The sequence below is a fragment of the Cajanus cajan genome, chromosome 2, assembly GCF_000230855.2.
Source record: "Cajanus cajan strain Asha chromosome 2, NIPB_CcT2T_4, whole genome shotgun sequence".
NCBI lineage: Eukaryota > Viridiplantae > Streptophyta > Magnoliopsida > Fabales > Fabaceae > Cajanus > Cajanus cajan.
The window spans coordinates 30478248-30550336 of NC_138518.1; the positions used below are offsets into that span (position 1 = coordinate 30478248).

A 72089-nucleotide genomic window follows, 5' to 3' on the forward strand; every position below is an offset into this window, starting at 1 on the left:
AACTGAGCCTGGAGAGGCTTGCCGAAATAATACTCTCTCAGAATAATTGAGCCTGGAGAGGCTTGCCGAAATAATACTCTCACAGAATAATTGAGCCTGGAGAGGCTCGCCGAAATAATACTCCCCAATCATACAGAATAACTGAGCCTGAAGAGGCTTGCCAAAATAATACTCCTCAGAGACATTTCTGTACAGAAAAAGACAAAACCAACAAAAAAGGCAAAAATACAGAAAAAGCCAAAATCAACAAAAAATACAGAAAAAGCCAAAATCAACAAAAAAGGCAAAAACACAGAAAAAGCCAAAATCGACAAAAAAGGCAAAATACAGAAAATCCAACAAATTATACAGAATAACTGAGCCTGGAGAGGCTTGCCGAAATAATACTCTCCAAAAGACATCTCAGCTTGCATTCTTGGGCTGAACAAGAAAAGCAACTCATCATACAGAATAATTGAGCCTGGAGAGGCTCGCCGAAATAATACTCCCTCAGAATAACTGAGCCTGGAGAGGCTTGCCGAAATAATACTCCCACAGAATAATTGAGCCTGGAGAGGCTTGCCGAAATAATACTCTCACAGAATAACTGAGCCTGGAGAGGCTCACCGAAATAATACTCGACAAATTGTACAGAATAACTGAGCCTGGAGAGGCTCGCAGAAATAATACTCCCCAGAGAAACCTCAGCTTAAGCTCATGGAACAAATCCCCAGCGAGAGCTATCAAAGCAAGATCGTCAAAATCCCCAATGGAAGCGCGATCATCCAAACAAAATATTCAGTCAAAGGACTTGAAACTTCCTCAGTGGAAGATAGCTCTCTGACTCAAGCGCTGAGTGAGGCTAAGCCTGCAGAGGCTTCCTAAATAATACTCTGGGATACATAAGATCCCCAAAACCCCAGTCGCCTACTCAAGAGGCACCCCTACAAAAGGAGAAAAATAAAAAATATCAATAAATATTCCCCAAGCGGAATTCGGCATCCAGCCAAACACCGAACATCAAGATGATTTGCCTAACAGAAGAGGCCAGTCAAGAATTGAATGACAGAATCCCCCAGCGGATAACAGCCTACACAGAGGCTACAAAAATCAAAAAAATCAAAAGAGACACCCGAATAAGGACAACCGGGATACTCCACCAACGTCAAAGGACGTCAGCCAAACATAAGGCATCGCTCAATTCAAGAAGAGCATCTGTGTCTACACCCCAAGGAGTCAGAAATTCCCCATGGGTACCAATTATGCAAATGCAAGTTGGGGCACAAGAACCTATGAATGACTGCACATCCCCTAGACGGATCCCTGCGTTATCCAGCTCTCAGTGGCACAAAATCAGAAAAACCATCGAAGCAGCATAGTGGACTGTGGAGACAAAAAAATCATCTCAGATCCCTGGAGAGGGTAAACTCGCATTGCCGAAGTGATCAGAAGACACGGACGCAGACCCTGGAGAGGGCAAACTCACCCTGGAGAGGGCAAACTCAGCCACCCTGGAGAGGGCAAACTCAACACCCTGGAGAGGGCAAACTCAGCCACCCTGGAGAGGGCAAACTCAACACCCTGGAGAGGGCAAACTCAGCCACCCTGGAGAGGGCAAACTCACCCTGGAGAGGGCAAACTCACCCTGGAGAGGGCAAACTCAGCCACCCTGGAGAGGGCAAACTCACCCTGGAGAGGGCAAACTCAGCCACCCTGGAGAGGGCAAACTCACCCTGGAGAGGGCAAACTCAGTCACCCTGGAGAGGGCAAACTCACCCTGGAGAGGGCAAACTCAGCCACTCTGGAGAGACGGTACTCAAAGTCTGGAGAGACGGTACTCAAAGTCTGGAGAGACGGTACTCAAAGTCTGGAGAGACGGTACTCAAAGTCTGGAGAGACGGTACTCAAAGTCTGGAGAGACGGTACTCAAAGTCTGGAGAGACGGTACTCAAAGTCTGGAGAGACGGTACTCAAAGTCTGGAGAGACAGTACTCAAAGTCTGGAGAGACGGTACTCAGAGTCTGGAGAGACGGTACTCAAGGTCTGGAGAGACGGTACTCAAAGTCTGGAGAGACGGTACTCAAGGTCTGGAGAGACAGTACTCAACAATCAGCGTCGTCAGAGGCACGTTGGTGTTCAACTTCCGGCTCGGGCGTCGAGTGAAGTTGACCCTAGAGAGGGTAAACTTAGCTACCGAGGTTGTCAGAAGCGCCGAGGTATGCAACAACCTGGAGAGGCTACTCAACAATTTTCCACCGGAAGACGCTACAAGTCAGAAGGTTGGCACATCACCCGGACAATTGGGTCAACTCCTTTACTTGTCAGCCGGTACACCAAAAGGCCGTCCGACTAAGTAAAGGGGGGGCAGCTGTAGACCCCTAAAATTGTCCGGGTCGGAAATAAAGCTTGAAGACTCTTGAGGACTGAAGGAAAGTCAGCCAGAAGGACTCATGGAAGGCCCTAGGAGGATTCTCTGTAGGTCTAGAGGTCTTGTAATAGCTCAAAATAAGGAAGTGGAGGGAATGAAGCCCAATACGGCCTCCCAAAAGTTCAGTACGGCCGTATTGAACATTTTGAACTACAATACGGCCGCACTGAACTCAATACGGCCGTATTGAGGTTTCTTGAACTTCAATACGGCCGCACTGAACTCAATACGGCTGTATTGAGGTTTCTTGAACTTCAATACGGCCGTACTGAATTCAATACGGCCGTATTGTAGTTCAAAACTTCAATACGGGCCGTATTGACTCCAGGGCCCGTATTGCGCCTGTTCCCTATAAATAAGACGTCAATTGGACGTCATTCCACACTTTGACACTGAGTTTTAACCCTCTTCTTGAGTATTCTGGGTTTTTTTGAGCAGTGCTCTGCCTAGAAATCACTCGGAGAGTTGATCCGACAAAGTTCTCGAGTTCTGAGCTTTTTGCTTGAGTCTCGAACTGAGTCGAAGGGAAATCCTCCGGATTTCCATAGTTAAAATTTTCTAGGAGGGAGCGAGCGGGCTTGTAGAACGAGGGAACGCCAAAAAGCTTCCCAGTTTTACTTGAATATAAAAGCACGCTTCAAAGGTTTCTTCTTAAGTCCTTCCTTTTACTGCTTTCTGTGTGTATATTTAACTGTCATCATGTAGATAGTTAAGTTATAATTGTTTAGAATAAATAGGGGTAATTTAGTAATTTTGCACTATTATTTTTAGTAATAATCTGTCATAGGGAACCCGAAAGGGGCGCTGTGGGGTGCTAACACCTTCCCCACGCGTAACCCACTCCCTTACCCGACTCTGGTTGTCATGGCCGAAGTCGATTTTTGAATCGATTGCCTTAAACTTCTTTTTCCAATGTTTTGAGTAAAACATTGGTGGCGACTCCATGAACCCTTCCTTTTTATGAAAACCGCTAATCCATGGAGGGTCCCGCTTGGGATTAACATGGATTGGTGAGCCTTTTAATAAAATTGCTCGTTTGACAAGGTCTCAGTTTGAGAATAAGTCATTCTAGCAATCCATATTTTTAAACAAATAAAAGAGTCCAACCATCCTTCGCGAATGCCGAAAGCCCGTTTCGGGCCGGTGGCGTCAGTCATAATATCAGAGCATACCCCTAATTTAACCGTTGGCATTCTAGATGCCACTCGCAGCCAAATCTTCCACACCTAAAACATCCACAAAATTGTACGGTGAGAAAAGAAAACATCTATATGTAAAGTACATACAAACACACAACATATCATTTCATTATAACTCGATACTCAACGAAATATTCATAAACATTTCAATGTATCATAACTTTATCAATCGTGCATCATCATCATGTCACAATTCGCAATCACCACAATCATCACAAATCTTGCAATCAACCTTATGCCAAGGTCACGCCTATAACATCTCTTGCCCAAGGTCGTGCCACCCCCGACATAAGTATTAATTACCTCACACATCCCACACCATGCTAGGGGTACGCTCGTCCTTGTAGCATCACTTAACCAAGGTTCGTATCATCCCTGGTTATTAGTGCGAGGAACCACAATCACATCACAATCACATCACAATCAATTCATCACAATCCTCATAAATCTTACAATTAACACTATGCCAAGGCCACGCCACAACTGACATAAGTGATACGGGTTAATTGCCTCACTCATCCCACACCATGCTAGAGTCACGCCCTCCCTATAGCATCACTTACCTAGGGGCCGTGCCATCCCTAGTCATTGATGTGAGGAACCACAATCACATCACAATCCACAAAATCTCTTGCAATTAACCCTATGCCAGGGCTGCCATATTTGACATAAGTGATACGTGTTAATCGTCTTACTCATCCCACACCATGCCAGGGTCACACCCTCCCTGTAGCATCACTTATCCAGGGGCCGTGCCATCCCTGGTCATTGATGTGAGGCACCACAATCACAATCATGATCACATCCATACAACATCTCATTTCATAGCTCAATTTCATATCACATACACAATTCCATATACACAACAGATAAGTCTAACAAAATAAGGGTTTACACACCCCTCAAGCAATTCACATCTAGATTATCAATTTTTAACAAGTAATATAACAATAACATTCATAAATTAATATAATAATCAACGGAATTACTAATTTAATATAATTTCAACATAACGGTAAAACCCCCAATTATTCCAAAACCTAGCTCACAGACACTTTTCTACAGTTTCGTTCTCCCTCTCAAATCATCATTCTTACAAGTTAAATATATATTCATAGTCCTAAATACATACAGAATCACATAAGACCAATAATTCTCCAAACAGAAATAATTATAAAATTATTCATAATCCTCTTCTACCCAATTCCCTCATGTAACTTTGCATACAAATAATCCCTTTTCCCCCATACCTGGATAAACAACAGTTGAACTAAAACAGGGATCTCTTTGTCTCCTCCTCTAAGTGCCCCTTGGTCTTCAGAGAGAAGAAGAGAGAACAGAAGATAATAGGAAGAGAGAATCACTACAAAAAAATTGCATTTAGCGACCACCAAAATTGGTCGCTAAATTGCTAAAATCGGTCGCTATTTGCCTTAGCGACCAAATTAGCGACCGAATTTAAGTAGTCGCAAAAACCCTAGTCGCAAAGCTATATAGCGACCAAAAAAATTTCGGTCGCTATTTAGCGACCGAAAATGTTGGTCGCAAAATGGTTGCAATGATTTTGGTTGCTGATGTGTATGGGGACCAAATTAGTGACCGAATAAATCGGTCGCTAAAGATTTATTTTTTATTTTATTAAATTTTATAGACGTTGCAAATTCGGTCGCTACGAAATACTCATATTTGGCCTTTCAAGGATTCTATTTCACAATACTTCACTTTTCAACATGTTTTGTCCTTCATTACACAATTTTTGGGAAACTTCCCAGAAAGTCATCCATCCCTATATTACTCCAAGTCAAGCACGCTTAACTGTGGAGTTCTTATGAGATAAGCTACAGAAAGGCATATGCATATTGTCAGTATAGGTAGTGCAAATTAATTCATTTAAGCCATCCTTAAATATACAATCTCATACTTATACTATCTTTGGATTCCTCTCATTTCTGTGTATCCGAACCGTTATAAAAATATAATAATATATTTAATAATTATATTACCAATAATAATAATTAAATTATATTTAATTAATCTTTATTTATATATACTTACTTTTATGATTAACAATCTACTTATTTCTATTTAAAATTAATATTATGATACAATTTAAATTATCTATTATAAATTTAAAAATTTAAATAATAATTTTTATATTTTAAAATGAGAAGGGTTATGATAACACTGGTATAACTTTTACTAAATATTATATTGTTCAACAACTTTATATTAAATGTGAATTTTGTAAATCTAACCGTTAAATTGAAAGTTCATATCACTTTATATGTTTATATCAAGTTTTGTTAAAATTGAACAACAACTTGACAGTAATCAAAGTGCTCATATTTTAATATATTTCGAAATGTATATGTTACGTCAATTTTATTTTACAAGAATGAAGATCTTTAATTAATCTTTATTTATATATACTTACTTTTATGATTAACAATCTACTTATTTCTATTTAAAATTAATATTATGATACAATTTAAATTATCTATTATAAATTTAAAAATTTAAATAATAATTTTTATATTTTAAAATGAGAAGGGTTATGATAACACTGGTATAACTTTTACTAAATATTATATTGTTCAACAACTTTATATTAAATGTGAATTTTGTAAATCTAACCGTTAAATTGAAAGTTCATATCACTTTATATGTTTATATCAAGTTTTGTTAAAATTGAACAACAACTTGACAGTAATCTAAGTGCTCATATTTTAATATATTTCGAAATGTATATGTTACGTCAATTTTATTTTACAAGAATGAAGTATCAAATCATCTTGAATTCATATAAAATTTTGTATATATGATCTAATAGTAAAAAAATTTCAATCTAACGGTTGAAGTTATAAAATTCACATTTAATATAAAGTTATTGAGCGATGTAATACTTAGTAAAAGTTACACCTGTGTTATTATAACACTTCTCTTTTAAAATATTATTTTTATAAATTAAATTTAAACATTTTAAATAAATTATTAATTAACTTAATATATTTATTCATCTTAAATCTAAGATATAAAATTCAAAAAATGTATTTATCCTTGTTTTATTTTTTAATTATCAACCATTAATAAAATACTATATTAAAATCTTATCAAGTTATATCATAATATTTTCATATCAATTTTAAAACCAAATATTAGTTATAAAATATGTTAATTTGTGTTGTAATTTTATTTCAACATGAAACTTTAAAATAAATGTGCGAATAAAAAAACTCCGTTAAAACAGTCACATATTCTATTTGATAGTGAAAAAAGCAAGGAAACACATTGTGATGTATTAAAAACTGATCAAAAAGAACCAGCGGGTGGTTTGCCCAATTAGTTAAGGGAGAAGACTTAAGATTTTCTCCACGTAAGTATGTGTGTGGATTCAAGCTCTACTGTCAGCAATTTTAGCCTTTTTAAACAAAGCAAGTGTAATTGTAATAAAAAGGAGGTGTATATATCATAAGTTAAATACTATGAACATCTATGAGTAAATTAAAATCAAAGGATAATAATTTTTTTAAATTACTAAAAAATATTTCATTTTAAAATTGTTTCACAAAGTCTTACTAATTTTTGTATAAGTCAATTGCTTTTAAACAATGAAACTAGCACGATTATATCAATTGAATTGAATGATTAAGCCTAAATTTTAAAATAACAATTGAAATAAAATAAGATTCATGAAAATAATTTCAAAATATATTAGGTAAATAATTTTTATATATAATAAAATTAAAGACAAGGATTAAAATAATCAATGGAGTTAATGTAATATTCATTTATAAATATTTAAATAAATTATAAGTAGCAAGGTATTATTTAATTGATGTTTAAAATAAAGTACTTTATAATATCTAAATGAATTGAGTTTTAAGATAAACTATTATATACATATTTAATTAATATAATTTTAAAATATATATGTATAATTAGATATATTTTAAATAAATATTTTTATATTAAAAATTAATTTATCATTAAACAAAATAAAAATATTTCAAAATATGGTTGTTGTTGAATCAGTTTCCCATGGTGGGATCATATTCATATATAATAATAGAATCATGTCTCCTTAAAGAAGCGATATCTACCCCAAAGTAGTACGAATATAATCGAAGATAAATGGTATAACGTATTTTAACTAATTGATCTCATATGTTATTGGTGTATATATTTATATATATAATTTATTTTATAATTTTTATTTATTAAACTAATGGAACATTAATTATATTTTATCAATTTTAGATTTGTTTGATAATTTTTTATTAATCCTTATATAAGTCAATTATTCTTAATTTAATGGAACTAACGTGTTAATATCAATTGAACTAGATGTTTAAGTCAATTTTGAAAATAATAATGAAAATAAAATAAGATTTATGAAAAGAAGTTTATTTATCTTAACAAAATTAGAAAGCACAATAAATTATGTATTTTCATATTATCTAATAATGTAATAAAATATTAAGCATGGTAAAAGAGAAATAAATTTCTCAAGAGAAAAATAAATAAATTTTCTAGATAAATTATTATTTAAATTAGTCTAATTTTTTTAAAAAAGATTCAATTAAAATATTATTATTTAATTTTTTTTATAGCATTATGTTTCTCATTTTTTAATGCATCATGATATATTAATTATCTATCTTAAATTATATAATTTGTATTATTTAAAAAAAATTAATTTTATTAGGAGGGTACTGATTTTTATTTCTTATCATTAATATTTTTATCATTATAAAAATAATATTATATATTTTTATATTTTCTTTCATTTAAAAGAAATATATTTCTAAATTTTTTAAAAAATTTACATTTAGCGACCGATTTTAATTTGGTCGCTAAAATTATTATAAATAATATTTTTTTTATTTAGCGACTGATTTTAATTTGGTTGCTAAAATTATTATAAATAATATTTTATTTTTTATTTTTTTAGCAACCGATTTTAATTTGGTCGCTAAAATTATTATAAATAATATTTTTTAGCGACCAATTTTAATTTGGTCGCTAAAATTATTATAAATAATATTTTTTTTTATTTTTTTAGCGACCGATTTTAATTTGGTCGCTAAAATTATTATAAATAATAATTTTTTTTAGCGACCGATTTTAAATTGGTCGCTAAATTTATGATAAATAATAATATTTTATTTTTTTAGCGACCGATTTTAATTTGGTCGCTAAAATTATTATAAAGTATAATATATTTTTTTTAATTTTTTTAGCGACCGATTTTAATTTGGTCGCTAAATTTTATTATAAATAATAATATTTTATTTTTTTAGCGACCAATTTTAATTTAGTCGCTAAATTTATTATAAATAATAATATTTTTTTTATTTTTTTAGCGACCGATACCGTTCCGTCGCTATTTTAATCAACAATTATTATTTTAGCGACCGATTTAGCGACTGATTATTTGGTACTAAAAAATTCGGTCGCTAAATTGGTCGCTAAATAAAATTTGCAACTAAATCAAATTCGGTCGTTAATTATGTCGCTATTAGCGACGGAAAAAAATCGGTCGCTAATTTCGGTGGCTAAATTGATTTTTTTTTTGTAGTGGAATGAGAGATGTGTGAAAATGACAGGTGAGGGGCGCTATTTATAGGATTTCAGGCTCACCTACCGGAACGGCCCGTTCCAAAAGTGGAATGGCCGTTCTGGACCCTTCGAAACTACACAAAATTCTCAACTGGAACAGCCCGTTCCAAAACCAGAACGGCCCGTTCTCAATCCCAGCAGAACAACCCGTTCTCCCACCAGGGCCCGTTCTCCAAACCAGAATGACCCGTTCTGCTTCTCCAATTTTGGGCATTTTTCTTATTCCAGAACGGCCCGTTTCACTTTTGAAACGGCCCGTTCCGGGCAATCAATTGGGCCTCTAGCCCAGCGATTTTGGGCTGTTACAGGAGGAGACCAACCAGATTCTACTTTAGTTTCAGCTACTACTTATCGAGGTATGAGAGAAAAGGGGATTATTTGTATGAAAAGTTATAATGAGGGAATTGGATAGAGGGGGAATTTCATAGGATTATGGGTAATTTTATAATTATTTCTGTTTGAGGAATTGATGATCCCATTAGATTTTGCATGTATTGAGGATTAAGAGTATGCAATTAATTTGTACAAATGATGATCTAGGAGAGAGAATAAAATTGTAGAAAAGTTCTTGTGAGTTAAGTTTTAGAAAAATTGGGGGTTTCACTATTTGAGTTAAGATTCTATTAAATTGGTGATTCAATCAGGTTTTATATTAATTTATAAATATTATTATTATATTATTTAGTAAAATTGATGATCTAGATGTGGATTCATGGTGAATTTCTTTAGGGGTATGTGAACCACTATTTTGTGTGGACTTATCTATTTTGTGTATGTGATGTAGAATTGAGTTATGGAATGTGGTGTAATGTCTTGGCACAAATATATACATTATATCTACTGTTTTAGTATTGAATTGATAACATGATGTGGCGCATGGTATATTATGACTTAATTGTTCAATTAATTATGATGTGAGTATGTTGACATGAAATGAGATGTTGTGTTGAATGTGAATGTGATGTGATTGTAGTTCCTCACACTTATGTTAGGGATGGCACGACCTTGGATAGGTTATGCTACATGGATGGTGTGACCTTGGCATAGTGTGGGATGTGTGAGGCAATTAACACGTATCACTTATGTCAGGAGTGACACGATCTTGGGCAAGAAATGCTACAAAGGTGGCGTGACCTTGACATAGTGTTAATTGTAAGATTTGTGATGATTATGAATAAAATGTAATTGTGGTTCCTCACACTTATGTAAGGGATGGCACGACCTTGGGTAAGTGATGCTACAGGGATGGCGTGACCTTGGCATAGTGTAGGATGTGTGAGGCAATTAACACGTATCACTTATGTCAGGAGCGGCACGACCTTGGGCAAGAGATGCTACAGGGGTGGCGTGACCTTGACATAGTGTTAATTACAAGATTTATGATGGATTGGTGTGATTGTGAATTGTGATGTGAAGATGATGCATGATTGATAGAATTAAGATATATATAAATGCTTATAAATATTTCATTAAGTAATGAGTTATAATGAGATTATGTGGTGACTTTTCTTGTGTGCTTTACATATAAATGTTTTCTTTTCTCACCGTACAATTTGTGGATGTTTTAGGTGAGGAAGACCTGGCTATGAGTGACATCTATAATGCCAACAGTTGAATTGTGAGTATGCTATGATATTATGACATTGGGGCAGAGGATTTCGAGGACATGAATTTTTATATGGATTTGGAGTTGTACTTATTATTTTGAAAACAATTTGTAAACTCTTAGGTTTTATTTTCCAAGTTTTATTTTCCATTATTTTGGATATTGAGGAACATTTATGAAGATTTTCATGTGAACCCTTTTACCAATATTGAAAAATTAATTTCCTTAGTTTAATTACATTATTACAATATATGTATTTGGGGTAGTAAGGATGTCACAACATGCATGAGTACGGACACATCCAAGACAATAATCAAAGCGAGGGCCAGAATTATTTTTTTCTTTCTTTATAATTATTTAAATATATATTTAACTTCAAATTATATAACATTAGTTAAAGTTTATAAATAATAAAAGATTAAATATATTTTTAGTCTCTCAAATTTAAGGTAAATTTCTTTTTAGTCCTTCAAATTTAAAATTGATCTTTTAGTCCCTATAATTTTAAACAAATATTATTTTAGTCTTTATACTCAAATTTTGTTAAAAATATATTAAATATTGTCGCATAAAATCTACCTATTGATATTACTAGTACTTCTATATGTGAAAATATCACATTAAATCTAACTTATGATACATAACTATATCGATCTATCACTTTTAGATGTTATTGGTGACCCGATGACTAAAACAAAATTTTTTAAAATTATTAAAATAAAAAATATAATTTGAAATTTGAGAGACAAAAACTAAATTTATCTTAAATTTAAGAAATTAAAAATACATTTAAAACATAATAAAATTTTATAAATAAGAAAAATCAAGCAAAACTTCACAATATTGTGCATTATGTGTTTATTGAAACCTTTTCATAATTTTTTATTTAAATATATTTTTCAAATAATTTTACACTAAATACATAACAAATCGATGTAACATTAATTACGTAATGTGATATTAATATATCAAATTGTAATGACATCATAAAATATTAGATACATTAATTATTCAAGCCTTAAAATAATGTAAATGAAAAATTATATAAAATATTAATTATTATATTAAATATTTAAAAAAATATTTATATTAATTATTAATATTTCACAGAAAAATAAGAAATTATTAATTATTATATTAATAATTAATTTATAAATGATAAATTATCTTAAACAATGTTTATATTATAATCAACACTCGTATATATTAAATACAATTATCTTATGAATATTTTTAAGAACTTTTTTTTTTATGATAATAATAATTCAATTTTTATTTATTATAATTATTTATAAATTAACTTTTAATATTTTAAAATAAATTATTAATAATTAAAAAATAATTTTAAATTATTTATTATAAATTTAAAATATAATTTATATATTTAAAATATCTCTTTATATAAATTTTAAATATAATTTAATATTTAAATATATTTATTTATATATAATTTATTATAAAATTTAATTATACATAATAAATATTAAGTACCAACAACGTACAAGCTAAAATATTAATAATATTATAAATTTTTTATCCAATCTCCGATTTTTATACAACGTCTGTAAGAATCACGTTAGAGTATATTTTAATTATTTGAAAATTATTTAAATTCTTATTTATTTAGCCCGCAATGTAATAATTATTTTATTAGTATATATATATATATATATCATTTAATTCTACTTTAATCTATTAGATTGAGTTTATCAAAATTTCAATTAATTTAGTATGTAAAATGAAATTATTATTTAATTATAATTATTATATGTTATGTTCGTTTTATTTTTTAAATTAATTTTTGGTATAATCAAAAGACAACGATAAACCAAAAGAAAAATAACAGTTTTTAGTGGAACAATTATACTTATAATTCACATGAATCACATCCGAGAAACAAAGGTTCCACCTCTCCTTTTATTTTAATTTTTTTTTATTTTTTTATTTTTATATTTTTTTTATTTTTAAGTTATAACGTACTTTAGTTTCCATTTTTTTTATCTTTGGAATTCCTAGTGTTACTTAAAGTGTCTTTGTACATCGGTACTTTAGACTAATTTGATTCTTAAGTTGATCAAACAAAATAAATATAATAGAAGAAAATGAAACTTTTTAAAATTTGTAATATCAAAGTTATACCTTTTAAATTTAGAAAATAAAAAATCAAAAATTGAAATAGGAGATTCAAATTCTAATTTAGTTATTACAAAAGAAATTAATACTATAATTTAATAACATGAGCATCATAAAAATATCTCATTTTTATTTATTTTAGTTAACATTTATTAATTTATAAAAAAAATTAGTAACACTTATAATTAAAAGAAAACTTCACAAATAGATAAATAAAATAAAAAGTTAAATATTATATCATAGGTCACTAAAATAATCTATGCATTGGATGGGTAATGAATATAGTTAGATGTGGATATAGTTAAGTGACTATTACAATGTCAAGTGATTGAACCCTGCAAAAAATATTTGTAGGGTGGGGCAACCTCAGTCCTCAAGCGCGAATCAATCTCACATTGGAAGAGTGTGGGAAGTATCATAAGAGGTGAACCAAAAATTTAGAAAATAGAAAAAGACAACACAATTGAGACAAGAGGGTAGTAAATTATCAAGGGGCCCAAACTTGGATATATAAGAGACACTGTGGAGAAAAGGAAAAGCAAAAAGAGATGCATACTCCATTACTCCTACAAAAATTCACCAGACTTATCATTTCTGATTCGAGTACTCTCTGACTCAGTGTAACTATAAACATTTGAGCCAAATAATAGAGGAGAACCACACTATTTAACCCTTTTGGTTGAAAACCTCAAGCCTCCAATTGTACAGCAGATTCAACTTTTATACGGTTTAATCGGACAGTTCCAAGTAGGTACTCTGGTAGCTCTGCTTCTTCTTTTGCCTGCAAATACAATATCAGTAAACGTTTTGATTATTTGAGAATGAGATGGTTGATGAATCCAAGCGGTGTTAATTCATTCATTATTACTCACATTTTAAATGTTAGAATACAATCAAAGTTTTACATCATTAAAACTAAAAGATGAACATATATTTATATATGTACAATCAAGGTTGTCAATTTCGAGAATTTATGTAATCTCATTTAGATCCTATAAACTCGAATCGTAAATTTGTAATAATTTACTTAATATAAAAAATATGTTATAATACTTATAAACAACATAATAATTTAACATTTTAACTCCTTATTAAAGTAAAATAATAAATTATAATATTAAAGTAACAATGTTTAGTAATAAATCATGTAAAATTTTACACATGACACAAGTTCTTAAAATAACAAATAAAAAACTAAATAAAAAACTAATTTTTTTACTTTTAGCAACAAAGGAGGTGAGATTGCACAAGAATAGATAAGATTGCTCGAGATTGGATAAGATTTCTTGAAATTGTTCAAAAATGAGTTGTTACTCGATATTGGCAACTATGAATACAATGTTTCAATTGATAAAAGACTTTTTGAAAGATGATTAAAACAAAATTATGGAAATTTAGACTCAAAATGAATAATATATTATCAATATAAAGATATGTGTATGTGATAATCTCTCGGTATACACAATAGTAAAAATGTCAGCATGCTTTCTGCATGGAATCAAATACACCTAACTAGGTGGCTATTCTCATGCATTTGACATTTACTTAATGATTCTCAGCTGTAATATAGTTGCTTGTGTTAGCATGTTTAGCACATGTTAAATATGTAAAATAGCTGTTACCAGAAATTAGGGATATAATTAATACAATTTAGGGATTTGATTTTTTCTTATGTATTAATGGCTGATTTGGTTGTACCCTAACACGTGATTATAAATAAGACTTGTGTGAACATACAACTGTTAGTGGGGGAACAAAGTTGTATAATCTCTGCATATATCCGTAATTCATATTCCCTTTGAAAGACCATTAGTGGGGGAACAAAGAGAAGCCACACTGAACAGAATCCTATCCCGTTACAAATGTATGAATAAACACACTTGACCCAAGAACATATGAGCACCTCTCACCAAGAAAATAGACCAAAGAAATCACACAATTGCACATTTTCCATAATATTATGACCATAAGGAACAAACCTCTATCAAAATTGCAAGGTCAACGACTAGGCTTGTGACATATCCCATAACAAGGCCAATGACACTCCTAGCTACAGAAGATGATCCAATATCTACATCTATCTGCATAATACAGAAAATGCTATCAAAGTGGAATCCACCAGACAAATTATGACAAATGGAAGAAAAGTTACGGTTATACTGAAACAAACTAGCATATTATTGCACACAATTTCAACAATGCTGAATTGGAATCTTCAACGATTGGCAAGCTACAAATTCAATCAAACTTATGTCAAAATAAATGTTAAGGCAAGAGCCTGTAGTTGATGCGAAGTGGGGCTTGAAATTACAAAGACAAACCTGTAAAGTTTGTTACACTGACCCACCATTAGAACTAAGTAGGGATTATAGTGTAGCTTAACACCACTATTTTCAGGTTTAGTTGCTTAAAGAGGGTTGATCGGCTTCAACACTCTCATATTTATAATTATTCCCAAAAGGTAAACTTTGTTTTTTTTTTTATTACAAAATTTTTTAAATTAGAATAGGACACAACTCCATGCAAGGTTAGAACTAATCACCAATTTATTTTGAGGATTTTCAGTAGAATTATGGATCGCTTATCACAACTTCGATGAAAGTTCGCATGGAAGGAATCCAAATGGTAAACTAACATGAGAGTTGAAATGCAGTGTTACTAAAGCAGTATAATTTAGTCATCTACAAATAAATGGGAATGGAGGAGTGGATATTGTGAAGTGGGTAGCTTAATGGTTATAAAGATTATTCATGTTCACCGATGTGTCTTATCAATACAATAAATAAGGACCATGTTGACAACACAATTCTCAAATGAAATGCAAAAAATTATTTAAATATGGAGAGATGTGCAGTATAAGTTCTAAGCATAAAACTGCACAAGAAATTGATGGGAAAATATGAACTAAAGAATATCATTGAAATATACAATGCTCTGAAACTCTAGCTAATGCCGCCGAACAAGCACTACTACACATAAAGGCAGAAACTTCAAAATATGCTACATAATATTTGAGAGCCAACATATACTAGGTTTACTTCTTAACTTGGTACTTGCACTTTACCTCAAAAAAATTATCTTGTTTAAAGTATTTACAAGCTACAGCTTTCCCAAGTAGGCAAGCTTTTGTTCCAACAGCTCGCTTGACCATCCAATATCCCTATATCCATTTGAAACTATTAGTTTCTCAATGGTATCAGGCATAAAAAATGGCATATCAATCTTCATTGAGAATCACATACCTCAACTATGCTTGGAATTAATTTGAACCTTGAGTCCCGAAATGCGTCATCTCCATCCAAAAACTTAGCCAATAGAGAATCTTTATTTATAGGTCTGTCAGATGCATAATATAGAACCAAGCTGTAGTTTGGTTTAGCTGGAACCTGATGTTGTCACCAAAATAAAAATCTGCCTTGATAATCGGATCCATCACCATAAGCATATAACAATTTTCCCATTGCATTAATCTTTATGTACATAGTTACATATAATTACATACATTCATGTACACAGAACTCTCTTCAGTCATTCAATCTGACAAACTTGATGATGTCTTAAAAATAATCAGAACTTAAGGATGACCATTGCTTATTGCTTCATGCTTGCTTTAGAAGTGTTTCTTATATTTTTTCTTGTACTATTTTAACTTATTTTTATGAATTATTCTTTTATTAATTACAAAAGAGAGCAGAATGAGCAAGATACAGAGTGATTTTTCTTTTAGAGGAATATTTTTCCAAAGGAGCTTGACATAATTTTATTCATTAACTATATATATAGAACAATAGAATAATACAAAATTCAAATACTAACGTGATAATATCCTCAATTTAAATGATAAGAATAACATCATTATCTTTATCTAAATAATATCTTAAAAATTTTAAACATAACAAAATTCCTAAAAACTGAATAATACACTTGCAGTACAGAGGATGATAAACCAATTGGGTTTGCTTACATTCTCTCACTCTATTTGTATCCTATCTCTGCTATTTCAGTTAGAAGGCCAATTTACTAACTCTTAAGAAACTTAATTAACAAGATATAACTAAAAAAGGAACAGGATGGTCCTTGACTCTTTGGGATTGGGACTTATCTTTATTTGTTTTGAAAAATATACTTCATAGTTGGTTCCTAATTGGGCTGTTGCTAATAGAGGCTAACTGGCTCACCACTTGAATAAAATTGTTGCTTAAATGAGAGAACTATATATACCAATTGGTCAACTATGCTTTGATTCCATCTTAAAGAGCAAGCATATAATCAAAGACCTAAGGATGAATTTGTAATACTAACATGTTTATTAAACTTCACTCTACATTAAAATAACATGTGTGTACAATATAAATAATATCCTTACCTGTAGATTAAATACAAGGACAAATGGAAGATTTTTTCCAGCTTCAGTCTGCAATTCAGACAAGAAGGATTATGTTTATATAAAACAATTAAGAATATCAAAATCTCAAGTTTAAAATTTCCAAAATATTAAGGTAACATGCATGCATAATTTTGATTTTTGACCACAAGCTTTAACCCTACAGCATTAACAGGATAAGAAGATAACAAGCAAGATCATTTTTTATTATTTTTTTCAAACTAGTAGAAAAGGTATGACTGAACAAAAGACAATCAATCTGGAAGATGCATATGACAACCCACATTGGGATAAAATGTAGCACATAATATGAAAGGGCACAACCATACATATGTCCTTATACATAATTGGAAAAAGCAAGAAACTATGCCAAAATTAAGCTCAGAGAACCTATTGAGAACAAATATATGAGAATGACAAGCTGAACAGTCATCTATAAAAGCACCTATTCAATAGGGATTGGATGAGGGTCTATTATATCAGAGAGACGGGGAAATTAATTTCCATAAAGTCTAATGAGAAATTTTGAAGCTTGAGTAGATTAATGGTTTAGAGAAAATCATTTCTTAAATCAACATATCTAAACCGAATAGAGCATATTTTTTTTCCAACTTTAATTCATAACAATCTACACGAATATTAAAAATATAAAATCTTATAATACCAATTTTACCTGAACCAGATTTCTAGGGTGCAGTGCAATTCTGTCCACAGCTTTGTCAACTTTTAACCAATCAACTGCTATGAGCTTGAGAAGAGGTTCTCCTCCAACCACCTGAATGAGAAATGTCATATCCATGACAATCAGCCAGAACACAAGAATAAAGTATATGAAGCTCTTTTTCAACATGATTTAAAGCTTGAAAGCTAAAGACTTAGTTGTTGAAAAATTGGAGTTTGAATTACCAATATGCCCGAAATCCCCTGATGTTTATTCATCTGGAAAAAAATTAAGGGGCAAACTTGAAGCCCACATATTACTAAAGCTATTCTTAAATTTGACAAAAAAAAATGATCAAAAGTTTACCACCTTTATCTTTTATGCCTAATTAGTTTGGTCACAAATTTCACTGCAAACAAATAAAAACACTCATTGATCTGAATATGGGATAAGTCTTCAAATCTGTTGGTTTCATTATGATTATCATTTGTCCAGAAAGGCTAACCCCACCCTAAACATGTTCTGTGATGCCAACATATACTTAATGAACTTGCATGTTTAACTCACCTTAGAACTATCTTTCAGATAGTTCTTTCCTCTAATCATAAATCCGTCACCACCAGGAGAAATCCAACAGTTTGTGTCCTTCTCATTCTCACCTTTGCGCAAAGAGCCATCCGTGTCGCTGACCTCAAATGTGACAGGACTTGCATCAGGATCTAATTCTTTGCTTAGATTTGGAGCTGCAAGCAGAATCACAAAGTATTTTAGACTAAAAGTTTGAATGGTAAAAACAACAAAAAGAGAATTGAGAAATTAAGAAGCTGCAGTGACATTAATCATTTTGGTCTTTTATTAATCTAGCATTTTTTGTTTTTCTCAAGGGAAAATGAAAGGCCACTATGCATGTAATTATATGATGATTAAGGTTTACATAAATAAAAGAGCTAAAAAAATTGCAATAAGATCCCTTTTTCAAGCAGTTATAGCTGAAAATGACGTGAAGAAGATAACAAGACATCTGATTCTGGTTAAAGAACTCAATGAGAAATAAATAAAAAGATAAAATGAAGGTGATTCCATCACGTATATGAACTCAATAGCATGTAATAGCAGGTATTATTGTATGTTTCACCACCTATTTAGGATAACTTTTTGGATAAGCTTCTCCAAAAGCATTTCCAAGAGAAAAATATAAGAAAAATCAAAATAAGCTTTTCTTTAAGTTAAAACTTCCTTATACACGAGTTAAAAATAAAAGTTTGTAGGAGTTAATAGGAGAGAACTCCTACAAAATAGCTTATATACATGCTAATTTTAGCTTATAGAGAAATTTATATTATTTATCCTTCTTATTTTGTTCTTCTAGAAAAATTTAGTCAAAGAGACCCTTAGTTTGTTTCTATTCTCTGAAGTTTATTGTCTCATACTGTCAATTTTGCAGGAATTAGATATAGAAATCAACTGTAATTTTGAAATTAGAATAAAGCAGTTGATGTATTTGAGAATTGGATAGTGTAAATAAATTGAACTAGACAAAATGATATAAAGTTATAATTCCTTTTAGCCTTTTATCCCAATAAAAAGAAACAAAGGCTGACCTGCAGTTTTCTTCAAAGCTGAGCTTGTGATGGTCCATGAAACATTATTTTGTTTGTCTCCTTGCTCCTGACAAATTGGACAAGGTATAAAATTGTATAACTTAACAGAAAAAAGTGCCTCTTCTTTGTTTCAAACCTGTAACACAAAAACAACATCCAAATCTATTAAAAACTCTCTTGCAGTAGATAAGAAGATTGCAGGTAACCTGATCTAGTTCCTTATCATCCTCATCCTCATCATCACTTTCTTCATCTGACGTCAAAGACTCAGCGGCAATTGCATCATAAAACTCTTCTTGCACTTCTGCATCTGCAAATTCAGAACCGGACATTGAAGCATTGGCGATTTGAGAATGAACACTAGTGCCATTTTGTTGGAGGAGTGATGGATTGGCTCCGAGATATTCCTTTAGACCTACCATTATATAACAACCGGTATTAAATGTCACAGTTCAATATGGGCATATAGGTGATACATCACACCTATAGTTCATGCATGCAAATGACTTTCTTAATTTCTTTCCATTTTTTGTTATGGAAAAAAACAACTTAAAGATGCTCAGATTTGTTCTTTCCTTAAGCCCCTACTTCCTTATTTATCTGTACATATTTCGAATAGTATCCTGATTTGGAAAGTTTCTGATTATTTGATTATCCCAATATCATTAGAATTTATGTGATCCAGACCAACTAGTGTGTGTCCAAGTTGAGGAGCAAGAATCATGAGTGCTAGAAATTACCAGAGAAGATGAATGTCTTGAAATCAAGAATCAGGCAAGGGGAGAAACAACCTATGCTAAGGAAGCAACCAACCAACCTTACACATTGGCACATTGCATCTAACATGGTTTTCTTATAAATATGTAAAAATTTGTTTTTATTCTCCTATTTCTAAAATGGAGACTTTTGGTCCTCCTTTCTTTAAAATATGCCCGATTTTATTTCTATCACTAACTTGGTTAATCAAATTTAATAATGATGTTTAATCAAAATTACTATTTTTGAATCTTTAAATTAATATATGTGTATAATGTATTTAGTGTTTGGACATTAAATTGAATTAATAAAGTTTGCAACAAAGATAAAATTTGACATATTTTAAAAAGAAAAAGTCCAAAATTGACGTTTTAAAAATGAAAACTAAAAATTGAAGTTTCACATAAATAGAATGGAAAAGATGTTTATTATTTTTTTTTTTTTTTTAAATTATGCAAGAGTTTCTACTCTATTTCTGAATACTTTATATCTCATACTTTTCAAAGTTTGAATTGTCAACGATTCTAGGGTCAGATAGATGCAAGATGAAAATAAAAGTTCAATTATGAACCTGCCACTTGGCACAACAATGCATAAGGGATGCTCTTCTCAAATTTTGTGCACTGCTGAGTGTTCTTCCATCGATACCAGGATGCAGAGTGTATCTCTAAAGTGTGATTCACTAAACATCTTGGTCTATCTGATCCCATAGGTGTGTTCAAATTTCTGATCTCCCATGTAGATGCTGCAACCACAACAAAATACATACAAGGTTAAAATTCTTCAACAGTCATAAATTAAGATGTCAATAGTAATATTTTCTGATTCTTTCCGACTTTTTTATATTATAATATTACAAAATATATTTTTTTTTTATCAAGATATCATACCTTAAAAATATATTTATTCAAGTATTAGATTTACTATTTATTCTGAGAAATTCGTTGCCAACTAATTAATTTCTCATCTAAATTATATATATATATATATATATATATATATATATATATTAATTTTTCTACTGAAAAACTGGTTAACCAGTAACTCATTTCTCAATTGTAGTTTCTTTTTATAATTTTATTGTTTTGTAATATTATTATTTGTATATAATATATTTTATATTTAATTCATCAGCTTAAAAAATAGTTAATGTATAAATAAATTTTTTATTTTAATAGTATATATATTTTTTCTATTATAATGTAGTATTTTTTTTAATGATAATTAATAAAATTTGTAATCTGTGTTTTTGATAATTTATTAGAAGAAAATAAAAAAAAAAATTATAAATATTTTTAATAGATTGTAGTAAATAAAATTAAGATTTCAAACAACATATTAAATTGTTAAAATTGACTTTAAATAAAAATAACATGAAGAACAAAATGGTAGGCACAATAATGAAATATTTTATAAAAATTATTGTTGTTGGCTAAAAATTCCTATGCAATAAAGACATTTTTTCTTGGTAAGACTTGAATTCTTACACATGAAACTTTTCGGTTGACCAAGTTCTCTCATATATATTTTTGTGCATATATGCAAAGATTTTGGATGACCCTTTTTATTTTATTTTTTTTTATGTTCGGATTGGGATATATTTGTTATTCATTATATTGTGACTAATATTGATTATTCTGAAACTATCCAAGCAATCTTTTGTACATGTTGGAGATATATTTCAATGTGTAAACATAATGTATGTATATATATAAGATGTGTAGTGATTGTGAACACATTTATAAACAACAATGACATGTGAGTAAGACATGTCTAATTTTTGGAATTTGGCACAATCACTTTACATTTCATCAAGTCTGACCATAAATTGTCCAATTGATCATCCCCCTCTTAGGTTATGTATTTCTTGCACCAGGAAATGCATGTTATATCTGTCATACTCAAACACATGGTACTGGTAGACACAAACACTATTAGTTGTTGTCTATGAATTTGATTTCGAAGTATGTGTGAAAGTTATTTATATATGTTCTTTTTTGTATTTTGACTTATATGTGGTGTGTGCTATAAATTTGATTTTGAAGTTTGTATGGAAGTTATACCTTTTTTGTTTTATTTTTATTTTGGTTATGTAATAGATCTTTTAAAATCCTTCTTTTGATAATGTATGTGTACACTCTTTAATTTGTATTGTGTAATGAAATTATTCATCTTTAAATTATTTATAATATTTTACACAACTATTAATTTATAAAATAAAAAATTATGAAGTTATTTATTTAATTTTAACTAATTTTTAAGATAATAAATTAAATAGAAATATATATTATTTTAAAATAATAATATTAAGATTGTAAAAAAACTATAATTGAAAAATTGGTTAACCAATTTCTCAATCCAAAAGTATTAAAAAATATATACAAAATTTAGGTGAGAAATTATTTGGTGGGAAACCAATTTCTCAATATGAATAGTAATTGTAACACTTTGATAAATATATTTCAAAGTATGATATTTTAGTCAATTTATTTTTTTAATATTATAAGGAAAAAGTCATTCTTGCCTTCAAATGAGTTTACATAAAGTTATCAATTTGAAGGAGGATTTATATTTTGGGAACTTTGTTAGTTTTTACCATATGCATAAGCAAACTACTTATTGAAGTACCCGATTCAAGCAAACAATCACGCTACAAATTTATGAAGGTAATAAGAATGATAATATCAATAAGCAAGGAAAAGTTTGACAAGAACAAGGAGTTGAAAAAGAAAATATTTGTATATTGATTATGTGTATAATGCATTCTCTAATTTCCTTTTTAACTCTGAAAAGGAAAATAAGGAAATAAATATAAAGATACAATGATATGTTTTTGAACTCCCAAAAATATTTATTATATTTACAATACTCTCCCTTGTAAAATAAATATTAATCATTTCTAACTTGCCAATAAATTCTTAAAATCTAATAATAGGAAGCCTTTTTATAAAGGCAAGTGCCAATTGAAGCACCATAAGAACATGCATCATAACTATAAGTTTGTTCATTAGAATGAATACTTTGTAACAAATTAAACAATTTGACAAGTCAAGTACAATCGACATTTTCCAAACTCCTTCAAAAGAGTTGGTATGCCAAGGGTTCCACTTTTTTCTTAAAAATTATAAAATAAACTTGAAGGAACCTTTGAAAAGTGTGAAACAAGTAAGAGAGAAAGATTCTTGCTTGATAACCTCTATTAAGGAAACACACTATACTTTACCCCTCTTTGTAAAAAAGAGACTCACTTCTCCATTTTGTATACCTAAACTTATTTGTATAATCATATCGAAAAGTGAGATTATTTTTCCTTAGTGGAAACCCTTGTTAGAGAGAGAAATTATAATTTAAGCAAACCCTCAAATATAACCTGAGAGATCTAGTGATATAACTCTTAACCAAGACACTTGATAGTTGTTGTGGTGTAAGATTTACTTTGAGTGCATTGTGAGTGCACTTTTTAGTAACATTGTAAGAGTTGAGAACTCAATGTTGTAATCAACCAGGGAAGGTTGTTGTTATCCAACTATGATTGTTAGGATATATTTATATTGGAAAATCTCATTAGTGTAGTGAGGATTGAATGTAGGCATGAGGTTAAGGTGAACCTCAATAAAAATTTGTGGTATTTTTTTATTCCTTTTTTGCCCCTCTTTATTGCTTTTAAGCTAACAAGTGTTATAACTTATTAAGTTGATGAACAATATTTTGAACATAAAGAAAGGTTTTCAGTAAACCTTTTTACTTACTCAAAGGATTTGAAAATATGTTCCAAGTAAAAATTATTTAAAAGAAACTATTAATATTTGTTTTAAGTTTAGAACAAATATTTATTACAAAAAAATATTGTTTGAAATAATATGTGTATATATTTATATCTTTATGAATAAAAGCATAATTTTTTGAAAGCACAATTCAACCTCCTTCTTGTTATTTTATTTACTTCAACATGCACCCTATAACCTTCTTGTCCTTGGATTTGTCAATGATTTCATAGGTTGATTTTTTCTCAGATGCCTAAATCTCCTTATTGATGATTTGAACCCAATTTTCATCTTTTAGGGCTTCCTAGATTGATACAAGCGTTTTGATTGCATTTATGACTACAATAAGACTTCGATGTTGGAAAGGGGATAATTGATTGAAAGAAATTGAGAAATTGGATACCTAACACATGATTTTGTTGTAGGACCAAAATGGGTTTCTATCACCTTTGGTATTTCTTTTTAAAGAATCAATTTTCTACCCTTTCTTCATTATGATCATCCTATTTTGCTTCATTATGGTTTTCTTCAATGTTGGCTTCTTTTAACACCCCACAAATAATGCTTTCTTGTATAACCAAGGGCTAATAAAGGATTGTATTTCATGAAAATGGCATCTATTAATACAAGGACTTTATGACTCAGAAAGTGGATAACACTTGAACTCCATTTTATATGAGTGGTAACCGATAAATACATATTTGATAATTCTTAGGTCTAACCACCATAGGGACTATGAGAATAGACAAAGGTAAAACCCATAAATACATGACATGGAAAACTTAGCAATAGTAAGGAATAAGGATAGAATAACAAGGTGTTTCTATATGGACTTATACCATTTAAAACATGACTAAGTAATTTGCTAAGGGAAAATGTGGAAATTAGGAGAAGTTCTCCCTAATAGACATTACAAACAAACTTTTCAAATAGGAGAGATTTTGAGAATTCAAAAAGGTGTCGATTCTTTCTTTCTGCAATCCTATTTTGTTGGTATTAACAAAAATTATTTTGTAATTAATACCATTGTCTTCAACAAATTTAGAGAATTCAAGATTGCATTTTGTATGATTGACATTTAGAAAACTAAAATTTAGAGTTTTTTTTTTCAAAATTACCAAATTGATTTCAAAAAGATGAAAAAATTGACAATATTTGAGAAACCTCAAATTTATATTCATAAGAAAGGTCCATGTCACATTGATATAATCTTCAATGAATGTCAAAAATCATTTAAATCTAAATAAATAATCAATAATTGGTTACTCCCACATCATAATGAACAAGATCAAAATGATCAAAGCTTTATTATAACTAGGTGAAAAAGTTTCAAAATGATGTTTAGAAACCTAACAAACATCACAATGAAAGGCTTCAACAAACTATTTTGTAAACAAATAAGGAAATAAAGACCTAATCAATCTAATTAGAAGATGTTCAAAAACATGTAGTTACACTAGATTTCAAAAGTTGCAAAAGACTAGGAAGTTTCTTGTTGATTAGAAGGAAATTTCTTGTTTCTAATATTGCTACAAGAACTATAATCTATGTTACATTTTAGAAATTAAACTCGTCTTGTGGAGTCAAGGTATTAAAAGACACAATGAGAATGGAAAAGGTCCCTAAACAATTCAAATATTGAGTATGCCTATTTATAGAAATAATACTTTTATCCAATATAGGAACATGAAGGACAATGTATAGAGATTTATAAGGGGTTGGAGTTGGATGTTGTCGAGTCAAACAATGGGGACATGATCTCCTTTAGCAACTATAACTAATTGTTTGCTAGGTGCTCTATTGTATGATGTAAAGTGTATGAGGAACAAAGTCATATGGTTTTTTGTTCCAAAATCAAGAGTCCAAATATATTGGGAAACATAACTAAATATGTTGAATGAACTCTTACCCTTCATGATCAAGGAACATAAGTCAAAGAGATTACTCATTAAATCAATGAAAGTTTGAAGATGAACAAATACATCCCCACTAAAGGCTCAAATATCCCATTTTGGTTAGGAAACATGTGCATTAACTTTCAAATTCTCTTAATCATGAGTCATTTGATTTATCCATTATGTAGGACCCTTGTTTCTACATGTGTTCAAGGAATTTATCCTTTTTGTGAAACTTGTAGAAAGTATCCTTGGTATAACTTAAATAAATCTTATAAAAATTGTACAATCCTCTCCTTAGAAACTAATTTTGTGAGGCCTTGTTAGGCCTTAAGCACAAATTCTAAGATACCTAATCTTGTAAAGTTTTCATTGCATGGTTTTCCATGTGATTTGAATTACTTGTTCATCTTTTCATTTACTTCTAATTATGAATGTGATTAGAGATGGAGAGTTGATGTTAAAAGTTGGGTTGGTTTCAACCCATTTAAGCTTTTAGGATGTAAATAATTCAAAATAAATCAACACAAAATATTCAGAGAGTTAGGAATCCAACAATGAAGATAAATTACTTATCAAAATAAAACATCTTACGATTAATTTTTGTACGCCGATATCCTGATCTTGGAGGCTTTTTCTTATGTATGGAAGGAAATTGCAAGATAGCTACAACAATTAAGCATAAAATATGTCAACATAACCAATCATGTCAAAGTAAACCATAATCCAAAGTAAATCAACATGGATATAAAAATAATTTTTGATGATCAACACCAATTAAGGTTGAAACAACAACAATCACTTTAGTAATAGTTAATTATGTACCATGCTAAAGTGTTGTTAAGATGTTGTATAAAATAAGGTAAAGTGGATGCTACACTTAAGAAAAGGAAGTTTCATTTTGGGGAGTTATTTTAGTTTGACAAGTATTATTTAGGCTTAAATGTGTTTTAGTTCCTCAAATATAAGGTAAAATTATTTTTGATCCTTTAAATTTAAAATTAATTTTTTTAGTCCATGTAATTTGAAAACTTTTTACAATCTCTTTGCTTAAATGTCATTAATGAATAAGTCAAATAAAACTAACTTATTATTGAATTTGACACAAAAAGCCCACCTAATAATTTGTTTTTATTGATAACATCCTAATAAGTTTAGCTTTTGTTGCATAGATAACTTAATTTGTCTTTGTTAGTAATGCTAAAAGTGTTCTTGATGGATTAAAACATATTTTTCTTTAAAGTTACAAGGACTAAAAAGATCAATTTTAAATTTGAGAGACTAAAACCAAACTTATTTCAAATTTGAGAGACTAAAAATATGTTTAAACCTATTATTTAAAAACCTATTATTTAAAAGCTTTAGTCTATTGAATTTTTAATAGAATTAAAGAAGTAAAAAATATTCTTACTGTATGTTCCATCTTGTGCATGAAACCATTGCCTAGAGAATACAAAGTCTCGCTTTGAATGCCACCTGAATAAGGTTTTGAAGGGAAATTTAAAAGTGAACATTTTTAAAAGTAAAACATGGATTAAGTCATAGTAAATAGAATAAAATTTACTACCTTTTCACCAATGAAAATATAGATAAATTTGGATATACTTTTGATCCCTATAGTATGCTAAGTTTTTCTTTTTGCCTTGGTCCTTGTAAATTTATTTTTTAAAATGGTCCTTGTAAAAAATTTTTTTGGTTCTATTTTATTTTAGTCCTTACTATTTTATTTTAGTCCTTATTGTATATTTAATTTTCATTATAACTTATTATATTTTGTTAATTTTGAGTTGGTCCACTAGAAAAAAATATAGGAATAAAAGTAAATTATTCACTTATTATAAGGACAAAAAAGAAAAAAAACTATATTACAATAACTTAAAGATAATAACAAGGACTATTTTAATAAAAATTATATAAGGACCGAAACCAAAAAAATATATTATAAAGACCCAAAATATAATTAAGCTTATAAACTAATATAGAAATAAAAGAAAAAAAATAGATAATCAATGATATATAACTACTTGACAACTAAATTTTATCACAAATAGTTATAGCATGTGTGGGAAATAGGAATATTTTAGGTGATATTAATTATTTTAATATTTATTTTTTTTTCCAAGGTTTTTAGATACGTGGTATATCTAGGTTCAATGAATTGTAGAAAATAGTGGTATTTTAATTATTCTCTTGTAAATTATTTTGGAATTAATCATCTTCATAATACTTTGAATATAAATAAATTCATTTCGCTATATGGTATTTTCATTCAAGCATATTCAAAAAATATTTGTTTCTCGCTTCAAATAGCACATGTAGATACATAAAAAAAGAAGAAAAATAACTAATAAAATAATAGTACATTTCCACAATGAAAAATTTTACAAAACGAATATCAAAATCAATTTAGTCAAATTGATAGATCATGCAATTCTTTGTCAATTATAACTCAAGTCATTTTAGCCAAATTTTATTTTTTTTTTAAATATCAATTACCATTAATTACCTGGTTAGATACTTAGGGTCATATGTTCCATAAATAACATCATAATGTCCCTCATAAGACTCTACCAACTCCAAGTCACTCATCAACATATCCCACCTGAAAAAGTAATTATAGGAAAAAAATAAGTTTCCCAATATGTTATCAAGACTCTTAAACACATTGGCTACTTACTCATATCTTTTCTGTCGATCAATGTTTAAAAACACTTCAAAAACACTATCTGCAGTTGCATCAATAACACCAACTGACTTAACGAGGACACCCTTACCATTCTATAAAGCATAAAAAATATGTTAAAGAAGTTTCAAAGACAAAAAAAAAGGATAAAAAAGCAAACACTTATTTAATTTTTATGTGATACAGGAAAGTAATGTACTTTTATAATTCATGTAAGGATAACACACATGAATTCAAACCTAATTAGTTTTCAAGATATATGATGAGAACTAGTTCACCCCACACTCTAAAATCTTATATGCATACATACCTTGTGACCGGAAATATCCTCAAAGATTCTAATACCTGAAACCACAAACCAAGAATATCTAGAAGGATAAGGATCGATGCAAGTATAAGTTTTTCAATCATGACCAATAAAAGCAATAACTAGGATGTTTTTCTCATGATTGCTTCAAAGGTGTTTCTCTCTAAAATTTACAATGATATTGAGAAGCCTAGCTACACATTAAGTTTCCCCCCCTCCATTTTTATTTTGTGGTTTATGTTGTATTACGCCTATATTCTAAAGGATTTCTTATACCCCTTGTTATAGTTCTCTTTTATCTACAATACGTATCTTTTTCATAAAAAAATAAATCACAACCATTAGTTTAATAAATATTAGGAAAAATGTGTTGAAGCAACAAACATTAGTTTGCACTGGTTAAAAAATTGTGTTTGGTATAAGAAAAGTACCAGACATTGTACGAACACATTTCCATTGGTGTGCTTCAAATGCATCTCCATTGTCCTCTTCAAAACCATCTGGATTACTAAAAAACTTTGATGATATACGTCCAAGCTCTGGGGCTTTAGAATGAAAGAGCAAGAGAAATGCCAATTAATGTATAAAGAAAAACATATACAAGGCCAATAAACACACCAAAAAACATAGAAAATAGAAACAAACATGATATTCCTTGAAAAAGTACATATGATATAATTCAGAATCACACTAACACAACTATGGCCCCCACTCATTTTTGGTGCATATCAATGAAGTAAATTACTCTCTTCTTTAAATATGAAGCAAAACAACAACGATAACAAAATACAATGGTATGTAACCCAATCCATAATAATGATAACATAATAGAATGGTATGTATATGAGTTACAAATCTATTAAACATGTTAGTACATTGAGAGTCTCCTAAAGAATATTATTGATTAAACAATGCATCATTTTACCTTGGCCAATTTTTATAAGCTTCTTAAACCCAGAGGCATACCGTCTCATTCTATGTTTTCCTCGTAGGCTGATCCTTCCATGATAGAAAGAGGAGTGATATGTCAATTTATGACATGTCATCTAATAAAAGGATGATCTTTAAGACAATTAATATGCTAATAAACTAAAAAATTAAAATATTATTCATTATGCAAAACACATCAAAACATGAGGAGTAATATTTTATTGTAGCTATATTCCTTGAAAATATTTAAAAAAAATCATAATTTATAATTTTATAATATAAAATATGGAAAGTATAAGAAATTGAAACAAAATTGAGTCTCACATTATCAATAACATTTTAATCTCCTACTTCCTACTAAATATGACAGTAAAACATCATTAATCATTAAAGATTAAGAATACTGACAAGACTGTTTAATTGGTGTTAATCTACTAGATATTTCTTTAAGTGTATGTTAGTTTGAGTAAAAAGAAAAAATTAGACATACTCCATTTCTTGTATTAGTTTTTCTCTAGCATTACTTTCTGTTGATAGTTCACGCTCAGCCTGCAAAAAAGTTATATTAAATAAATTAAAATGAGCTTATTATGTTAGATATGGATATAGTTTGATTACATGCCCATTCTTCCAGCTATGCAAAACAATTACTCTTGTATTTTAAAAAATTCTATTAGATACCCTTAACTAGTTAGTTATTAGTTAGGGGTTAAGATAATTAAAAAGACTAATAAAGCAGAAAAATGTATTGAGAGGAAGGGGATTTTTAAGAATTATAAATGTTGTAAATAGGATAAAATCTCCTTATGTATTTAGAGTATATTTATATTTACTAAGATAGATTTTTATTTCCAGCTTCCCTATTTTCTTTACGATTTTTAGTTTATGTGTTTTCGTTAATAAATTAAGTCTATAAAATTGGATTAGAGTTCGTATTACAAACTGACATAAATATGTTCATTTCTTCCATTTATAAGATCTTTTGTTATAGGCTACGCTTTCATTGCTACCTCATAGTTGTCCTCCACTACTACCCATTGCCACCTATTAAGCGATGACATAAAAAGAAACACCAAGTCCAAGTTGGAACTTTCCCGAAGAATCATATATTGACTCAAGCATCACCCCCGTCCTTGCTATATGTAATTTATTTTCCACCCTCTTGTAGTTCCCACTTTAGTGCCATCATAGAAAGGGTCACTATCGACCCTTCTCCTAGTTTTCGAAGTTAATTTCTCCATGCCTTGTCTTGTTTGGTGGTTATTTACAAGCATTTTTTTTATTTGAATATAATGCCTTCCTATTCTTGTCATGGTTAAAGATAATATTTACTCCTTATAATCCCTAGGCCCCGATGATCTCTAAAACTTGCTTGGATCGTATTAGCTTGAAGGCCATATTTATCTAAAATGGGTATTGGAAAAAACACAAGTTCCATATCAACTAAAGATAAAGTCAAAACAATGTATATAGGTGATAAACAATCCTCACATTACAAGATGATTTTGTAGGATTAAGTCAAAACTCATATTCTAAGGTGATATCAACATTATCCTCGATCATCAAAAATGATCACCTACCATTTATCCACACATTAATTCCAATATCGTTGGACATGAAGAGGTGTATCAAGTAAAACCCAAGTCCCATATTAACTTGAGATAAGAGGCCTAAACAATGTGCATGGAGGGGTGAGTTAGGAGAAACCCAAGTCTTATATCAACTAAAGATAAGGCCAAAATAATGTATATAAATGAGGAGCAATCCTCACCTTATAAGTTGGTTTGTAAGGTTTTTTTCTAACTTACCTTCTAACAACATGCCCAAACCATAAGGGAGTAAAAACAGTCATAGTGAAGAGAACGGTTTAACCTAAGGTTGAATGAGATATCATTAGATCTAGAGATTGTCATAAAAGATCCACTAATTCTTCTATCTAATAAATAATTTCTATAACTTAGTAAGAAAATGTTAGAATATATGCACACCCTTATATATTTTTTTTGTAAGCCTTCTAGCACTTGTCCTTTATCCATGAAGGTTAAAAGTTCTTTCAATATCTTTGGTGTTGTTGCTCAAGATATTTGGATCCTTAATTCTAGGGCAACCCTGAATATTGTTAAGAAAAATAAATTTGATAAATGCTATTTGATTTTTTCTAGATCAAAATCAATTTGGTTAGTCTTGTAAAATTCCAATCTAATAGTTTCACAAAACATGTTAATCAAGGGTTTCTAAATCTCTTAAAGAGAATAACAGTTCATAAACTAACTTGTGTTGATAACACAAACAAAATGGGTTGTAGAGAGAAAAAAATTGTCATTTCCTTGAAGTTTATAGAATTATACTATTCCAAATATTAGTTCCCTAAACTTATTGGGGGAAAAAGTTGTCTTGAAAACCCTATATCTTATAAATTGGTTATTGACTCGTGTCTTGAATGGAATTAATCTTATATAAAACATATATTTTTCCCTTCATCTCTTATCATGGTAAGTCTTTGAACTTGTGCCTTTTGATGTATTGCCATTATTCTTTCTCACACTTAACATTGAGATTTAAAATTGTGGATGTGGTCGCATTAAGGTTTTTACAATTACAAATATTTTGTTTGTTATAATGTTAATTATTATTGTTATGATGTGAATTATCCACAATATTACAAAATAATATATTATTAATTATTTTGTATGTTTGGTATGAATGATACGATTGTCTGTAAGATCATGTTTTTCATTTAATGCATATTAGCGTTATATGTGTGTATGTGTATATATATATATATATATGATATTTTATTGATGTTTTTACCTATTGTGGGGGTAATGGTTAATGAAGAGATGACCCTAGGCTTGAGTTATGGAGTTATAACTTAAGTGTGAGTGAAGTTAGTTTGGGAAGGCTAGGGTATGTATAGAAAGTTTAGAAAGAGACCCTCATATTTTTTAGTTTTCAAATACTAGTGAGAAAATATAGAGAGAAGGGATTTTGGACCTTAGGAACTCTACCTTGACTTTTTCTTGTCCCTTAGGCCCAAGATCTTTTTTAAGCTAGATATTGAAGTTTCTTGAAGTTGAAATAAGATCATTAGAGTTGAGATCTTGAAGGTTGAAACCCCGAGAGCTCAATTTCAAGGCTTTTGAGGAGAACTTTCTTTTTAATTTTGAATTTTATTTTGGGAAGTGTGATTAAGTTAATGGATGCATAATTGTAGTTCATATATGTTGTATGAATGTTTTTGTTATTGTTAGCAACTAGAAATCGAGTTAAGTTAAGGCCTAAGTGCTATAAATCAAGTTTTCACTTAGTGAGAATGGTCTCACCTTAATGAACAAGGTTGAAACTTAGCTAAGCGGGTTGAGCTCACTAAGCTAGTCTTGGTCTCTATCTGAGAAATTTTTTAATTTTCTTAGTGAAGATGGGCCGCTTGGAGAATTTTAGTCTGTGTTACATGTGAGTGGCTCACTCAACGATAAAGCCAAGTTGTGGGTCATTTAGTGAGGAGTTCTTGCACGATGATGGCCTTTAGTGGATAGCCATGCTTATTCGCTTATTGATGGGGAGGTCACTCAGTGAATGTTAGTCTCTAGGTGAAAGCCTAACATGCACTCAATGAATATGGTTCACACAATGAGTTTTGGTCACTGTGTTTACACCTTTTTAATTTTCTCAATAAAGGTGATCTCACTAATCTAAGTTTATGCCCTTGAGTTGGGCATGTTGAGGAGTCTCACTTAGCCAAAGGTGATGGCTTAAGGAGCTTTAGTCTTGCCTTGTTGGGACAAAGAGGTTCACTCAACAAAAGATACTTTGATGGATGACCATTTTTGAGGATGCATGTCGGCCCCTTCACTAGGTCCATAACTAAGAGAGTGGTGGGGGATCAATGAGAGGTTATCTCAGTTATAACCTTGCTCATTATGATTATTGAGTATTCATTCTATTTTAGGTCTTTACTAGATTAAGGTTTATTGCTTTATTTTTGTATTTCCCATTTTATCCTTGTATTTTGGGGTATCCTAGATGGTAAATTTTTATCTTGTTTTGTTCACTAGCTATGGTATTATATTAGGGTTTGAGTAATTAGGTCTAGACATTTTTTGGTATTTATTGGTGTTATTTTTGGGCTTATCGAGCATTGGCCTAAGAGAAGCCCACCTAGGTTGCATAATTTTATTATGCACCTAGATATAGCTTAGGCAAACCAAAGATTCCATCCTTGGTCACTAAGTTGGCGTCAACTTTTGGGTTTCATATGGCTTGTATTTGTGATGCATTTTCTTTCCATTTAGCATGTAAATGAACACAAACCTAAACCTAGTTGCCACCTTCATCATTGGCCAAGTGACCTCATCCTAATCTATAAATATCCTAGGTCATCCTTCATGTATTCACTTTGGATCATATTGATATTGGGAGAGCCTTTATGCCTCAATATCTTATCCAGTCCCCTTGGTCTATTCCACCATCTTCTTTTCCTATCTCCACCTTGAAAAGATTGAACCCTAGTGATTGACTTCATCACTATGGAGTGAGCCAAAATCCTAGAGCACCCCCTCAAACATTTTCACAAACACCTTGTCTCTTTACTTCCTTATGCCCCATTTTCATCTTGGAGCTAGAGTTGCTTGAAGAATCAAAGGTCCTTGGAAATGATGCTTCTCCATTGATATGTCATTCATCAATGGCTTGGAGTTTCCATCATTGTGGTATCTAGAGCCATGGTTCTTAGAAGTGTAAACTCTAGTCCATTTCTTTCTTTCATGCTTTGGTCATGTTTAGTGTCTTCTTTATTGTCTTGTGTTTTGCTAAATAGATCATTGTCAAAATATATTCATATGGTCTAAATTGGTTGTCTTGTGTTTTGATTCATGCCATGCTTTCTTGTGAGTCATCTTGGTGCTTAAGGTAAATTTTTTTAAGATTCGCCCATTTTTGTTTTAATGTTGCATTTGTTGAAAAAAAAACTGCATATAATAATAAAAAAAGAGTGATGAATATGCTTTTATTTTGTTAATCTATTTGGTTTTGTCAAAAATATTGTATCTCCTAACTTGTCTTTAAAGAAATTCCAAGTTTGTGTGCCTAAACACTTTCTATGCTCAAGAAAATATAATGCATGCTATATGTTTGATGAAATGACCATGATATTCTAGAGTGCTTTAGAGAGTAAATCATGCATGCTATATAGTTTTAGCATGTTCTAAGTCTTTTTGAATATCCATATGTGACTTGTTTCTTTACACATACTCTCTTCTAAATTTGGTCGTCCATAATCATCCTTCTAATGTGCACTTAATTTGATCACTATTGCTTGATAATTTGAGGTTGAAAACTTTTTTTATGTGCTTAAAAACATTGTTGGACAGAGATCATAAAGTGCACATAAATTTCAACGAAACTTAAGTTATTTACCCCTTTAATCCACCACTTGATTGGTAATTGTTCAACTCCAATTTGTGCTAAGAAAATTAAGAAAAACAAGTGTAAAATCTAGTAAAAGAAGAAAAAAAATTAAAAAAAAAAAAAAGAGAAGTGGTTGGACTAAAATAGAACAAAAAAATTGTGACCAAGAAAATATGTGAGGACACCAAAAACAAAAAGGAAAAACCTTTGCTAGACTTGTGGAAAATTTGGACCAACTTAGACTACCTTTTCCCTTAGCATTTGGAGTATTGGACCATGACCATTTGGACATATTTTTGTGGCTAGATTGGGTTTAAAATAAATCAAAATTTAAGTGAAATATTTTGTCAAACACTTGTTATCCATTCTAGTGTTTTTCTATGTTTACTCCTTTGTGTGCTTACTTTGTTAAATTTCTTTATCTTTAGTTTTGTGTCTTATTTGCTAATCATTGAGTTTGTCACAATCCATTTTGTTTGAGTTTTAACATATTTTAATTTTTCCTTTTCATTTTTACTTCTTGGATTCTTTATGCTCTTAGGTTTTTTTCTCTTTGGTGTAGGTGAAGAAAACTTCCAACACTTCACAAAGTCTTAGTGCATTGAGTAGAGGGGCTTTCCGAATTGGTCCAAGGCCTTTGGAGGGAATCCAAGAGGAGAAGAAGAGCTCATGGATTAATGTCTAAATTTATTTTGTACTTATACTTAGTTTCTTTGCTTTTTCTTTCTCATTTTTGTAAAAGGACAGTATAAGGGGGTGTCTTGGGTAGCCTTTAGTGTGAACCCACCTCCCATTTGTTAAGTTTTTGTGATAGTTTTCATGTAGTTCTTGTGAAAGTGTCTTGAATATCACCAAGGTTACTTCAAACTTCCACCTTAGGGAAACAATTGATGATGCTTTATTGTGTTCAATTCTAGTATATTTGTCTTAGGCACATTTAGGTCTAGTTTCTTCATTTAGAAGGCGTTAAGCTTGCCTACTAGGGATATATGCACACACACACATACTTGAAAACTCTTTATGAAAATCATTTTTATCACTCACTCTTTGTGAAAATCTTTTGAACTTTTTTGAAAATCTTTCTTGATCAAAGATGAGTGATCATTCATATAATTCTAGTATGCATGGGTGTAATTCCTATAGTAGCAAGCAAGGTGTGAGAAAAGAGTTGAGTGATCTAAAAGAGTACATAAGAAAAAGAAAGGAAGAACACATAAAAAGAGAAGAAGAGTTTAGAAGAAAAGGGAAAGAAAATGAAAAACAATGAAGTCATAAGAGAGTTGCTTGCCAAGATAGTGGTAGGGGGAGAAACAAGTAAGCCCAAAAAAGAGAATAGTGTGTCTAAACCCAAAAGGCTTACTAGGCCACAAAAGGGCAAAGGTGTCAAAATCCCTAAAAGTGAAGATGAAGAAGAAGAAGAAAGCCAACACATTCTCATCTCCCATACTTCAAGTGAAGGACTTTATAGTAGTCACCATGATGATGACTACTATCATAGACCTCCTAGACAATATAAACATAGGCAATGCTTCCATAGGGATCTTAACTTCAACCTTCCTCCCTCCCATGGAAAAGACAATGTTGAAACATACTTGAGTTGGGAGATAAAGGTGGAATAACTTTTTGCTTGCCATATGGTAAGTAACACACCTCACATTTTCTTAACATATTGTTAACATCTGATAAGGGGGTTTTTGAGGCAGAAAAACATTTCTTTCAAGAGAGAAAACTCTTGTTAGCAAAATCTTAAGAAAATAAGTGAACTCTTCATAGCTTAAAGCTTTCTTAATTCAAGAAAAGGTTTCTTTATGTACAAGAAACAAGGAAGATCAAGGGAGAAGTTTTAGTAACAAAGGTTTTTTTTGTTCCTTTTAATTCTTTGTTGTTCTGTTGTGTATCTATATAGGGAAATATGTCTTAAGATAATTTTTTTAGTTTACATGCTAGAGTAGGGTTCTCTATTTAGGGTTTTGGAAAAAGGGTTCCTGGAGGGAATTATAGTGATGTCTTAAGATATAGTGTTGATCAACAAAACTTGTTTGTAATCATACTTTGGTTTATAGTGGATTACCTAAGATGAAGGGTTGATCGTAAAAGATTGGATGTAGTTTTTAGTGGAAAGCGAATCAATATAAATTGTGTGAATCTCACCCTTCTCTCTATGCTTATAATCTTGTGTTAATTATAGATACTGTATATGTTCTTGAAATTGTAGTACATTTTCTTGTGTGATTAAAAGTAGAGGACTTTGTCTTTGTGCTTGTGTGAAAAGAGAATATTATAAAGATCAAGAAACTATTTTTCAAGAACTAAGTTTTCTAGAAGTAATTTTTGAGTTCATAAGTAAGGGCTAAATTTAGTTGTGTTGTGCAAGTTTTGATTTCTTAAAGATTTTTAAACACCAATTCAACCCTTTCCCCTTCTTGGTGAGCCTTGGGACTAACAAAGTTGGGTAATTTTGACTAATCACTAGATAACATCATCTTAATGCAATGTGGAAAAAGTCAAAGGTGTTAGTAAGTCAATCATGCTTCTTTATGGCTAAGTATGTTATCCTATATTACTTCTCGAATTAGCACAACATCATATGAAGTAAAGTTCAAGCAACATGGCATTGCATGTACATTTTATATTCATATGATAATTTAGTAGTATTGTGCTTAATTGGATGTTAATTATGTGTGTTGGTGTATGCGTGTTCTATCCATTTGTAATGTTAAAATTTTAGCATGACATGAGATATATCCCATTTTTTTTTCCTTTTGTTGTTTTTTCATGTGTATTGCTTGATTTTTAGATGATGTCTAGTAGGATATAAAAAAGTAATCTTGGAGTTAAGGAAATTGAGTTATTTTGCATTAATAAGTGTGACACTAGGATTTGGTTTTAATGTTTGTTTTCCATCATTTTTATTATAATTACTTGTGAGATTATAAATAATGGTTTGAATTTTATTGGCCTTTGGAATTCCAAAAACCTTTTAATTTGGTAAAACCCTTAAAAGTCTTGTTTTGTTATAGTTGTTGATGTGACGTTCTTTACTTGTGGTGAATTATAAAGGTTAAGTAGTATTTTATCTTTATTTTGCAAAGAATTTGAATCCCTCTTTTCTATAAAGTGCAACTTAATAAATGTATTGAGGAGCAATGGTGTCATAACAATAGTATCATCATGCTCAGATATTGTGTGTTTTGTGGACCATATTGGAATTCCAAAATGATTTTTTAAACCATGGTTAACTGTAATGAAAGTTAGATCCACAAGTTGTTAAATGTGTTTTCATTGGTTATTCTAAAAAAAAACTATTATCACCTTCAAAGTTGTTGTGTATATCTCTTTATGAATATCACCTTTCATGAAATTGAGCTCTATCACACTTGCCTTTAGCTTTAAGGGAAAATTAGTCTATAAACTAGGTTTATTATCGAGTCATTACCTTATCTCACTATGCAAGATGTTCCAGACTTCACTCTCAAAGAAGTTATTAATAAGGAAACAATAGGCAAAGCATGATAGGTAGACTGATTCTATCAAAATATTTAGCTAAGACAAAAGAAAGCTAACTACTAAAGTCCTATAATAAGTTTAGTTGTTTGATCCAAAATTAAGTATTCTTATTCCTATAAATGTTATTGATGACTTGTTAATTTCCTTAAAGGGAGGAAAACAATTATATGTCATGAATTTATATCTCAATTTATATGTATTGATTATCTTTTAGCACAACATCAAATTTTATTTTGCAGCCATTAATGTAATCAAAATTTCCAACTTATTTAAGAGGTCTTAAAGGATGGGAACTGGTTGTGAGCTATGAATGAAGAGATGAGGGTATTAGAAAGAAACTAAACATAAGAGATTGTAGACAAACTAGTATATTAAAAGGTATTTGGTTTCAAATAAAGAAAAAAGAAATCAAAAGCCAACCCTGATTTGCATTTTTCTACTAGTGTATGGGTGCATTTATGATTGACTTTGGAATACTTTTTTGTTATAAATTGTGGAAGATTGGAAGGTTCATTATGGTATCTAACTAAGAGCTTAAGGCTAAAGTGAAGACATTCAACACCAAAGATGAGGTGCAACACTTGATGTAAGATTCAAATTGAAACAACGATAGCTAAGAATTAGAATATTTGAAGGAGATGGAGAAAGAAATATTAGCAAAAACATGCTATCTTGAACCTATAAAACTATCACATAAGCCTAAGGTTGATGAAAAAGTAACCGGTCAACAGGTGGTTGGCAAAACCTACTAATATTTTGTTTCCATCTTTTAATGGAATTGTGGAAATGGGTATCACTAATGGATAGTCACGTGTGAGAAATACTTCAGGTTGGAGGAAGAAAATAATAGTGAAAATGAAACTTTAGGGATCAAGATCCAAGAAAAGAATCATCATGGCAGAGAAAAGTCAAAATGGATAAAGCACTGAAGGAGATTGAAGGCTCTTAGTTGTTTGTGTTTGGTCTTGGAGATTGGAAGTTAATTTATGTCGTAGTGGTCTAGTTGGCTTCGTAATCATGTTTCAAAATCTTAAAAACCAATGAGATTTCATTCAAGTAACTAGGAGTTGTTTTTCTTGAGGACAAGGTGAAACCTAGGAGGGGGAGAGAGAGAAGTGATAAATACACATTATTTAGTTATACTAGAAAGAAGGGGAACAAATCAAGGGTGTTTTATATTAGCATACTAGTATCGGCCTATATGTAAAACAATTAATAATTATAAATAGTTTTGGGGACTCTTATGACTAATAAAACAATGTAAGGATTGGATTCTAACCCCTCAAATTATCTAAAATGTATTAGTTTTAAAGGGATTGTTCCCAGTTTCATTCAACAAAATCATGTTCTATAACATTGAGATTTTACCCTAATATTCTCTCAATAAAATTTAATAATTCTTGTAACATTGGAAAACTAACTCCCTTCTTCTTCTTCTTCTCCTCTCTTTCTCTTTTCTTCCACCATGGATAGCTCGGAACCAAGGTAAAAGGAGCTAGGATTTGATCTTGGTGGATGATTGTGTGGATTTTCATGTTGCATGTATGGTATGAATGTTCATTGATGCATAGTTGTTTGAATGTTAAATTGATTTGAAGGAGACTTGGTGTTCTTAGTTTCTTGGGGATTTTTGTGGTACTTGGGGGAACCTTGATTTTTCACCCAATTTCTTGTTATGAGTTGTTTTGTTGTTGGAATTTGAGGCATTTTGATTGATTAGATGAGTTTTTATGGTTTAGAATTGAGATTGGAGCTTGTAGAAAGCTTGCGATGGAATGGAGAGTTTTGGAAACCCTAAAATTGTAAAAAATAGAGATGGTCTCTATCATAAAACGATTGAGCCATTTTGAAATGATTGAGTGAAATTGTAGATTAGAATTAGGTATGTTTATGGAAGAAATCCGCTTAGCAATTTTGAAATGGCTGTGCATTTTTTTCTTTCCGATGTAGACTTTGTTTTCCATATAAAAATTGCAGTCCTAGATATTATCTTTCCAATGGCTTCGGAATCGCCTAAAAAGGAGATCTAGAACTCCAGTTATGAACTTTTTAGTGAGCAAAGGTTAAACTGTCAACATTTAGGCAAATTGTTGTGGTTTTTGTTATTTTGACTATAGTAGAGGATGGAGTTAGAACTTGAGGACTTCATAAGGTTTGTAGATAATCTTCTTATCTTTCATATTAGATAAATATGAGTTTGACCAGATTAGTAGAACTCCAATTGTATTGAGTTGTGTGAAGGCTGCCTTTGTACTATAGTTGATTTTGGTAAGTTGTATGTTGATACATGTTGTATGATGTATGATGACGACGACACACATTGATATGCTATTATGATCAAGTTGTCTAGAATGGATATGCTATATGTGAGAAATGTGCTAAAGTTTGCGTGGTTGGAGTGGTGTGTAGACATTGATATATTATGTATGATTAAATTGTTATAAATTGCATGGTTGGAGTGTTGAATAAGCATTGGTGTGCTATTATTGAACAAATTGTTGAAAATTGGTATGCTATGCTTGGATGAATTTTTAAGCATGGGTATGCTATTATTGGTTGAGGTGTTGAGCATTGGTATGCTATAAATAATTGGTGTGATTTGATCTCTATATGCATTGACTTGGGATAATGTATATAAAAGATGTATGTTGATGTATTGATGTTAATAATGTTGCGAGCATTAAAGCATGTTGATTGACTTAGACTTAGGACTAGAGGAGATGATATTGTTTAGAAAGTGAAGATGCCATATAGGGAATCTTGTTTTGGCACTTTGGGAGGCCTATATTTGAAAACTTCCTTGAGTGGATGTGAAACTCTTGGACTGGATTTTGTTAAGTCTTCTCTAGGTCCTTTGTCAATGTGGTGTAAAGTATGAAGTTAAGGGCTACAATCCTTAACTAATTATTAGAAAGATTACGTGGTTCCTTACAGATAGTTAGTGGGCTAACTCCATATGTGACTTGGTAATGCATGTCAAGGTTGTGGTATGCCTATACCGAGGTATACTATTCTTGATGGTGGAATTAGACTTTCTTAGTATAAGTGGCGACACTCGAGAAATCAAAGGTTAGGTATTGGTATCCCATTTTAGTTATGATTGAGTGGGCACATTTTGACGTGAAAACGATTGGATTGATTTAATAGGGTCAAGTCACTTAGACTACTCTGGTGAGTTAGGAGATATCTGTAGGTGAATGCGTGACGATGCATTAGTTGTGGTGTGTATACATGTGATATGGGTTGAGTTAATCATTATTCATATATACTTGATGATTACCTTGTTGTATGGTATGATGTTGGTGAATGTTTGAATTGCTTTGTGTATTGTTTTCAAACAGATTAAATTGGTGATTATTGTATGCCATGAGTTGCTTATGGATTATTAAAGCTAATAACATATTAAATAATCATCTTATAAAAGCAACCTTATAGTTATTTTCTCATACCTGTTGCCTGGCATGATCAAATGCTTCTATCCATTTTTGGGCTTCCTCAGCTGTGGCACACGCAATCTTGAAGAAAAATTATGTAAAAACATGTAACGAATATATTTACTTATAATAAAACATTTTTTTAAAATAAAAGATGTTTCTAAAATAAAATAACTTGACCATGAACGATAATAAAATTATATGTGCATAATGAATGAGACTTAACCTTAAGAATTAATTTGTGACATAAAATTAATAAAAATAACTAAAAATTGACAAATGATTTAACATTTATTAAGATGACATAGTGAATATTAATAAAAGTCAGACATATGTTATTAATACAAATAAGACCTAATCTTAAAAAACTAATTTATATGACAGTAAATTAATAAAGGGTTAAAAGTTAATTTAAAAAAATAAAAATTAAATTTTAAATTTTTTTTTTGAAACTAACACCTAAGATATTAAAAGTTATACTTAGTTTCAAATAAATAAACTCTTCAATATAGAGACCACCACTAAATCTTACAATAAAAAATTCAATTACTAGTTTTTATAACATGTTTTTATTATGGAAATCTATTGAAAAAATAAGGAAAATATAAGATAAGCATAATTTTGCCAAAAGATGATGTCATTGTTATTGACCATTAAATAAATGTGATCTCCACAATGTTGGCTTATCGACTAGTCATCCTTAGTTCATTTAAAATTCATGTTCAATTTTTTTAAAAACTTTTATTGTTTAACATTACTCTAAATAACAAATCAATAATAAATTCAATTGTATGTTGTTGCCATTAAAACACCAGCATTCAACCTATAAAAGTAGTGAGATAGGAAAAATAATTTACAATAAATGAGTTGTGAATTTTATAACATGTGTAAGCAAATAAAATATTTTGGTTAAACATATGAAAGTTTCTTAGAAAATAGTGTTATCCATTAGTGTTGTACCAAATAGAAAAGATCAAGAAAATATTTATCTATTAAACACCCTAGTGTTACTCTTTTTCTATATTTTTGGTACTTTATTGTACTATTACAAATTTGTAGCTAAATGTTAATTAATAATAAATATTGGACTTGTTTGGATAAACATCTCCATAAATGTTTTTAGGAGAAAAATAGGTAGAGTGAAAAATGAAATAAGTTTCTTCATAAATTAAATTAAATTTATGTATAAACTAATTTGTAAAAGCTTTTTCATATATCTTCTCCAAAAATTTACTTGAAACATTTGTATAAACTAGTTTTAGCTTATAGAAAAGCTCATTTCATTTTTTTTTCTTATTTTTTTTCCTAAAAATGTTTATAAAGAAGTTTTTCCAAATAGATCCATTATTTTTGTAGATAGTAAATATTACTTCTACATGTTAGTGTTACCATGATAGTGAAGCAACAAAAAAGCACTTGATAATATATGTTCAACTTTGGTTAAAAGGTTCATGCTAATTTATTAATATAAAATAGAGACAATCAATAATCTTCTTAGATATGAAAAACTTATATATTGAAAAGTTTAAAATAGATAATAATTTTATTGAAGTTAAAAACAAAACAAAGAAAGAAATAAAGTCTTATATGGGATGCATCAACATAGAATTAAAAGACAAATATTTCCAAACATGAAAATCCCAAATTGTTGAAAGAATTGTAACTTTAAAAATAAATAATAAAAGTTAGAAACATTAATTTAATCTATCTAAAGAATAAATTTTCATTTATGAGCCAAAAGCATTTCGCATATGTTTGAATTGTTCATATATATATATATATATATATATATATTTAAGACTATTGAACAAATAAAAGCCTAAAAATTTTATTAGTTGTATTATCTCTTATATTAGCTTATGATATTTTTTTTCTTCTTTTTTTCACTTAAGAAGGGTGGTGTCAGATAGTCAATGCTCAATATAAACCTTTGCTAAATCTTTATGATATAGTTAAATACTAGTTGTTACCCTAACACATTTAGGGCTTAAGAAAAGTGTTAAAGGAGGTAGAAGTGCTACATTGGTGCCAATATCTACTTCAAAATAGATAGATCTCAAACTTTTCAAGACAAATGTAGGAAAAGAAGTTAATAAATGAAAGTGAGATTTATTTTGATACATGAAAAATTGAATCTCTCTTGGGTGAATTAATTGAAGCATTTGAGATTGTTATGTGAAACTTTATTCAAGAGATTAGGTGTGGGTTGCACGAAAGGCTAGATATCTTACAATTTTAAGCTAGAACAATAAATAAGGTGTGCATTACTATGAACAAAACTTGGAAGGCAATATGATCAAGGTTAAAAGTAATGGAAATAATATTGTAATTATAATTTTTTTGAACAAAAATATCAATATCATATGTGTGTACTTGAGGTAAGATTATAAGAACACAATGTAAAATTTTGGAAAGATATAAAAGGTAGTTCAAAAAATTCCACTTGTAGAAAATCTTTTCTTAATAAAGAATTTAAATGGTTATGTTAGAAAAGAGGTAGTAGGAAATGAAAATAGAAATTAATATTATTGTAATTAAACAAAATATCAAGGAAGGTAGATTAGTTATTACTTCTTACTTATTTCTATAGGACATTCGATAAAAAAAATGTACAAATTAACATGAGTTAGAGAGTTTAATCACTAAGTTTAGCCACTAAAGAGTATGATTAAAAGTTCAAAATTATACTTTTGTCACAAAATTTGAGAATTAAAGTTAAATGAAACATTAGATAACTTGAGTTATACAGTATAACAATTGGAAAGGGGCAATAAACCTATTGAAGTTTGAAAAGTGTTAAGGAAAAAGAAGTGTAACTTGATTTATTAATTTGTTAATAGATAATGAGGTCAAATATATCAATTTATAGAAAAGGATATCAAAAATAGTCAAAATCATGCAAAATCCTAAGGGAAAATCTCTAATCTCTATTTGTAGATGATTGAAAACAAAAAATATTAGTTTATTTTATGCCATGTAAAAATTTGGAACATATTTCTTGTTTTAAATTTGGTGGTCTATAGGAACAAGTATTAGTTAAGGGCTACCTTAAATTCTTATGACCTATTACACCTATTAAAAATGTTATATGACTAGTAAATGTCTATCAATAGTCATTAATAGAAGCAATTCAAAACTATAACTTACTTCTCCTTTTCTGCACTCATTTAATCGACTGTAGAATCGTATTACATGGAGATCCTAAGGAAAAGAATGAAAAATATTTAGCTTCCATAAGATGTACTATGAAATGAAACATATATATCTTAAAATCACAAAAAAAGCTAGTTATAACTAATATATTATCCTAGAAGAATACACCATCAACTCAATGCAAAATCAGTAAATTTATTAAATACAAGATAAGAAAGTATTAGTGTTTTACCCCATTGTTGAATTTTCGACATCCTAGATCCTCCACTACTAGTGTGGCACCTATAACTCCTTGTCTAAGTGGTTTCTGAACAAAGGATGAATGGAGTTTTAATGTGATGTAACTAAACATTACATAAAACTAAAAATGATACACAAAATATATTAAATATACAATTTATATAAGGAAAAACATAAAATCATTCAAATATAATGTGTAAAATATAAGGACAATGAAATATGTCACTTGTATTGATTTGATCTATAAAGTTCATCTATATAAATTGGCTTCCTAAGTGATAAACTTCTTAGTAATAACAAGCGGACAAATTCAGTAAGGTGATTTAATTACTCATGCTACAAAATAAATTGTCATGTAATGGCACAATATTTGTCACTAAAAGCTACTTTTACCTATAAATAGACATTATTTGTCACTAAAGGTATAAGTTATAGTAACACATATTATACATTATTGAATCTCATTAAAAATTAATATTAAAATTGTGTGTAAGTATATGTCATATAAATTTAACCCTACATATATTGTATCTATAGTTACACTTTTTGTATGTTATTGTGTGTAAAATTTATTGTAGTGTCAATACAATAAATTTGTTAATAAGTTGACAATGTCGAAGGCTAGTATGTATCGACTAAGTCTTTCGAGACTAAAGTAACACAAGTAAAATATTTAGACCAAATTACACATTTACTCAAGAATTGCAAAACATTTGAAGTGACCAAGTTCAACATGAATGCATATAAACAAACATACAAATAACTTATTTTCTAATGTTTTCTTTATAATATATATTTTACTATTTCTACTATGAATTAACATTTATTGAAATCTACAAAATTTAGGGAGACTCGTTAAATACGAAATGAAACATAACATATTTAAAAGAACATATTAGGCAATATATTGACAACATTTATCATAAATACGTACATGCAGATATCATGTGATAATTTGATATTACATAATATTTTATAATGAAGAGGTTTAAAATGTAGAGTTGAATTTAAATGCATTGACCCAAATTATTATAGATGCTAACTTTTTATATCCCTAATATGTTTTTCATTGGTTCATGATTAAGAAATCTTAATTATACTAACAACACATGTTTTTATTAATTGGATGTGATGAAGTGAATTAAAGCGGGGAACAACAAAAATTAATAATAAAGGAGAAAAGAAGAAATATACAATGTCAGGGTTCTCGTTAGGATCACGCTTGTACATGGCAACGGACTTGCCCCTGACCAAAAGAAATCGGAGGTGGCAGTACTCACGACCAACAGAATTAATGCCGATGTGATAAACCCACCCAAAGTATTCAAATATCGCTTTCTCTTCACCGCTCTCAGATCCTCCACCACTTGATGATTCCATCATCCTATTCCTCCAGATTTACACTTGATTGAGCGAAATAGAAAATGCAATGCATTCACCCTTTTTGCCTTAATTTCTCCCAAATGCTTGGTCCTTGTCCAACCTTCTCTAATATACGTTCCCTATTTGCACACGTAGATCTTTAAGTTGGGTCCCATTTCCTTTCTTATTTTATTTTAACTTGAAGAGATCGACCTATTATCTCTTGAGAAACTTTTGTAGTTGTTATTTATTTTTTATTGTTGATATATATTTTTTTTCTTTTTGAGAACCAAATTTACATAAAAGCATGAGCCTATATTCCTAGGTCACATGTGGATGCTATTATTTTTTGATGAGTAACACATGGAATGATATATTATATAATATATTTTTAATCATACAATATACTTGTTTTTTATTTTAGTTTTATAATTTTTGAAATAGTTCTTATAAACTTTATTTTATTTATTTTGTTCCTTTCCATTTTACTTTAGTTATTGTATTATATTTATTTTTTGTTTCATTTCCTATAATATTTTGTTCATTTTTGTGTTAATCCCTTTGAAAAACCTTGTTTGGTACAAGAACTATTTTTTAAAAAATGATAAGGATCAAAATGAAAAAAATAGTACATTACATGAACTAAAAAAATATTTTAATATATAATTTAATTTTGAGATACACCTTCTTATAAGGAAATACAAAACTTCCTAAATGAAATGGTACAACCTGTGTGAAGCTTCCCACATTTAACTTTGAAACTTATTTAAAATCAAGAATAACATTCTTGCATTATGTGTGGAGAAAAGATAGATACTAAAAGGGGGTTGAATAATATATATAAAAATCTCACATGTTTCCAAGTAAGTGAAGTAATATCTACAACAAATGAAACATTAACAAGAGTAATCAATCACAAGTAGTTTTTATACTGGTTCACCTCAATCGCTAAGGGTACGTCTAGTTCTCAATCCAACTAGATTGAGTTTCACTAACTTTCAACAAAGTTACATGTATTCTTTCACCAAGTCACTTTTGGCTCAACACAAGTGTTCTTTGACTAGCTTCTTCAAGCCACTACCCAAATATTCCTTTTACAGATAAGCCTCTCTAAGCTTAACCCCAAGTATTCTTTTGCAAACAAGCCTTTCTAGGCCCTACCCTATAACAATGGTTATGAAGGTATCACAAGGTTGTAGTTGTCATCTCTTTTAGACGTGATTACAACAAAAGTTTAGGTGCAAGATATTTTTTTAAGAAGACTTTCTATGTATATGGTTCTCTCTTGAGTTGTGCATGTTCTTTTTATGTCTCACTATCTTTCTTGAGTTACAAAGCTTCTTATATAGTAGCTTAAAAAAGGATGACTATTGAAACTTCTTGAGTCTAATTCATAGAAATGTTTTGTCTTACTCTTTCATCTGATCTAGAGAGAAGAAGTATCCGTTAGTGCATTAAATGCTTCAATTAATGTCTTTCACCTATACGTACTCTTTATCTTTGATAGATCAAGCTACTTATCAGAGCAGAGTAGCAAGACACGAGAATAGTAGGAAGCAAAGTCAATGTGTAGTGAGAATGTAGTACTTTTCCTGTGCCTTTTCCGTGAGATCTGGGATCTTTGTCCTTTGTTCTGATGTTCTACATGCCTTTATATACCTTTAACAGAATGTGAGTTCCAAGATAGCAACTTTTGATCTGTTAAGGTATAAAGTATTCATTTGAAAATTCAAATACATAAGTCATAATAAGTAATAGATGTTAAGAACATGATATACATGTTTCTATGCTTCGTTTGATTTGATTTGTCTTACAGAAGCTACTTCATCTTACCAAGTTTGAAATAACAACTTTTCAAAAATGTTTTCTTACCAAAATATGTAGTGTTTATTATCATTAAAACTTACAAAAAGTGAGGGATCTAAGATCGAATTTTGACTTAAAAATCTCCTCCTTTTTAATGTTGACAAACACATTTTCGAAGAAGACTTATTTTTCTTGTCTTGTAAAAAAATTTTGGTCTTTGTTAGACGAAAGCAATTTTACATATGAATTTTTTTTAAAAATATTTTCTTTGGCTTTGAAACATTTTATGTTAAGCAGAAACCTTTTTCTTTTTTAGACATAGTAAGCCTTATTACCTAAGACATAGCTTTTTATGCGTAAGCAATTTGTTGTTGAGGAGTGAATCTTTAAAAATATATAATCAAATGCACTTAGTATGATATATAGACTTAAGAAATTAAGAAACTACGTACAATTATTTTCTTACAAATGTACATACTTGCATTTAATAGGTTCTTTGTCATGATATTTCTATAGCTCGTATTCATGATAGATAAGTTATGTAGGGAGACTCCCCTTAAAAACATACATGTTATAAAGTCATATTCAAGCAGTCGTGAGAGCATGTTATTGTGACAAATATATATGAAACATGTGATATATGTGAGGCATGTATTGTTTTAAATAGACAGAAGAAAATTGTTTAAGATGACAAATTTGTAAAGCATAAATAATATGAAGTCATAAAGTAAACATAATGTAAAATACTCAAAAAATTGTTCCAAGATAAAAAAAAATTGAAAAGCATAAGAATGTAAATTACTAATAAAGTACTATAAAAAATTGAAAATAATGTACAAACTAATAAAAATAACCTAAACTACTAAAAATACTTAAAAATACTAAAAATAGTCTAAAAAGTCATTATGATCACCCTTATCAGAGCTTGGTTGGATGTTAAGACGAGCAAGCACACTAGAGAGCCAACATCCTTGTCGTTAGACTTGGCACTCAAGTCTGGCTTGTCTTTTGAGCATGTAGTGCAAAGTCCAATAGAGTCCAACTACGACTCGATCACGATCTTCTTCTATGGCCAACAGAGGAGAGAAGGAGATGAGGGATGTTGGCAGGTGCTTGAAGGTTCGATAGATGTGTTTGAGGAAGGTGGCAGATGAAATATCTTCTTGTAATAGAAAATGATGTTGCCCAGCAAGAATAGATGAAAAGATAATTTATATGGTGAAAAGTATCTATAGACCCTGGGGCATGTTGCGATCTGATTTAAAGAAGATTGTACAACTCAGCATAGTGGATAAGCAATGAATCTTCTGCTTAACACTTGAGAGTAGAAGACATGGTCATCCTTCAAAGAGTGTATCCGAGATGTATGATAAACCTTATAATAAAGAAAATGCACATCCTTTAGGTATTATGGTAGCTTCTCCCTTCCTTTTAGATTATTTGGAGTGGTAGGCTTGGTGTGAGTAGATTCAATGAAGAACCTCATCCATGGCTAGATCATCCATGGCCTGTATGGCTTGCCAAGCACAGTAGGCAAACGTAGAGAAGATCCATATGAGAGCTCCACAACAACAAGATTCATTCGTAGACTTTGAATTTCCAGGTGCTACCTCCCTAGGAAGTTTAGAGTTTGATCATCCACTCGAGGTGGGTTAAAGAGGTCAACCTTCACACGAACACGCTCCATAAAAGGTAGATGTTCAATGAAGCATGGTTTGGGAGCATCTCCTAGACAAAGACTCTCAAATGTAACGAAGTAGATCAAGTGAGATCTGAAGGCCAAGTCTGTAGGAGAGGGGCTCTAACTTTCTTAGAGTCTATGGTGGTCTCCTATAGACCGCTAATTTCATCTAGAGTGGTTACATCAAATAAAGAAGCCAAGGAGACTAGATCAGGAGACTTCGAAGGTCCCAGACCAACACAAAAATGAACCCAAATTACATTAAAGGTTTAAATGGAACAAAAAGGTATATTAGTAACTTGGAACGGGTCGTTCCAAGCCAGTGAAATAGCTTAAAAAACTTTGCGTTCTGACCAAGTTTGTTACATACAAATTTTAAATTTGGAATGGGCCGTTCCATTTTTAGAATTGGCCATTCCAAATTCAAATTTTTGTTGTAATAGATTAATTTGGAACGGCCCATTCTGATAATCAGAATGGTCGTTCTGATTGATTTTTGTGCTTATAAATAAACACCTCGTACATAGTGTTGAGGGAGCCGAAACAGAACAAAATTGGTTTATTAGAGTCTTAGATAGTCCAAATATTTTATTTTTCCTCTCTCCTTGTATTTCTTGAGATTTGTAAGGCAAATTGTAGTGTGCAAGGCAGCCAAAAGATGCCTCAAGTCTACCACATTGAAGCACCCTTTATAAAAGCTCATTCAAGAGGTATTCCCACCAATCATTCCTCTCCATTTTCTAGTTCTTTTATTGTAAATATTGCTATAACTAAAAAAGGACAACCATGTAGACATCTTAGGTAAGTTGGGTAATTTAAATTTAAAGTATGTAAATAACCATTAATAAAAAGAACCAAATATTTAAACTATTATTCTCTATCTCGCTAGTTTCATCATAAAGGTACCGATTTAAGGCATTATAAGGTGCCTAACACCATCCCTACACGTAACCGACCCCCGACCCTAATTCCAGTTGTAAAGGCCAAGTTGGCAGTTTTCGAAAACCCTTTTCTTTTTCCGTTGTTTTAAGTAAAACATCGGTGACGACTCCCACGAACCATTTTTTAAAACCATTAATCAAGGATTAGTCTAGTATCCGTGCATTACTTGATCGATGAGATTTTCAAACGGAGGTCTAAACCATATGTGGGTGAGATCAGAATTTTTTAGGCTCCGATAGATGGTGACTCCGCTAGAGAGGCTTAAAGAGGGTCAGACCCAAATAAATGATGAAATTAGAAAAATAAGAATAATAATTAAAATATTTTTTGGCTTTACTTTGTTTGCTTTGTATGTATTTATTTTACTTGGCTTTGATATTTGCACGTGTGTTTAAATTCTGCATCTGTTTGAAATAAACAATTGTATACAAACCTTTGCTAGGTGACAGCGAAAGAGATCCTATAATGGGGGCACCTTGGGAGCCTTTAAAGACTACTGAGGAAAATTAGAACCTTCCTGATGGAGACCTCCCTTCCATGGTTGATAGTGATGTGATGAAGAGAGTCACCTTACCCATGATCTAGGTTCACCAAAGGGAAAGTGATTGGGGGGTGTTTAAGGTGGGATTGTTTTGGACGTGAAAATAGAGGTGAGATGGTGAAGGGTGGCAGAAGTTTATGGTGCTCAAAGGTTGGCTCACTCCAAGTGAAGGTGGAGGCCACTCTAGGGTTTCACTCTCCAAGGGTGGAGAATGAAGGGGTTAGCCGAAGTTAACTTAGTGACTAAGGATGGGATTTTGAGGCATAAAATGCTCACTCAATATCATATAATCCAAAGTATTTACAAGGTGCGGTGCATTGGGTATTTATAGGAGGGGAGGCATCTAGGGTTGCATTTGGTGGATGCATGGCCGAAATTCACAAGGCAAATGCACTCCAAATGAGATGCAAATTAACCCTAGATGCAACTTGGTGACCAAGGATGGAATCTTTGGGTTTAGATTGGCTATATCTAGGTGCATGATAAGACCATGCAACCTTTGCCCTCCACTTGGGCCTAAGCCTTTCTAATACCAAAAATAGGTCCAAGAACACCAAAAAATGCATCACCTCCTATTTTAAAACGCTAGCCCAAAATTAAAACCCTAATCATCTAGAGCACCCCATAATACAAGGATAAAATGGGAAATACAAAAGAAAATAAATTCTAAAAGTCCTAAACACCCCAAAATACAAGGGTAAAATTGGAAAATAAAATAAACCCTATACTAATGAGGCTAGGAGAGAACTAATACTCTATGATCATGAGGAGAGTGTCCCTTGGTGTGTGAGCTCCCTCCTCCTCTTCAACTCTCCTAGCCATGGACCTAGTGATGGGGCCCACATGTGTCCTCAAGGATGGTCCTCCATCACCCCCTCCTTCTTGAGAAGCATCTGTCCTCAGATTAGAATCTTCATCCAAATCCTCAACTCCTAAAAATGGTGTGAGATCACATACATTAAAAGATTAGCTAGTTCCATACTCAGAAGGAAGGTCTAATTTATATGCATTGTCATTTATTTTATGAAGGACTTGGAATGGTCCATCTCCCCTAGGGTTTAGTTTTGACATCCTTTGAGTGGGAAACCTATCCTCCTCAAATGAAGCTAAACCCAATCCCCAACTTCAAAAGTGATTTTCTTTCTTCCTTTGTTGTTGTATTTGCATATTTTTGTGTTTGCTTTTCAATTTGGCTCTTGATCTTTTCATGATATTTCTTAATAAAATCCGCCCTAGATACTCCTTCTTTGTGCAACAAAGAAGGGGTATTAGGAAAGGGTAATAGATCAAGAGGAGTTATTGGGTTAAAGCCATAGACAACTTCAAAGGGTGAAAGATGAGTAGTCTTATGGACTACTCTATTGTATGCAAATTCTAGATGGGGGAGACAATCATCCCAAGTTTTCTTATTCCCTTTGAGGAGTACCCTTAACAAAGTGGATAAGGATCTATTTACTACTTCGGTTTGGCCATCGGTTTGAGGATGACAAGTAGTAGAATAGAGAAGCTTTGTTCCTAGTTTTTCCCATAGTACCTTCCAAAAGTGACTAAGGAACTTAGCATCCCTATCGAACACAATTGTTTTGGGTAGACCATGCAAGCGGACCACTTCCCTAAAGAAAAGTTTAGCTATATAGCTAACATCATCCACTTTGTGGCATGGTATAAAATGAGCCATTTTGCTAAAATGGTCCACTACCACAAAGATGGAATCAAATCCCTTTTGAGTCCTTGGAAGTCCAATAACAAAGTCCATACTAATATCTACCCAAGGGGAGCTAGCTATAGGAAAGGGGGTATAGAGTCCATGAGGCATTACTCTTGATTTAGATTTTAAACAAGTAATGCACTTGGAGCAATGCCTTTGGACATCTATTCTCATGTGTGGCCAATAAAATTTAGTCTTTAAGAAACTTAGGGTTTTGTCAACCCCAAAATGGCCCATGAGACCTCCTTCATGACTCTCTTTGACCAAAATCTTTCTAATGGATCCTCGGGGTATGCAAAGTTTTCCCATTCTAAAAAGATACCCCTCAAGAAGATAGAATCCATCAAAAAGCTTTTGGAGACATTTGGCATAAGTGGCTTGGAAGTCTAAATCAAGCTCATACAATTCATTTACATCATCAAAGCCAAGTATTTGTGTTCCTAAGGTGGAGAGCAAGGTATGCCTCCTTGAAAGAGCGTCGGCTACCACATTGCTCTTTCCCTTCTTATATTTAATGATGTAGGGGAATTGTTCAAGATATTCCACCCACTTTGCATGCCCTTTATTCAACTTCCCTTTCCCTCTAAGATACTTGAGTGACTCATGGTCGGTGTGTATAACAAATTCTTTAGTCACTAAGTAGTGCTCCCAAACTTGTAGAGCTCTTATGAGGGCATAAAGTTCCTTGTCATAGGTGGGATAATTCAAGGTGGTCCTATAGACACCCAATTTCGTCTGGGAGGCACACAAACAAGAAAATGGACCTACATCATGAAGGAAAGGAGCTCCCGAAGCAGGCAAACAACAAGACAGGATATCAGAAGGCCTAAAGGTCAAATAAGGTTGTTTTAGTAGCCCGGAACGAGCTATTCCAGAATCGGAACGGGCCGTTCCAATATCAGAACGGGCAGTTCCAACGTGACTAAAACAACTAAAAATCCAATACCGGAACGGGCTGTTCCAATACCAGAACGGGCTGTTCCAAATAAGTCAAATTTGGAACGGGCCATTTTGCAAAGGAAAAATATGTGTTAATTTCTACTATGGAACGGGCCGTTCCGTTTTCAGAACGGGCCTTTCTAGGGTGCGTAATCTGAACATAACGTTCGGATCCGGAACGGGATGTTCCGAATCCAGAACGGGACGTTCCGAATCCAGAACGTGCCGTTCCGAATCCAGAACGGGCCGTTCCGAATCCAGAACGGGCCGTTCCGAATCCAACATCTGATCCCTATAAATTGAAGCCTCGGGCACAGTTCTCCGGGTAGCCAGAGAAATTTCGAATAAGACTCCTTTGAGCACGAAAATTCTCTATCTCTCTCTTTTCTATTATATTTCTTGAGATTTGTGTCGCATCTCTATATTCTCTCTCCCTCCTATTATGTTTCTTGAGATTTGTGAGGCATACTGTAGTGTGAAAGGTCGCCACAAAGCACCTTGAAAGGTCGCCACAAAGCACCTTCTCCATATTTGAAGATTCAATAAAGTTTGTTCAAGAGGTATTTCAGTCAATCTTCTTCTCTTCCTTTTATTTCTCATCTTTATCTTTTTTTTGTTATAATAAACGTCATAATGTAGATATTTTATGGTTAATTGCTTAATTTATATTTTAAATATGTAAATAAATATTAATAAAGGGGATTTAATATTTAATTTATTAATTTTTATCATGTTAACTTCATCATAGGGTACTAATTGAGGGCGCTGTAGGGGTGCTTAATACCTTCCCTACACCTAATCGACCCCCGAACCCAATACTGGTTATCAAGGCCATTGTTGGATCTTTAAAAACCTTTTCTTTTTCCAATATTTTGAGTAAAATATTGGTGGCGACTCCATGAACCTATTTTCAAAACCATTAATTAAGGATTAGTCTGGTGTCCGGGCATTCCTTAATTAATGAGACTTTTAAAGGGATGTCTAAACCATAGGTCGCGAGATCGGAAATTTTCGGGTTGCGACAGATGGCGACTCCACTGGGGACGTTTAAAGAGGGTCAGGCCCATTTAATTGATGAAGTTAATAAAATAAAAATAATAATTTAAATATTTTTCCCCTTTACTTTGTTTGTTTTATTTGTTTGGCTTTAATATCTATTTGCCTGTTTAAATTCCGCATATGTTTGAAATAAATTGCACACAAACCTTTGCACACAACAGTTCCCCCTACACCCGGGGGCATGAGGGTATTAAACATAGGGAGTGGTTGACGTACGACCGGCCCAAGTTTGGCCTTGGAGCCTGCGAGCCTTGTCGGAAATCACACTCAAGGTGATAACCGGTTACTCTAGCCCGAAATACTGCGACAGACCTTAGAGTTTGCCATGTGACGACGACAAAGATACTGGGTCCCTATAATGGGGGCACCTTGGGGGCCCTAAAGACTAGTGAGATTAGAACTGTCCTATACAATGCATTTTCTTGCAGGGACCACAGACCAAGGATTTAAACGTGGTTGTTCGCGGGTGTACATTTGTTTGAGCATATGTGTGTTGCATTTGTTTGTGGTTATTTATTTCAAATAGATAAGAATTACAAACGAATAGATATTAATAAAAAAAATATGATAAAAAATTTAACTCCCTTCTATATACCTAAACCTCAAAGCATCATATAGGATAGTTTATTTCAAAAAAAAAATGACGAAAACAAATAAAAAATATAGCAAAAAAAATCATGCATCATAACCCTTAGCCAAAAACATGATAAAATTTAGGCAGAAAATAAATATCATGCATCTCCTAGGATAGTACACTAGCACACATTCATTAGAAATGGAAGGCATATATAATAGTATGCAAAGAATGTTCTCGAAACAAAAATCAATGAGAATGATATCCGTTGAATTTCTCATTTGTCTTTGCATCCTATTTTACGTTTCATATAGATAACACGTCTTTCTTGTAAATAATAAATAAGAATAAAAAGAAAAATTTAATTTGTGCGTGTTAACCGAATAATGAAAATTAATGTAATCAAATGCGAACTTGACACATCAAATCGGGGAACACTTATCAGTAATTGGGGGCATCACACGCCCAAATCGACGATTCAAACAGTGAGACCTTCCCATGACGAAATGACAATTGTCGGGATAGGAGGAACGATCAAGAATGGACAAATCCTTGCTTCTAGGGGATTGCAAGACAAAATCCAATTGAGGAATAAAGACATTGCGCGACAAAAACTCACTAGGATGAAAACCCGTAAAGGGCGTCCTAGGCAAAAATTAGGGTAAAGAAAAAAGAATCAAAATCCCGATAGGATACGTCCTATGCAAAAGTTAGGGTTATATAAAAATGTCTATCTGAGTTGAAATCGAAAGGTGGCTCGAGTATTCCCTTCGACAGCAAGAATTCATAAAGATTTCACTCCTAGTTCGAAAACACCGACATCCAAACAAGTGGAACGATTTTTTTTGAAATTATCAAATCATCCATGACTTTCTAAGGGGCAACCTTCGTCTATCTCTCTGTGTATGAATCACGAACTCGGGACATGCCCGGGCCTTCGAGCTTTGTTAAAGGGGCACGTGTAAATTGAAAGTATTGTTTTAAATGCCATAACACTCTTTCGTTTCTCTTCTCCCTCTAAATATCCACTCTAGGCCTCATCCATCAACCCTTAACAAACAAAATGTATTTGCAACAAAGATGTTACTCAATAATAGCATGGATAGGATAACAAAGGAACAATCAGGAATTCAAACATGACTAGGGTTTGATAAAATAAAGACATCCCATACCTCATGAGTGCTGCAAAAAAAAAAAATGAAGGCCCGGCAAGAAACCCACTAAGGGGGCTGCGCAAAAGTTGGGGCAAGATCTGCTAGGCAATGCACAAGTAAAAATGGATAACCTAGGCAAAAGAAAAGATCAAAAGAAAAATGTCTGCTAGGGAACACATCTCAAGTGACCTAGGCAAAAGTTAGGACGTTAAAGCAGCAACCTGAGTTGAAAACCGAAAGGCAGCTCAGAGGAATCATCCAATTAGAGTACGACCCCGAGTCATCACTTCACTTTCCGAAAAGGCTAAACACAATGATAGCTTCTTTGTACCAAATATGCTTTGTTTAATAGCCATAAACACTAAAGCCTACCTTGGCCAGCCATTCTTCTAAAAACCCCTTTTGAAAGAAAAAATCCCTTTTAACAACCTTTTGAAAAAATACAAACATCCCTTTTCTTTCTTTTCTCTTGACCCTTATGGCATTAAAATGGTACTGAAAATATACACGGAGAATGCACAGTGAATACTCACAGAGAAAAGATTGAGATGTCCCCAAACAGAGCTGGGAGACGCTTGACTACACATCGACCGAATAATCAATGAGCCACTAAAAGCTTCGGTTCAAAGGAACAGATCCCGACAATAATCAAAAATGACATGGATAAAAAAGAAATCGTCATCATTAACCTTAACGCGTACAGGTTAATTTCCCGACATAAAAAAAAAAGAATTGCATTTTTTAGGAACAAACACATGAGCATAAATTGCATCGCATGCATATGAGGTAGGGGCATATGGAAGGGCATTACACAAAAATAATAATAATAATAAATAATAAAATCATTCTTGTCTTGCATTTTCATTGCATCCATGCATCCATGCATTCTACTTGCTATGGGTCTGAAGGAGTCATCAGGACAAAGCACTCGTAAAAGCTAAATAGCCAAGCATGAGCCGAATGGTGTCCAATGGCAACCCTAAGTGATTCTATATGCCCACTATGCAAAGACATATCAACAGTGGAATAGAATGGAATCAACCAAATAAACAAGTCTGTAAGCAGAAAGAGGCCATCATGCCTCACTTCTTAACCAAATGAAGGATGATTCAAGAAAATGCCAAGATCATGAATGGTTTCCTTACCAAAGCCAGGAGTGGCTTCCGAAATAATACTCATTAATAAAGATTCAACAAATAACATCATCATGGGAATAGATCCCTCCATCAATGATGACAATAAAAAGCAAAAACAACATGAGAAAAAGGAAAGCTTCGTAAATGTTGAAAAAGCCGAAGCATTTAGAAAAATAGCAAAAAGGCAAGCTTCAAACATGAAAAAGCCGAAGCTAAAAAATGAAATTCAGAAAAAAAAACCTATCACAAGCAAACGCCTAGAGAGGCATCACAATACTCACCTTGACAAGAACAACACCAAACTCTTGCCAACCATCCCACAATGAAGGTGCCTGGAGAGGCATCACAATACTTACACGACAGGGGCAACACCAGAATTCCCGTCACCCATCCACTTTGCCCACCAACACAAGGACACATCAAACATCTCCTGCCCATCCACCTAGGGGCAGCCTTTCATCCCACAACACCAACAAGAAAGGCCAAAAAGGGAACTCAAATTCCAATTGACAGCATTTGAACAAAAGACAAAAGCAGCCCAAATTAGAGGCATCACGACACATCTCCTGCCCAACATCCTTGGGGCAATATCTACCAAAATTCAAGCAAACCAATGAGGGCACCGACAGTTTCCTCAAAATAAAACAAAGGTCTGGAGAGACTGTACTTGCCTCCTAATTCGGTATACGACAAAGCCGTGAAGGAAAGGCCTGGAGAGACTATACTCGCATCCCAATTCGGTATACGACAAAGCCGTGAGGGAAAGGTCTGGAGAGACTGTACTCGCATCCCAATCCGGTAAACGACAAAGCCGTGAGGGAAAGGTCTGGAGAGACTATACTCGCCTCCTAATTCGGTATACGACAAAGCTGTGAAGGAAAGGTCTGGAGAGACTGTACTCGCATCCCAATCTGGTATACAACAAAGCCGTGAGAGGAAGGTCTAGAGAGACTGTACTCGCATCCCAATCTGGTATACAACAAAGCCGTGAGGGAAAGGTCTAGAGAGACTGTACTCTAAAAGGCAAGGACACGAGCAAATACACCTATCCAAAAGAAGGAACGTAGAAGTGCCAACACCAAGGAGATGAGGAGAAGACCCAGACGAAATGTCTACGTCTTTACTTGCCTTTGGAAAAGCAACACATAGCTACTCCAAAGGACAAGTAAAGAGGGGCAGCTGTAGACACCCAATTTCGTCCGAGAGGCACACAAACAAGAAAATGGACATACATCATGAAGGAAAGGAGCTCCCGAAGCAGGCAAACAACAAGACAGGATATCAGAAGGCCTAAAGGTCAAATAAGGTTGTTTAGTAGCCCAGAACGGGCTGTTCCAGAATCGAAACGGGCCGTTCCGAACTTCGAAACGGGGTGTTCCAATATCAGAACGGGCCGTTCCAACGTGACTAAAACAACTAAAAATCTAATACCGGAACGGGCCGTTCCAATACCAGAACGGGCTGTTCCAAATAAGTCAAATTTGGAACGGGCCGTTCTGCAAAGGAAAAATATGTGTTAATTTCTACTATGGAAAGGGCCGTTCCGTTTTCAGAACGGGCCGTTCCAGGGTGCGTAATCTGAACACAGCGTTCGGATCCAGAATGGGCCGTTCCGAATCTAGAACGGGCCGTTCCGGCCCACATCTGATCCCTATAAATTGAAGCCTCGAGCAGAGTTCTCCGGGCGGCCAGAGAAATTTCGAATAAGACTCCTTTAAGCACGAAAATTCTCTATCTCTCTCCCTTCTATTATATTTCTTGAGATTTGTGTCGCATCTCTATATTTCTCTCCCTCCTATTGTATTTCTTGAGATTTGTGAGGCATACTGTAGTGTGAAAGGTCGCCACAAAGCACCATGAAAGGTCGCCACAAAGCACCTTCTCCATATTTGAAGATTCAATAAAGTTTGTTCAAGAGGTATTTCAGTCAATCTTCTTCTCTTCCTTTTATTTCTCATCTTTATCTTTTTTTTGTTATAATAAACGTCATAATGTAGATATTTTATGGTTAATTGCTTAATTTATATTTTAAATATGTAAATAAATATTAATAAAGGGGATTCAATATTTAATTTATTAATTCTTATCATGTTAACTTCATCATAGGGTACCGATTGAGGGCGTTGTAGGGGTGCTTAATACCTTCCCTACACGTAATCGACCCCGATCCCAATACTGGTTATCAAGGCCATTGTTGGATCTTTAAAAACCTTTTCTTTTTCCAATGTTTAGAGTAAAATATTGGTGGCGACTCCATGAACCTATTTTCAAAACCATTAATTAAGGATTAGTCTGGTGTCCGGGCATTCCTTAATTAATGAGACTTTCAAAGGGATGTCTAAACCATAGGTCGTGAGATCGGAAATTTTCGGGTTGCGACAGGTCCCATGGAGTTTTTCACTAAAGTAAGCAATGGGGTGACCTCCTTGAAGTAACACAACACCTATGCCTAGACCGGATGCATCACATTCTAGCTCAAAGGTTTGGTCAAAATTTGGTAGAGCTAGAATGTGAAGCATCCGGTGAGTTTCTCTTTTAGGGTTTTGAAAGCTTTTTCTTGGGCTTCACCCCAAAGGAATGGTACATCCTTCTTAACAAGCTCATTAAGAGGGGATGCAAGTGTGGAGAAGTCTTTTACAAACCTTCTATAGAAGCTAGCTAAGCCATGAAAACTTCTAACTTCTCGAACACTCTTTAGGGTGGGCCATTCTTGGATAGCCTTTATTTTCTCGGAGTCAACTTGTACTACCTCTTTGCCAACTATGAAGCCCAAAAAATTTACTTGTTCTTACTATATACAAGGATGTCATCAAAGTAGACAATCACAAATTTTCCTATGCAATCCCTAAGAATATGATTCATTAGGCGCATGAAAGTACTAGGGGCATTAGTGAGGCCAAAAGGCATCACTAACCACTCATATAAACCAAATTTGGTCTTAAAAGCGGTTTTCCACTCATCACCCTCTTTGATTCGAATTTGGTGATAACCACTTTTAAGGTCAATCTTGGAAAATATGATGGCCCCATGCAATTCATCTAACATATCATCTAGCCTAGGGATTGGGTGCCTATATTTTATTGGTATGTTATTGATGGCTCTACAATCAGTGCACATCCTCCATTTGCCATCTTTCTTAGGCACCAAGAGAACGGGGACGGCACAAGGGCTAAGGCTTTTTAGAACCCAACCCTTCTTCAATAAGTCATCAACTTGAGCTTCTATCTCTTTGGTTTCTTGAGGGTTAGTCCTATAGACGGGCCTATTAGGAAGACTATAACCCGATATGAGGTCTATTTGATGTTCTATTCCTCTTAAGGGTGGAATTCCTCTTGGGACTTCTTGAGGAAATAGGTCATCAAACTCTTTTAAAAGTTTTTGAACCTCATGAGGTAGAGACTCAAGCTCATGACTAGTGGCAACAAGTGTCTCTTTGAAATAGAGAAGGTACAAAGGTTGTTCAATCAAAAGTTTTTTTTTATGTCATTTTTAAGGGATAGATCACTTTTGTGAACAACTTCTTTAGGGGGGACACTCTAAACTTGGCACCTTCTCTTCCCCTTCTTTATTCTTTAAAGGAAGGTCTTTTTCTTCTTTCCTTTGTTTTCTACTTTTTTTTTCTTCTCCCTCTCTTTTGACTTTCATTTTGAGTTGGTCCTCACACACTTGAGAAGGTGATAGAGGACACAACACAATCTTCTTGCCTAAGTGATGGAAACTTATTTTGTTGGTTAGACCATCATGAATAGTTTTGTTGTCAAATTTCCAAGGCCTTCCAAGTAGAATATGACTAGCATTCAATGGCACTATATCACATAAAACTTCATCTTGGTATTTGCCAATGGAGATAGGTATATTTACTTGTTGATTAACTACAATACCTCCCTCCTCATTGATCCATTGTAATTTGTAAGGTTTTGGATGAGGTATAGTAGTTAAGGCTAGCTTATCCACTAATCTAGTCCTACAACAATTGCAACTAGATCCACTGCCCACAATGAGAGAACAAGTGTTTTCTAAAACCTTGCACCTTGTATGAAACAAGTTCTCTCTTTGGGATTGATCTAGATCACTAGATTGGTTTCCAAGAAGCCTTCTAACCATTAAAAAGTCTCCTTCACAAGGGTAGATTTCTTCCTCGGACTCTAAGATTTCTTCTTCATCACTTGAAGAAGAAGAAGTAGCTTCATCAAGGCTACTATAGTGGTCTTGGCCCTTTAAAATCATGGTTTTCTTTGTTGGGCATTAAGAGGTAATGTGCCCTCGACCAAGACACTTAAAGCACTTGATGTCACTTGTCTTAGTTTCTTTAGAAGATGTCCTTTGAGAGGTTTATTTTTCTTTTTCTTTAGGAAAAGATTTGGAAGAGGGGCCCTCCTTCTTGAAACTTTTGAAATAAGATGGAGTGGAGTCTTTTCTAAAAGTTTTCCTTTTGAGTTGGTGCTCCACTCTAGAACAAAGTTGAACAAGTTCATTCAAATCTCTATATGGTAAAAGTTCAACTTTGTCTCTTACTTCAAGGTTAAGACCACTTTGGAATCTTGAGATGGTGGTCCTCTCTTCTTCCCTTATCCCATCCCTCATCATGAGTAACTCCATAGATTGCCTATATTCTTTCACACTAGATGACCCTTGTTTCAGTCTTTGTAGCTTGTCCATAAGCTCACGGTCATAGTATGGAGGAATATGCCTCCTTCTCTAGGCACTACGGAGCTAATTCCAATATTGAATTGGAGGCTCATGGTTTATTCTTCTATCTTTTTCTAAAGAGGTCCACCAATACATGGCATGCCCTTGGAAGCTAAGGATTGCCAAAGAAACCTTTCTCTCTTCACTCACTCCATGGTAAGAAAATAATTGTTCTACTTTCATTTCCCAATCCAAATAAGTTTCAACATTGTCTTTGCCATGGAATGGGGGTTCCCTATTGGAAGACTCCCTATGTCTATGTTGCCTTGGGGGTCTTTGATAGTAATCATCATTGTGATGACTACTATAGAAGATATCACTTGGATGTTGGGTATGATGTCCTTCCTCCTCATGAACACTTGAATGTATCATATGCCCCTTGCCTTTTGAGGATTTAGGAGAAGTGACTCTTGGTTTTGAACCACTAGCCTCTCCTCCCACAACTAGTCTAGCAAGCAACCTTTTTATCTCTTCATTATTCTTTTCATTTTCTCTTTCTTTTCTTCTCAACTCTTCCTCTCTTTTCATATTTTCCTCTTCTTTTTTTCTTAGGTACTCTTTTAGTTGCCTAAGTTCATCCCTAACACTAGACTTAGAACTACATGAATTATGACCATGGACACTAGAGTGATCACTCATCTTTGATCCAAAAAGGTTTTCACAAAGTTGTTTTCAAAAAGGTTTGAAAAAAAGTTTTCACAAAGAGTGAGTGATAAAAGGTTTTCACAAAAAAAAAGGTTTTCAAGGTGCAAGATAGGTAGGAAAAGGCCTAAGTGTACAAAGTGAACTATCAAAGGGAGGTGGACTACTAGGAATCACTTAATAACCAAGCCTTATCAAGTAATAATCACTAAGCCTTTTCCACTTTTCTCACAAAACAATTTGGCACAACAATAAAGTGTATGTGTGCACGTTCCCCCTAGTAGGCAAAAACAAGCCTTCTAAACGGAATTGGAGACAAAGATAAAATCCTAAACAATTATACTACCAAAAGCTTTAAAACATGCAAAAGGAAAGCACTTAAAGAATATACTAGTCGAAGTCCTAGGTGAAGGTTTTCAAATCACCTTCAACTACACGAACTAAAACCAAAGTGAAGAGGTTTAGAAATGGCCAATTACAATCCAAGATAAAGAAATAAGGCCCAAATACAAGTGCCCCAAAAGAAATCAAGTAAAAAAAATGTAAAGACAAAAATTTAGGTCTTCAACTCCTCCAATTGGGTTCCTTCACAATGAGCAAACTTTGTTAGTCCTCTCCAAGTTTTTGAACATTCCTTTTATGTAGTGGAAATCCCTCCAAAGGCTAGGTTTGGATTCGGTTCACTCCTCCACTCAAATCCACCAATAGTTTTCTAATTTGCTAGATAGGTTCTTCACCTACATTCAAAATGAAACCAACCCAAAAAGCAAGAGTCCAAGAAATAAAAACTAAAAATGCACAATTAGGAAAGGCTAAACTCAGAGAGAATTGATTGAGACAAAACAAGGCCAAAGAAAAGACAAACTAAAATTAAGACAAAATTAAAAAGGAAGCACACAAAAGAGTATTCCTAGAATGACACTAGAATGGATTAGTGTTTAGTCCACTTGCTTAAGTCTCTTATATGATTCGGTCCAACCACTCTTAAGGTCTCAAAATAGGTTCAATAAGGTCAATAAGGTCTTAAGTCCAACTCCCAAAAGCATAGGCAAAGGTCCAAGTCCACAAGTCTAACAACAAGTCTTTTTTGGTCAATTTTTTTTGTTCTTTCTTTTGTTCCTTTTCTTTTCACATCAATTTTTTTTATATTCCTTGGGTCCAAATTTTTTTTTCTTTAATGTTCAGCCCATTTGTTGCTTAGGTTTTGCACTTGTGGGTGGTGGAATTATGATGGAATCATACTTTGGAATGCAAGAGGTGACACACTCAAAGATCCAAGAGGAGTGAGCTAGACATGAAAGATTGGGCCAGTCTAGGCCCAATGGGCCCTTTGGGATTGGAAGGCCCAAATCAAGTTTTCAAGTTTTCTCATGGGCCTATCTTGATAAGACCATTCTTCTTATGTTTTATTACATATTCATAGAATAGGAATTTACTTTGTTTTGGTCTTGTATTTTGACCATAGATTAGGGTTTATGGATTTTGGCCTTGTTTTTGGGCTTCTTGGGCTTTGGGCTTTTGATACCCAATATTGGACTCATTCTCTTTCTTGTAATTTTTCCTATTCATTGTATTTCATTGACCATTGTATTTAGGTCATTAGATTAGGATTTAAGGAGGTTTATTAGTTTAAGTGAATTAGGCAAAACTAGGTTTAATTTAGTATGCATTTAAGTTGCATTTTGAGTCACATGGATGGTGCCACTTTGGCTGAACATGTGTGACTCAAATTCAACCCTAAATGCACACTAAATCAAAACCAAATGCACCTAGCACTCATGGGACCGGTCATACACATGTGTGACAAGATTTGAATTCAAATTCAAATTTGAATTCAAATCTTGGTGCCAATGTGGAGGCCTCACATGTGGCGCCAAGTGTCTATATTTTTCGGATGCTTATATGTTCCCTCCTTCACACATTGTACTTACTTTGAACTTAATGAAATTTGAGAGCAAATATTGTCGAGTTTCCCCTTCAAAGTCACCGAGAGAATTCCTCTCCCAAACCCTAGAAGTTCATCTTCTTCCTTCTCTTTGAAGTGAGCAATCCATTGCTCCTTAAGCTTGGATACTTCCATCCAAAGCTTAGCCTCGTTCCTTCTGAAAATCCTCCTCCCTTAAAGACTCCATTCCATTCGGTCTTAAGCTCCTTTGAAGAAGATCCGAGCTAAGGTGAAGCTATGGAGAAGAACCACATTCACTCCTCCTTTCCTTCTCCATCAAATTAGGTCAAATTTAGGAGAAAGAGAAAGGAGACAAGTGGCGTGTTCTTAGAGGGTTTTAGGGAATCTTTTTAGTGGAATTGGTTTTGTACTATTTAGGACAAGTTGTTTTGTACTAAATTTCCAGCACACCCCTTAGATTCTTTTAGGGTTATCAATCATCAAATATAGACCATAACAAGTGGAAATGCAAGGAAAAATTGGGCAGCAATTTAAATGCATGTGCAAGGAAGCATTTTACACATGGAAACTCAAAAAAATACAAGGAACATGCTAGGACTAAATAGCATGCATGAATGACTCCTAGATGGTATCTATATGTCACGCCCACTTTATATCATGCAACATGGTATTTTTGGTTCATGTATTCATGCAATGTGTTTGGCATACATACATGGAATTTTTTTGTAGACAATATAGGAAACAAGACTTGACAAAACTTAAAAGATTCAAAAATCAAAAAGCATGTTCATATGACACTCAAACCTAAAAATCCAAAGCATGGAAAACACCTAACAATGGAAACCTAAAATATTCAAGGAAGGCTCATAAGGAACAAAGTATGAGCCCAAAAATATTCGACCACTCAAGAAATGACAAGAAGGAGAGAAAATGACTGCATAGGAAAAAGACAATCAAGAAGACAAGAAAGACAAGATATTACCCTTGATGAACCTTGGCTCTAGATACCACTTGATGGAGACCTCCCTTCCATGGTTGATAGTGATGTGATGAAGAGAGTCACCTTGCCCATGATCTAGGTTCACCAAAGGGAAAATGATTGGGGGTGTTTAAGGTGGGATTGTTTTGGACGTGAAAATAGAGGTGAGATGGTGAAGGGTGGTGGAAGTTTATGGTGCTCAAAGGTTGGCTCACTCCAAGTGAAGGTGGAGGCCACTCTAGAGTTTCACTCTCCAAGGGTGGAGAATGAAGGGGTTAGCCGAAGTTAACCTAGTGACTAAGGATGGGATTTTGAGGCATAAAATGCTCACTCAATATCATATAATCCAAAGTATTTACAAGGTGTGGTGCATTGGGTATTTATAGGAGGGGAGACATCTAGAGTTGCATTTGGAGGACGCATAGCCGAAATTCACAAGGAAAATGCAGTCCAAATGAGATGCAAATTAACCCTAGATGCAACTTAGTGGCCAAGGATGGAATCTTTGGGTTTAGATTGGCTATATCTAGGTGCATGATAAGACCATGCAACCTTTTCCCTCCACTTGGGCCTAAGCCTTTCTAATACCAAAAATAGGTCCAAGAACACCAAAAAATGCGTCACCTCCTATTTTAAAACCCTAGCCCAAAATTAAACCCTAATCATCTAGAGCACCCCATAATACAAGGGTAAAATGAGAAATACAAAAGAAAATATATTCTAAGTCCTAAACACCCCAAAATACAAGGGTAAAATTGGCAAATAAAATAAACCCTATACTAATGAGGCTTAGGAGAGAACTAATACTCTATGATCATGAGGAGAGTGTCCCTTGGTGTGTGAGCTCCCTCCTCCTCTTCAACTCTCCTAGCCATGGACCTAGTGATGGGGCCCACATGTGTCCTCAAGGATGGTCCTCCATCACTTCCTATACAAAACACTCTCTTTGACAGGAACCACAAATCATGGATTTGAACATGACTATTCGTGGGTGTACGTTGTTTGAGCATATCCATGTTGCATTTCTTTGTGTACTAATTATCTCAAATGAATAAGGATTATAAGAAAACAAATGGATATGAAAAAATACTAACCTTTTTTATATACCTTAGCATAAAAAAGACATCATATAGGTTAGCTTGTTTAAAAAAATGTACAGTAAAAAAATCATGTATCACAACCTTTAGTTAAAACATGATAATACTTAGGTAGAAAATCACATGTCATGCATTTTTCTTAGAATAATAGATTAATCAAACATTCATGATCCAAGAAATGGAAGGCATAGATAGTAGCATGCGTGGACCATTAAGGAAAGTGAATATTCTAAACTATGCAATGCCAAGAGTCAACAGTTTGTGCTTTTTAATGCCAAAAGAGGTCAGGGTGGATTTTGAGAAATGTTATGGAAGGATCATTGACTTATGGAAAGTATCTATTGACCCCACTTTTCTAAGAGCTTTGGTGCACTTCTAGAAGCCGGCACTTCGCTGTTTTCAGCTCTCGCACTTTGATCTAGTGCTCACCATCGAGGAATACGACATGATGATCGAATGGCCTAAATCCGAAGGGATTTACTCCATCAAGGAAGGACGTATATCCTTAGATAAGGTAGCTGAAATAATCAAGCAACCCCCTCATTTATCCACTCTAGAGGGAAATGGAACAGCTAAGGGGTGAAAAATCTTTATACTTGAAAGGTACCTTTCCTCCCTATCTAAATAAGAGGATTGGATGCATTTTAATAAGAGAATCGCCTTAATCATGTTTAGGATAATCCTTTTCCCATTTCATGAAAAGGTAATAGATCACGCCGCGATCAATGCCTTCTTTTCTTGGGATGCACACTTGAGAAGCCATGTGTCTGCCATTCTTGCTGACACCCTGATTACTATGCACTTCTGCAATCAAAAATTAGGAAAGCAAATGAGATGCTACATCCATTACTTTATGTTTGGGTGTACACCCACTTCTTCACCAAAGGACATATGTGAAAGCTACTTGACCCATTGAGAAGTTTTCCTAGAATTCTCATGCCGAGGAAATATGCCAGGCTTGGAAAGCCAATTGGAGGATTGCACCAAAGATTCCTTGACAAGGATGTGTCCATGGTTTCGACCAAGTCAAGTTCTAATATAATGTGGCAAGTTCCCTAACGTACCTTGAATGGGACTAAGAGGATGCATAGCCTACTCTTTAATGCTAACAATAAGGCAACTGGCGAGGACATAGACTTTGCCAAATTTGAAAAACATCGAAGGGTTTTTTTTTGTTTTACTCCTCTAGAGACGACGAACTTGGTAGGCCTTGTAGACCCCTAAAATTGTCCGGGTCGGAAATAAAGCTTGAAGACTCTCGAAGACTGAAGGATAATCAGCCAGAAGGACTCCTCGAAGGCCCTAGGAGGGTTCTCTGTAGGTCTAGAGGTCTTAGAATAGCTCAAAATAAAGAAGTGGAGGGAAAAAGCCCAATACGGCCGTACTGAACCCCAATACGGCCGTATTGAAGCTTCAATATGGCCACAGTGAACTCAATACGGCGTATTGAAGTTTCTGAAACTTCAATACGGCCGTACTGGAATCAATACGGCCGTATTGAAGCTTCAATACAGCCGTATTGAATTCAATACGGCCGTATTGAAATTTCTGAACTTCAATACGGCCGTATTGAACTTCAATACGACCGTATTGAAGTTCAAAAATTTCAATACGGCCGTATTGCCCCTGTAGGCCGTATTGAGGCCCATTCCTATAAATAGGAGGCCATTTAGACGTCCTACCACACTTTTGAACATAGTTTTGACTCCCTCCTTGAGTATTCTGGGGTTTTTGAGCAGTGTTCTGCCCTAGAAATCTCTCTGGGAGTCGATCCGACGAAGTTCCGGAATTCCGAGCACTTAGCTTGGAGATTCGAACCTAGTCGAAGGGAAATCCTCCGGATTTCCATAGTCAAAAGTTTTTAGGAAGGAGCGAGCGAGCTTGTAGAGCGAGGGAACGCCAAAAAGCTTCCCAGTCTTACTCAATATATATAAAAGCACGCTTCAAGAGGTTTCTTCTTAAATCCTTCCTTTTACTGCTTTCCGTGTGCATATTTAAACTGTCATCATGTAGATAGTCAATTCATAATTGTTTAGAATAAATAGGGGTAATTTAGTAATTTTATACTGTTCTGTTAAAAATAATCTGTCATAGGGAACCCGAAAGGGGCGCTGTGGGGTGCTAACACCTTCCCCACGCGTAACCGACTCCCTTACCCAACTCTGGTTGTAGTGGCCAAAGTTGATTTTTAAATCAATTGCCTTATCCCTTTTTCCAATGTTTTGAGTAAAACATTGGTGGCGACTCCACGAACCCTCCTTTTATGAAAACCTCTAATCCATGGAGGGTCCCGCTTGGGATTAATATGGATTAGTGAGCCTTTTAATAAAATTGCTCGTTTGACGAGGTCTCAGTTTGAGAATAAATCATTCTAGCAATCCACTATTTTTAAACAAATAAACGAGTCCAACCATCCTTCGCGAATGCCGAAAGCCCGTTTCGGGCCGGTGGCGACAGATGGCGACTTCACTGGGGAAGCCTTGAGAGTCAGTCCCATTTAGTGACAGATTATTTTTAACAAATAATAGTTAAAATTACTTTATTACCCCTCACTTGTATGATAATATGTTTTATATATTTGGCTTTAAATAACTGTTGTTTGTTTAAATTTCCGCAATTGTTTGAAATAAATTGCACACAAACCTTTGCACACAACAGTTCCCTCTATACCCGGGGGCATGAGTGGTAATCCATAGGGAGTGGATGTTAGTACGGCCGGTTGATGGGTTTATAGGAGCCTATGAGACCGTTGTCGAAAAGCATCACTCAAGGTGATAACCATGAACTTGAGTCCGACGGTGCGTTGGAGCTTTCCATCGACCTACGACAAGAGGAATTGGGTCCCTATAATGGGGGCACCTTGGGGGCCTTTGACCAAGTGAGAACAGTTAGATCCTCCTTGAATATGCACTTTTCTGCAGGAGACCCCTACCTCGTAATTCGCTCGTGACTGTTCGTGGATGAGTGAATTGTTTGTACATTCGTTATGTGACATTGTTTGTGCATTAATAAATAACCTCGTGATAAGGTCTAAAAATAATCCCCATGCATAAAAAACCATGACATGAGAGGAAAGACCATGTGTGAAAATATAATAAAAGTGAGGAGCATGTACATCATTACCAATAAGACATCATGCATCCTCATGAAAACATACATTTTAGGATCACCAATACCTCTTAACATGAGTGAAAGAGACCCATGACTATAGAGATTCTCCGTTGGGGAGAAATCATAGATAAAGAAGGGTGGTAAACTTCCGTCTTAAAAAGGCAGCGCCTCAAAGATGAAAGATTATCAAGCTCACATCAAGAGTGTATTCATATCATAAATAAGCTAATTAGAATAAACATTCATTTTAGAAAGTGGCTGGTCATCTCTCTGTCCTCACACGCGCAAAGAAAATCAAGAAAATGGAAGTGCTAGAGGAACAAAATAAGAAGCTCACAACCGAGCTCTCTCAGCTCAACAAGAAAATGGACGCGTTGGAGGAACGAAATAAGGAGCTTACAGCCGAGCTCTCACAGCTCAAAGAGCAAATGGCGCAAATGATGGAACTCATGAGTCACCACAACATACAAGGGGCTGAGCACAGTGACCATGAGTCCCATCATGTTGAAGGAAAAGTGGAACAAGAGCTGAAAAGTGGGAAGCTAGTTAAACCTTCCCAATCATTTAAAGCTAAGAAGACCTTTGGGAAGAAGAGGGAAGGAGGAGTCAATGCTATAACCATTTCCTCATCTTTTTCCACTTCGAAGTCAGGAAAGTCGCAATTCAACCCTGTGAAGAAGTTTGATAAACTTCCGACCACATATAGCGACCTCCTGCCGAAGCTATTGGAAGCACGTCTTCTAGCTTACGTTCCACTAAAGAAGATTGATCCACCTTATCCCGAGTGGTACAAACCACAAGATAAATGCCTATACCACTCGGGGGCATCGGGGCATTCAACGGAGAACTGTAGAGCTCTCAAATATAAGGTCCAAAGCCTTATTGATGCCGGGTGGATCACTTTTGATTCAACAGCGCCCGACGTGAGCAAGAATCTTCGGCCAAAGCAGGAATAGAGAGAAGAACAAGCCACGATAGGGCCCCTTCATATTTTTCTTCTCTTTTAGGGACTCATGATCAGTACCCGAGATCATGAGAACCTTTTCATGTAAATAAGGGTTTTTGTACATTTTACATA

The 72089-nt window shown here is 32.9% G+C and overlaps 1 protein-coding gene across 2 annotated transcripts; it reads right to left on the minus strand.

Annotated features, from left to right (window-relative positions):
- Positions 1 to 13444: 13444 nt before the first annotated feature.
- LOC109817889 (protein ENHANCED DISEASE RESISTANCE 2-like) lies at positions 13445 to 47157 on the minus strand. 2 transcript variants are annotated; one of them, XM_029268721.2, is made up of 22 exons: positions 46880 to 47157; positions 45678 to 45752; positions 45440 to 45493; positions 42308 to 42373; positions 30436 to 30494; positions 29941 to 30008; positions 29447 to 29560; positions 29019 to 29053; positions 28703 to 28803; positions 28532 to 28627; positions 27437 to 27501; positions 26620 to 26691; positions 20938 to 21111; positions 19817 to 20025; positions 19611 to 19677; positions 18577 to 18752; positions 18022 to 18123; positions 17331 to 17378; positions 16207 to 16350; positions 16029 to 16124; positions 14944 to 15045; positions 13445 to 13745 (listed from the first exon to the last, which is right to left on the minus strand). In XM_029268721.2, exons 1-22 carry the CDS (start codon positions 47066 to 47068, stop codon positions 13653 to 13655), a joined length of 2205 nt encoding a protein of 734 aa, XP_029124554.1. In that variant the 5' UTR covers positions 47069 to 47157; the 3' UTR covers positions 13445 to 13652. The 2 variants fall into 2 exon arrangements, with proteins under 2 accessions (XP_029124554.1, XP_029124553.1); XM_029268720.2 differs by having other exon boundaries at positions 29941 to 30014.
- Positions 47158 to 72089: the final 24932 nt, after the last annotated feature.

What these genes read in the sequence shown, in the direction of transcription:
- LOC109817889 (XM_029268720.2), bottom strand. Translation starts at nt 47,068, where the DNA reads ATGATGGAATCATCAAGTGGTGGAGGATCTGAGAGCGGTGAAGAGAAA. An exon ending in CTAACGAGAACCCTGACATT is followed by an intron (nt 45,753 to 46,879) that starts GTATATTTCTTC and finishes TCCTTTGTTCAG; the next exon opens with AAACCACTTAGACAAGGAGT. An exon ending in TCCTTGTATTTAATCTACAG is followed by an intron (nt 16,351 to 17,330) that starts GTAAGGATATTA and finishes TGACAACATCAG; the next exon opens with GTTCCAGCTAAACCAAACTA.